Below are 72089 nucleotides of genomic sequence, written 5' to 3' on the forward strand. Positions count from 1 at the left end.
TCCTCGGAGGACCTCCACTGGTTTGCACTTTTTTTACATCCAAGTTAACTGTGTAGAGGGAGAGGCTGAGATTTATAGATAGATTAACCAATCTTATTGTCAGTTAATGGTTAAATGGAAGAACATTCCTAGTTGGGACAATAATTCCCATTGTCAAGTTTTCCTGTTTTCCTCATGTGATGCTGCTGTGGTCGGGATAAGAAACCTATATGTTCCCTGCCCATGACCTATAATCATTTATTTAATTATTAATAAATAACATTTCATTGAGAATCTCCCTTTCATTTTTCACAGGTCAAAGCTGCCACTGGAGAAGAAGTTTCTGCCGAGGATCTTGGCGGCGCCGATCTTCATTGCAAGTATGAAATTAACAGTATTGTACATGTGTGGAATTGTGGGTTTGTTTATAAGAAACGTTTATCATATGAAATATTAATTAGGCCGAGTGTGAGTGTGACTCCAGCCTGAACCCTCCACTCCTTTTGTAAAAGATCTTCTTTTTTATAATTCTTTTACAAATTTTGAAAAGTCTCAGACACTAGTTAGGATTTGATTTCCACTTTACATAGATCTCAGTGTTTCTTAATTATTTTATCGCAAATAAAATAGTTACTGGTTTATATTTACTAAATTTCTCATAAAAAAAAAGAAATAGTAATGCTCTTGCTCCCATCAGTGTCGTCATCTTAAGTATTGATGTATGTGCTGTAATAATTTCCCGGTGATTGATCAGTTGTATATTTTCCAGGAAATCCGGTGTGACCGATCACTACGCTTTAGACGATAATCACGCGCTTCATTTGGCAAGAAAGGCGGTGCGGAACCTCAACTACAGGAAAAATATCGAGGTCAGTCCAAAAGAATAACTATAGATATTTAATAATTTATCGTGCTCTCAAGTCTGTGCTTCCTGTTGACACAGAGCCTGTCTGATGTTTTTCAGGTCACCACAGAACCCGTTGAGGCTCCTCTGTACCCGGCAGATGAACTCTATGGCATAGTTGGAGCTAACTTGAAACGCAACTTTGATGTCAGAGAGGTAGACGTCCACTTTAATTTACATTTTCTTAGAAGAGGCTTAGAAGAGGCTGTTGAGGCTGTACGTCAAGAAACATTTCCTTTAGTCATTTGAACAATGGCAACACTTGAATCTAGACATTTTTGAATTATAAAAACACTACATAATCATTTAAACATAATTCCTGAGCTCCACTCAAATCTGTCGTTGTGGTTGCACGTCCTTAAAAAGTCTTAAAATGTCTATTTTACGAACAAAAGGCCTTTAAAGTATTAAACTATTTTAAATTCAGCTTATACAGATCTTAATTATTTTAGGCATATCGCTGCCAAAGATTACTGCAAAACTTTCTCTAATCAGCCAGACCAAAGAGGAAGAACTACTAGTTCCAGGATGTGCTGCATCCTCAGTGTGTTTCTGTTTAAGTTTTTGCATTAAGTTAATGCTTTTCAAATGCAACTTTAATGAAAAGGGGCTTGAGAATGACGAGTACTTGTGGCGGGTCAATCCAGAGCCTGGAGGAGCTCTTGAAGCAAACTGCACTGTGTGTTTAAAGTTTTTCAGTCTTGGGACATTTGGGGTCAAAGCAGTTGAGTCTGATCAGCATGTTTACTTGGAACAAGTACATTTTCAATTAAGTGTGTATTTCCATCACAGGTTTTGCCTTTTTAATTAGGCATTAAACGTGTCTTAAGAAGCCCTAAATTTACGTTCTTTATAGCTATAGACACCCTGTTAGTTCAATGTGTGATTTGCCATTAATTAAATTGATTTTGTCATAATATTGCCATCAGAAAACAAGATTCATAGAGCACAGACTCAGGCTTTATAAATAATAGGAGTAAACCTGTCTTTCACAGGTCCAGAATTCACTTCAAACACTACTTAGCTGTCAGCTCCCTCTATCGGGAGTGAAGTCGATAATGGACGACTGGCATCAATCATGTGTTTCTGCTCTCTCCGGCCGCTGCTTGCCAGATGATCTCATTTGGTTTAAAGCCTGTGTCTTTGATTCGATTCTTGATGTAGATCCAGGAGCAAGAATTACTGCTAACCCTCAGGAGGTCAAAGTGTGGAACAGCATTGACGGTGCATTTAGTTTGCAAACTCAACTGAGTGCTTCCCTCTTTACAGGAGTTCCACTGTAATCGCCTTTTCAACAAGGGAAGCCCTTAAATCACTGAAGTCAAAACACTTCAGTAAAAGTGTCAGTGGAAACAAATTTAATAAATGCATCCGTCTAATAATATATTATAGTCATACCTCAGTAGGAAGGAATGGATTTGCCATAAGTTTAACCACATACAGGTGTCAGAATAATGTCAGTACATACATATAAAAGAAAGAAAATAACATTTTTGTTACAGGTCTTTCTTTTGGCTTTTCTAACTTTTATCGTATTTGTGTGCAGGTCATTGCCAGAGTTGTAGACGGCAGCAAATTTGATGAGTTCAAGACTTTCTACGGAGACACACTTGTTACAGGTAACGCAAAAATAATTTTCTTTAAACTTTTCTTCAACATAGAGAAATATGTTTTTTTTTTGTTCTCTAGAATCTGGAATTTGACTCTAATATTTCTGCAGGATTTTCCAGAATATTTGGTTACCCGGTCGGAATCATTGGCAACAACGGAGTCTTGTTTTCAGAATCTGCAAAAAAGGTAAATATTGTTAGGGTGTAAACAGAAGCTCCTCGGTGGTGGTGGTAATAAATATAGCTTTCTAAGATTTATTTGACAATGTCTTCAAAGCTTTGTTATAACCTTAATACTGCATCTCGCTTATAACACAAAGTTAAATTTGTACAGCAGCAATCATAAGATTTCATTAATCGAAATGAGATCTGCAAACAAGGAAAACGTGTAAATCGTAATAACTCACATTGTGCTGGTTCGTGCCTCTGAAATGTTAATAGTGAGGTGGTTCAGATGAAATTCTCCTCAGGGATTTGCTGATTATCAATATTTCTCTCGTGAGGGAGCTTTAGTGTTGGTAGCTGGTTCGTTGTGACCCTCCACAGTCAAGGCGACGAGTTCCTCTCGTACAATAAGCTCTCAAATTGCACTTGTGTGGAACATCTCCTGAGCACACTGATGAATGGCATTGTAATAACATCGCATTTAGAGACCACGAACGAGGCACAATCATAATTTTCATTTAATATAAATCACTTAATTTGCAAGCCAATCTGCCGTGACCAGACCTGAACTTTACACAGCCTCAGGAAAGATGAGGAGCTGGATTTGTGATTATAGACTAATAAGTTTTTCAAACACATCTTGAATTAGATTACAAGCTGGCGGGGGGAAAAAAAGGGTTTCTTTGATTTATTTCTGTGAGGTCTCAATATGATGGCATGAACGCCGGTTATCTCATCATGCAATTACTGTCGAGAGAGACGGACTCCGTGCTTCAGACGTGGAACAGACGAGCTCAGCGAGCACGTCCAAGAAAAATCAATTCCACACCTGCATTCTCAGACACGCTGTCATTACTTAAGACATGCCGTGCTTCTGTTATGCTAACTGTAAGATTTAAAAAAGCTTTTCCCCCGGTATTTGTGTTGGTGAAAGGGAGAGGTAGCAGAAAAAAGATTAGATTTGTGTTGTTGTGCACACATCAGGGAGCCAGCTGATGGATAATTTCTCACCAAGTGACAGTTTCTAATGGGCAGCCGTCTCCCACATTGTCTCCTACCTCTGTTTACACTTTGCGATGCGAGGCAGGCTGCACCGCCGAAAGAAAGCCAGCAGAGGTAAATGCCAAAATAAAGAAAACAGCCGAGTAATTCAGCGATACAAAGTGTATGTAAATGAGGTGTCTCCGCACAGTGCACAGTCCTTTGTGCCTGCTTGCCTGCGCAACAGCTCCTGGCAGCTCTGTGTTGTGCCGAGTGAAAAGCCATTCAGCTCCTTCATTTCAAAGTAAAGTCTGGCAAATACAAAGCCAGCCGACGTCCCCTCTCAGCCTGATAACTTTCTGTCCTGCCTGGCCAGGAGGATGATGATCAAGGTGAGGCTGACTGGGCACTGAGCACGAAGCAGCTGAAGTCGATTCTTAAGCCCCATTTGTTGTGGATATAAAGTAAACTGGTCACTTGAGGGATTTAAGAGCATCACTGTGGTCACCGGTTTGCTGTTTTAGAAATCAAAATATCCACAATTAACCAAGATAGTTTGGTTTCAGTGTGCGTTTTATCTCTGGTTCCTCAAGCACTTCTGTATATATTCTTCTTACATATTTATTCTACATATTTACACTGGTTTCTTTAGGGAGTTCAGTTTTTGTGATTCCTGGAGATATGAAGAAAAATAAATCATTACTACGCCATCATTGTCTTTCAAGGTAGTCATTATAAATGTAAAATTTGTTTTCCTTTTCAGGGGACGCATTTCATCGAGTTGTGTTGCCAACGAAACATTCCACTCATTTTTCTGCAAAACATAACAGGTCAGTGGGAGTTCACACTGTCTGTCTGATGTTTGAAGAGCACTGACATGTGATAGAATAAGATATTAACAGAGAGTGCAACAGTGAAACCACCTTTTAAATTCACTGGATCCAGATTTTTTAATTGGATCTGCACCAAGTTTCACACACTCGTAGATATCAGTCCTCATCAAGATCCATCAATTATTCGCACATTCCCCATTATCTCACAATGTAAAAGATAGAGATCTGCTAGATAACAGACAAACAAAACAAAATCCTACCCTTCTTGCCGGGGGTGATTGTTATCTAAGGGGTTAAATAACTGAGGAATAATCTGTCAGTATTGTGGTTTTTAATGGGTTCTGATGCACCTAATGAACCTTGCATGTAATGCAATACAACGCTGGGTATCATCATCAGTTCGTGTGGCATGGTGTACAAATCTTTATCAGCAATCTCTCAGTTTTACTTGTTCCTCATTAAAGATTTATTTTTAACACACTCAGGTTTTTTCTCCCTGGAGATAACAACAAACACACACACACTGGCAAAGTCAACACGGCTCTTTATTTGCAATCTCTGTCTGCTGCCTCTCAGGGTTCATGGTGGGTAGAGAGTATGAAGCAGGAGGCATCGCCAAGGATGGAGCCAAGATGGTAACCGCAGTCGCCTGTGCCAATGTACCCAAGATTACCGTTATCGTTGGAGGATCCTACGGTGCAGGAAACTACGGCATGTGTGGCAGAGCCTACAGGTATGAAAAGGTTAATGTGTGGTCTGTGACAGCACCAGGAACCATGAAAGAAAAACAACAGCCTTGCCAACGACCATTAGTTGTGTCTAGATTGTTTGTGAATAACTGGAGTGTAAAACCACACTGTGATTGCTGATTGTGTAATAATATGCATCAGGTACCTTTGTGTTTTTACATCTGGGTGCAAGTGACCTTTTCGTAGCAGCAGGAAAAGAGGCTTTCGGTGTAAAAATGCATGTTTCATAGTAAATTCATTTGAATTCTGTCAAGATTCTCAGTCCTCAAGGTGATTGTTATCTGAGAAGAGTTGAATCAAGGGGGAATTCGTTTGGATAGAGATGCTTGAGGATGTTTCATCTCATTCGAGAGGTTCTTGAGGCCAGAAACTGAAGAACTGAAACCTTTATTCAATTCATCTTCTATATTAATTTCAACCTACACTCACCACTACCCCATACTTATTAGAATGTCCCTTTCATTATTATTACTTCTATAAAAATTAACAATGAGGAGATGGTACGACACCAAGACTCCTGATAAAACAACAGCAGTGCAGAGGTGTTTCTGTAATTTGTACTTTCAAACTTGTAATTGTGCAATTCTGCCCAGTTCCCTCTACATCCACTCAGCATCCCACAATGCATTTGTACTCTCCACGAACTGCAAACAAACCTTTAATGTGTATTATCAATGGATCTGAATCTGAATGCACCCACATTTCTTTGCAAAGTATATGGTAGTAAAATTACATATTGTGTGAATAGTTTAGATTCAAGCTGTTTGTTAAATTGGAAGATTGAATTTTCCCACCTGTCTCAGTCTGTTCCCTCAATTTAAATGTGTTTAGAATCTTCTGAAACAAATTTTGAAACGAGCACAGATGAAAACTTGTATTCGTACTTACCTTTAGTTGGACTTTCCTGAATTCTTAAAGGAAACCGGATCCCTAATCAGTCGCTGTTGTTTGTCATCATTTGGTGTCAGACCTCCATTTGTACAGATTCATTTTTGAGACATTATTAGCAGAGCACGGCCGAATTATCATTTGACCTTTCACAGACAGACAGGTAGCTGTGTTTATGTTTGCTGATAGGACAAATGTTATCTTACTGAATAAACAATGTAGAAAAGATGTTTGTAATTAGTTATTTATAATAAAGTTCACCGTTAAACAATAAAATATATTTTACATTTCTCCGTAATGGTTTGATAACAACATCTTTGACATTGCCAATTTTTTCTAATTATATGACGTATAAGCTGACATTTTGGGCATTGTCCCCCAAAAAATCCATATCGGTCAGGCTCTACTAATTGTTTGTAATGTATCTGTCTATTCTGGTCTAGAAAAGACAAGTAAATGAACTCTCTCTGTTTCTCCTCTCTCAGCCCTCGCTTCCTGTTCATGTGGCCAAATTCTCGTATCTCCGTTATGGGCGGTGAGCAGGCGGCCACCGTCCTCGCCACCATCACTAAGGATCAGAGGGCGCGCGAGGGAAAGGAGGTAATGGTTCCCATGAGTCAGCACGTCTGCACGTCACTGGAACAGCGTCAATTAGCTCTGGTGGTTTTCTGCTGCCAAAAGCATAAACATTATAAAAGACACTTTTCTTTCAGTAATGGTTTGACATGGCACTTAATACACGGATAATATTATATCAGTGGGATGTGTTACAGCAATGACTTACCCTGAATAGTGCAGCCATCAAAGGGATATAATTAAACCGTGGCAGGTATGCTGTTATGGGTGTATTAAGACTGCATTAGTAGCGTCAGAATGACACCTCGTATCGGGGCCCGATGGCAGGAGCTTCAATCAGAGGTTTGGATGGTTCAACAATATAAAGCATTAAAATGACGGAAAAGGTAGTAAAAAGTTATTATGTTTTTTTTATTAGCTAATTTTATTCCTGTTGTCTTGACAGAGGTTTTTGTAGAAGTTGTGAATCGTACCATTCAAAACTAAATCATGAAATAAACACAACAATGTATGTCAGCTGAGCTTAATGTGATAACACAATCACAGTTAGAGCGTCTTTGTCTCCTGTTATTTTACGTGTTCAGGAGTAAAACGGTAAAGTCGAGACGGATTTAAAACTGCACCATGGTTGTTGTATTAAACTGTCAAAATTCAACTGTGGGATATTTTCACTTATTTCTAGGCACTGTTATTAATTGATTAATTGGTCAAATTAACAGCAAATCAATCGACGATGAGAAAGATCTTCAGTTTCACTCAGTAAATCATCTTTGAAGCCGTAGTTTCTGCTGTTGTTGAACTGGGTTCCCATATAATAACGTGTTTCTAATATTTGTTCACATCATTTATATCAATACTGGTCGACTAGAGGAACTGAGAAAAATACAGTATTGACTCAACACTTTCTGTTGAACTCAGTGTTTTCTGTCTTCAGTGTTTATTGTCACCTTCCGTGACAAATGAATTTGCCCTGTGCTCTTCACGCAGCCTTTAAAAAAAATCCCATTTGAACAAGCTGCGTTTTAATGGATGTGATTGTAAAACTTTTTCTTTCATTCAGCGTCCTTCTGCAAACCAATCAGTTCCAATGTTTGACTGATTTCTTCACAGTTCACCGCCGAGCAAGAGGCCGCCATGAAGGAGCCGATAGTGCGGCGGTTCGAAGCGGAAGGCAGCCCGTACTTCTCCAGCGCCAGGTGAGATCCATCAGACTTCCTGTCTCAGTTCGGGTGAAATGAGACTCAGGTTTACACAATGGTGCCCAGGGAATATGTCCCATCTTCTGTGGAATGATAATATTGGGCAAACAGGGACCCAAAAAAAAAGCCACCAGTATTTATTTCGAATTTATTTTTATACATGTCATGTGATCCTGCTTTTCCAAGAATGGAGCAACCACACAAGAGAGGCTCTTCATGCATGAGGAGTGATGCTGTAATGTCTTTCAAGTGTGTTTCTCCATCAGACATCCTGTTGTTTTGTTACAATGAGCCCTCTTTGTTTTTCATTAGGTCCTCTGGGTTGTTTTAATACTGTATGAGAGCAGAGCACATATCAGCTGATTTCTGAGTTATAACAAGGAATAATATGTAATAAGCAGATTATATATTAGATGAACTGGGAAATGACATCAATTAGTTTTAAAATATTTGATGTGGGCAACATAAAAACACAGAAGTTTCAAAACTTATTCTCAAATGTGATGTTTAGCTTTTCTTCATGTCATGATAATCGATTCGATATATTTGGATTTGGGGGATTGATTAGTCAATACTAGCAATTTGATGATGTCCCTTTGGACTCCGCTATGGAGCTTTTGATTATAAGATAAAATGAGGTTTAGAGCCATTACTATGTTATAAGAAGCTCAGAATCTTGTGCCTGACAATAGGAAAGAGCTTTGATCTTAAATCATGGTAGAAAAGAGGATCAGGCTCAGCATCAAAGAGCAGATCTGGAAAAAGAATCAACCTCAAATTATTCAGGGAGAGGAACATAAGAATCTGTGACTGTTATGAAACGTGCACGGGTTCGACAGGCAGCATCAGGTGAGTGAGGTGAAATGTGTCATCTAACAAACTGATGCGTTTCTTTTCACAGACTGTGGGATGACGGGATTATTGATCCAGCAGACACCCGTCTGGTGTTGGGTCTGAGTCTCAGCGCGGCGCTGAACGCACCAACGAAGAAGACGCGATTCGGAGTGTTCAGGATGTAGCGTGTGCAGGTGTAGACCTCGGATCTAACAGTCGTACTGTATTTATACTCGTTTTTGTAGCTTTAATCCTGATGTGTCACCAGATTAACAAAGATTGAAAGAACAACACTAAAAAACATCACCTGAGTGGAATCACACAACGTGGATGATTTGTCAGGTTGTGCCTTAACTGTTACTACACCAGTGTAAATGCAACTCTAGTTAATAAACTGTTTCCTTTAGTAGGCTGGATTGTTTTATTTTATCAAATTCTGTAAATGGAAAATAAAAAAATTTGAAAATCAGAATTTGTGTGCTGTTTTTTTTTATTCAGGAGCATTCCAGCTTCTGAGCTGAGCTGAAAGAAGAGCATGAGAGAAAACAACGGTCATAAGGGGGCGCTGTTCAGCCATGAATATCTCAGTAGTTATAGCTCACTTTCAAACTTTAGATAACAAATAGTGGTGTTTTAATATTACAGATTGGAGGGGAATTCACCCCCAAATAAAGATTTTTTTTTTTTTTTTTTTAAATGTCCGAGCTCGGCACAGATATCTATAATGTGCACTTTTTCATTTTTGTTATTGTGCAAATGTTGTGTTGTGGCGAGCAGGAATAGGATGTGTTGTTAACAGATAGCTGCTCCAGGCAGAGAGTGCTGTGTACTGAAGCTAAGCTACAGAGGGAGAGAGCTTAACTTTACCAGCTGGCCTCCCTCTTCCTTCCATCCCTCTTTCTTTTGCAGTTTGCTGATTTACCTCAGTAACAGTAACATGTGGTGGTCCTCTGTTGGTTTAGGACGTGATTTTACTCTGGCAACAATTTTTATTTTTCATTCATCCACTTTTCCGAGGCCAAAGATTAGATGCAGCAGTGGATTTAAAAACGCTAAACTGGAGGCGCTTCATGCTCCTCTGTGTATGACTGCGTGGCTGTTTACACCGAGGCTGTGGAGAGCAGAAATAACTCCTACCATGAAGTGTGTGTGTGTGTTTGTATGTGTCACACGCACACACAAACACAAACACAAACACACACATGCATACTCCACCACCTCCTACCAGCAATTTTTTTTTTTTAACTCGCCTGTTATATCTTCATCCTCTTTCCACTAAACCTCACTGTGGGAGGCATGAGCAAACAGCATGAACCACCTTTTTAAAAAAGTTTATTCAAATAAGCCAAACTTGCCAGAGATACTGAGACCTAATGATTCATAACAGTCTCTATGGATTTTTTTTCTTCCAAGATGTGTAAAAGATGCAAAGAAAGAGCAGGGGATTGTAGTATTTGAATCAATCTGTGGGAACCGTGATGATTTATCGTCTTCCTCAGTCTTTCTGTCTGTCAGAATCGATCAGATCCTGGCGGACTGCTCTTAATGACGGTAATAATGATTGGGTGGCTTCCAGGTCTGCTCTGACAGCAGGGCGAGGATGTCCTTTGGGTCCGTGGAGAATATCTAACGAGGTTTCCATCTGTTGTCGACTATTTTGGTTTTGAGGTTGTGCAACACTTCAAAACCTAGAGGTCCCAGCGTGCAGTGAATTAAAAGGCGATCGGGGCAGGTGGCCAGACACACACACAGATGTTCTCATTAACATCTACGTGCATCCAAACATAAAGAGGCTCCCAAACCCCACAAAACCATGAATTTCACCTTAAAAGTGTGAAACCTCCAGGAGACCACAAGAATGTTCCTGTTTTAAAAATCCATTCTGTGTCATATCGGTGATGTGCATCTTTGTGTTATGGAGTAAATCGTGTCCTCGGCTGAAGACGGATGCTTCAGACTGTTGCAGTCCGACGCAGTGGGGCTGCGTTCTATAGCTGAGCTGATTGTTGCAGTGTGTAATGGAGAATCCAGCCACAGACACAATGGGCTGCTGTGCGTGGGTTGTGGTATCCAGGGGCCCGGGCAATCTTTACAACTTCCAAGAAAGATTTCTGAGTAAACTTCCACTGCACCCAACAGTAGATCCGGTTATGGTCAAAGCAAAGACGAGCATTTTCTCAGGCTTTGTGTCATGACCTCATCAATGTGACGTGCTCTGCTGTTGTCTCTTCTCACGACCCACCTCTCTTTGACTTACTTTGTCACCCACATGTGCTAAAAGTTATATTTTTCAGTTAGTTTCGGTAAGAATCTACTTCTCCCTCGGAGTGAAACATCAACATAAAACTGTGATCTTGAGGATACTCTGAAACGGCATGGTGGTGGTACGGTGGTGCAAGAAGGTTTGAATCCCAGTTCGGCCAGGGCCATGTTTGCGTGGGTTTTCTGCTTGTACTTGTTCTTCCTCCCACAGTCCAGAGACAGAAGAGTGGGGTTAAGCGGAGACTTGTCAAAGGTGTGAATGTGAGTGTTCTCTCTGTATATGTCATCCTGTCCAGTGTCAACAAGAGGTACAGATAATGGATGGATAGACTTGAGTTCTCTCCTTTTATGTAACGGTTTATTTCCATTATTTTTTATTATTATGGGTCCCTTAATATGCAAATGCTCTAAGATGTTGTGCAAGTATTGATTTGTTTGTATATGATCTTTCATGTGACTGTCTGCTCTGATAATGTGACTGCTAATGTGTCCATACTGATCACATGACCACTAGGTATTAAACAACCCAACCTCAATGGCTGAAATGCATAGGTTTGTTTTTACTGTTGATATGATTCATTCACCATAAGATATTAAAGTTGTTTTATTTAGCTTACCACCTTCTTGAGCATCTCAGGTTCGTCCAACTTGTCGAATCTTTTTGAGGGACATCATGTTCTGTAACTGACTCTGACCTCTGACCCCCTATAGAGGAGGGTAAGTGGAGGATTTCCCTCTTTAAATTGTAAAAGAATCATATAAATATCACAGTCGGAGCAAAGAAAAACTTAGTTTTGTATTGAAAAACATGATACTATTCTTCAGTCAGTGGATTTGCAGCATAAATGAAACAATCTCCAGACAGATTTTCTTTTTAAATTGTGAACTAATTCACCCAAAACAAAAAAAGTTGTGTTTTGTACTTTGTTTGTTTGAGATCAGCGACACGTTTTTTTTACAATTTGAAATTTAGCCCATTATCATCATAACCTTTTAGAAATTCTCTCTTGAATCAGTGCCAGTATTTCAGCTCAGTGATTCACTTTGTCAAATATTGTAAATTATATCCGACCTGATTCAGGAGCTCATTCACGCTCTGACAGATCGGCCTGGACAGTGATGACTCATGGTGAAGTCTCACCCCGCAGTCTAAAAATAATCATGACTGGGGCTTGGAGTCAGGCTTAATGTCCAGCTCCTGGAGGGAAATGGATTATTGTCTGATCCAGACACTGGTGAAGATTTTTATTATATATTCTGCCCAGTAAGTCTCCTGCTGAGCATGAGAGCCACGCTACAAATGTCAATCTTCGATCCGGAGGTAACTTCGTGTGTTTCAGGATTGAGGTGAAAGAATGAAAATTGTCCGTTCGGGTTATTTCCATTCCAGTGCAATCTTCTTTTTCTTTGTGACCTTATTAAAATCCAAGTCAACCCATCACTTTGGTAGATGACATGAAGTGATGACCCAAGATTTAATAAGGAAATCTTTTATGTAAAAAAATTGTTCTGGTATATCCATGAACAAAAGCAACGTGTTTGCCCAAATGTCATAAGGCAAATAGAAAAGTCACTATATGTGCTCTACATTTATTTGTATATGTTATTTATATGTATATTTATATGTTTGGGGTCAATAAGACCTCAAATTCTTTGGAAAATTAAAAAAAATCCAAATACATCTGCAGTAAGTGTGATTTTGAGAAGAAGACACAGATACAGCAATCACAGAAAAAGAGCATATAGAAACATTTTCCAGATTTCTGACATCCGTCTAAAATCCTATTTGCAAATCTATTCACAAAAGTGATGCTGTGTAACAAAGCAATAAAGATTCAAGGACATAAAACAATATTAAGCATGTTTGTGAGCTGATGATACACATGTGGTTGATTTCATGGAAACATAAGGAAGCAGGTTATTTATTCATTTATTCATAGTTTTTATTCAAGTTGAATTAAAATACACTGGTCAGGATTGGTCAGATACTCCCCCACCACCCCTGCCTCAAATATGTAGTCCTCACTTGGCCCCGTGTGTGTGTATGTATGTGTGTATGTATGTGTGCATATGCGTGTGCATAACTATGTCTGTATGTATATATGTGTGTGTGTGCGTGTATATGTATATGTGTATGTGTGTATAAATGTGTAATTTTGTGTGTGTTTGTGTGTGTGTGTGTGTATGTATATGTGTGAGTGTATGTGGTGGGTCCGAGGTGACGCGCTCTCTCTGCGGTGCAGTGGTCGTGTGCACGGTGCGCGCTGAGTGACAGGTCTCGGTGTCCAATGGAATCTCTCGACATATTGAGGTTGTCAAATCAGAGGCGGAGGGGAGGGGCCGGCCAGCACGTCGTCTCAATGACGTCATGCACAAACAGCTGGTCGTTGGCAAAGGCAAAAAAAAAAAAAGAAAGAAAGAAAGAGAGAGAAGATGTGCGGGAGAGAAAATGTGAACCAGCAGCAGAGCGACTGAGACCGAGACCCGCACCCGGGCTGCAGCCGCCTCACTCCGCCGTCAGCCTCCGACCATGTGGCCGCCGGAGCGTCTGGGCTCGGGACGCAGCCCTCCGCGGCTCCTCTGGCTGCTTTACTCCGCTCTCTGCGCGCTCGGAGGTGAGTGCTCCTCCATCCCCCGGTGCGATGCTCCCGTTCACTGTCCGCTTGTGTCGGGGTGCTGAAATCCAGCATCCGGCATCCGGCATCCAGCAGCATCCTCCTCCGGCAGCATCCTCCTCCTCCTCCTCCTCCAGCAGCAGCATCCAGCAGCATCCCGGTCCGGTTCGAGTCCAGCCTCACACATCCACAGCTCGGGCTCCCAGTCCGCTCGCACTGGCGTCAGCTCCGTGAGGCTCAGGGGGAAAGCTGCTGCTGCTACGTTTATGCCAGTGACAGATTTGGGCTCCATAGGTTTTTATATAGGCTGAGATCCTGAGAGCTGGAGAACACGCACACACACACAAACACACACACACACAGACACACACCAGGCTGGGTGCTTTCATAGTTGCTGCCCTTGGTTGTTTTGTGTATTTCTTTGTTTTGCTTTGTTGAAAAAGACAAGTTAAGAAATGCAGACATATGAGCAAAACCATCTCAGGATCCCAGGATTTAAGTCAAATCATGTAAATTCCTGATTTTAATTGAATACTGAACAGATATAATTGGATAATGGGGCAATTTTAAAGCTCAATCCCTTTAATTTCGTCAATTTTATTATATTAATTGACCAAAAAAGTCAAATTCCTTTGTGTATTTTCTGAAGCATCTTGATGGACATCCTCCTTGTGTTTGTTTCTTCTTTGTTGCTTTGAGACGATGCTGCTGAACAAACACCTCATTGCTCAGTAGTGTGACAACAATGGATCCATACACCTACAGCTCCCTGTGCCGGCTGTGGTCAGGTGTGAGAGGAGGCTGCCGTTCATCCCCCTGACAGACTTGTTGCTGCTTCGCTCCATCAGGTTCAGTCAATGTCTCCACATGGTTGAATAGAAGGTTCAGTTCACGACTCTATCGGCTTCTGCCCTCTGCTTTGTTGGGATACATCTTAGAATTCTGTGTTATTCAGAAGACGGAAGCTAAATGTTTTTTCCTCATGAAATAATAGATGTTTACTTGACTGGTTCATCCAGATGGAGTCTGAGTGTCTGGCAGCTCTGGTGCCGACGTCCATGAGGTTGGTGGAGGGTTAAAGGTTCGATCATCTTTACGGCTGTTTGGGATTTTTAAAGCATTTTATTCTCTTTGGTGGTTGTGAGCAGGAAACAGCAGAGGATATATTGTGTTCACCTGTCGATGTTGAATCCTCTTTGTTTTCCTGATTACTTATTGGAGCTGGTTCCTCTTTAACAACAACAGAAATTGGAAATCCTCCAAAATAGCAAGAAATCTCACACAAGCAGCCTTTTTACCTACGGAGTTGAATAAAGTTTGAAGATGATCCAGCTAAGCATTCGAGGATAAATCAGTAGTTGAGACGACAGAAAGCGGGATTATGTCTATATTAAGCCTCTAACAGAGTAAAACAGTGGTTGGGAGGCGCTCATTGAAGAGATTACCGAGGTCAGAGCTGTGCTGTAAGAAAGCCTGTGAGCATTCTGCTGCTTTCATCTCCAAGTGAAATGTCTTTATTTAGCTGACACACAAACATGCATATTTAGAGATTTTTGCACGTTTACAGCTTCATAGTGGGAGCGGAGTTAAAGGTGCTGCTGGATTGTCACTGAGATCTGTTACACCCCCGATGCAGGATCCTATTTTTCACACATTGAAAACAGATATGTGGATTATTATATAGTGTATTATTGTGATTTTCAGTCCATCACTTGACATGTGGGTTTATTTCATGTCGTATATGTTATAAAAACATCAATTAGATCCACCAAAGTTTCCCTTTGTTTCCTAGGGAATTGATGAAAATGTAAAAGAAAATTCTAAATTTCTTCATTTTCTTAACGCCCTATTTCATAATGTTAAGGAGGTAAAAATATATATTCCTGTGTCCGCCCCTTTGTTCAGATCAGTGCCAAAAAATGCAATGGGTTCTTTTTTGGCTCAAGTCCCATCCCTCCACCAAGTTTCAGGGAAATCTGTTCAGTAGTTTTTGCATAAACCTGCTGACAAACAACCACCAATAGATAACGGTGAAAACATCCTCCTTGGTAGAGGCAGTGACATGTTCCCCAATTCAGAATATTTAAAACCCACTGACAAGTAAAAGTAAAGTATTTCTGCAGACCTTTTACAAACTGGAGAAAAATCCCTAAAATATCAAAAACAATCTTCTGCACATTGTCAAAACTTATGACAAATTTATTAAATTGCCTTATTTTGCATGCAACAGCTGTCAAGGTTCCGATGGCTGCTAAAATTCTTCTTTTGTGTGACCCTGTACTACAAAGAAAGGTCCAAGGGTGCAGTGTTGAACAGATGAGAGGTATGAATCGTATTTGAATATCTTTTCATGCTGAAGAGGAAAAAGTACTAAAAAGCAGAGACTGGAGAAAAAATAAACACAAATTTGTGCAGCAGCTATTTGATTTGTCATAGTTCATAACTCCCATTAGTTCACAGTGACTTTCTATAACAGCTTGTGATGATTTAAAGTCTTATAGACATTATATACCCAGATATGCAAAGTTATTTTTAAGTAAGTAATCATCTATTTACAGTTTATCATTAACTTTCAGTGGTTTGTAGTCGTGATCTTTTCTTAGTTTACTTCTAATCACACATTAGCAGCCAAAACATCTGTGGACTTCCTCCAGACTCCAGACGTTTCCTCCACTCAGCACCTCAGTCTGTGACCTGTTTCCTTGCAGCCTCGGTCGTGTCCATGTAATAAAATGGCAAAATGGAGTTTTTAATATACAGAGGGCTCATACAGCAGACCAGAGGCCGGCTGGGAGCTTTGTCCGGGCTGAGCTCCTGACAGTCAGCCTGCTTCATTCCTTTTGAGTTTCTGGGCTTTGAGGTAAGAGTGTGTGCACCCACGCCTCGGCACCTCGTCACTGTAGAGGGCCACTTGGTTTTCTTTACTCCGCATTAACATCATCAAGGTGAAATGAAGCAGAAGCACAAACATGAAGCTGCGGCATCAGTCCTGCGAGCTCCCTTAATGTCTCCCCTCAACTCAAATGAATTGGGCTCGTGCTGTTTAAGAGGCTCTTCCCCACATTCTCCAAATGTTGTTGTGAAAGGACGACTTTTTGTACAAATTGCCGAGGAGATAAATGAAACCGCCCAACAGAAAGAAGAGAGTGGAAGATGCAGACATAAGTACTCCATGTACAGATGGTAGAAATGGCTGACGTGCACCGACACAATGGGACTGTGCTACAAATGGAAAAACATTCTGCTCCAGTGAAACATCAAGGTGCCGTCACATTATTCCCCTGAAATACAGCTGCCTTCTTTGTTATCTACTTATGTTTGTATTTATACCACATCTAAGAGATGCAAGGTGTTCTAGTGTAGCAATTAACTGACTCACACCCATCCCCCCCCCCCCCACACACACCCCCTGCTGGGCGTGCTGGCTGCCAGCACAGCTCACATAGGTAATATGGCAGATTACACCTGTCACTTGTTCGGCTGCTTTTATATGCAGAGCCTCCGGTGGATGTAATCCAAGGATTTGACATGATGCAGGACGTGAGTGCGCCTGCATACATGAATCTCCCTCAGCCGATCTGAAAGGAGTTAAAGTCCGTGATTACATGTTTCAGTTTTCTGGGTTCAAGGAGGAGCTTGTTATTATGGACTTAAGACAGAGAGGCTGCGTCCGCCTCTGCTCTATTTACAAGTACCATAGTGCTGCAGAGATAGAAAATGCCTCGTATTTGGGATTCAGTCCAGAGGCATGGCTGTGGATGGCAATTTGTCGGTCGATTGGTCTGACACTTTGAAATCTCTTGTCAGCTATTGGACGGGTTGGCAGATATCATGGTTCCCAGAGGACGAATTCTAAAGGCGTTGGTGATGTGTTATTCGGCGCCATAAGCAGGTCATATTTTCACTTATATCGTAGAATATCACAAAATCTTTGAGATGGTGCAACGCTGGTAAAATACTTTGGTTAAACACCATAAACTTTAAATGAAAATGGAGGACGAGTCTCCACTTCCTCCCATGGACAATGAAGCCAAAACCTCTCAGATATAGGTGCTGCCATCTTGCACCGGTGACGTCATTTCACATTCTCTGTTTTAATAGCATCAATGACAAATTAAAACCAAACATACCAGAAACATAAACACTCACCACTGTGATAGGAACTACCAAAAATGACAAAAAACTATCTTTCAGAGAAATGTATTCAATGTGTACTTTTACTTTTTTATCTTGGTCCATGTCCCATCCACTAACAATGCAGCGGGATTTATGTCCTATGCTTCTGCCAGCCACAAGGGGGCGAGCAATATTGTTTTGGCTTCTCTGTTGGGAGCCGTCATGTCGCCCATCTTTATATGTGAACGATGCTATATAGCATGTGTAGTAAGGTGCTAAAGAAAGATGCTAATCAAGGTAAACATCGTACCTGCTTAACAATAACGTGTTAGCGTTTGTCACTATGAAACTTTCCACACCACTAAGATGGTGAACATGATAAACATGATAGCACATGCTCTTCTTCTTCTTCTCTCCGCAGATTGCCTTTTTGTGACCGAATACTTCACCCGAACGCCTCGGAAACTGAATGCATTCAACTCGTTCGCCAGCGTGGAACTGTTTCACTTCAATGTGCCTGACGACACCATGATGGCCGTATGGAACCTCATCACCTTCAAGGAGCAGGGGGGCACGTTCGGAGACAGCTGCCCAAACCGCAACGTGACCGTGTAAGACCACGCGAGCGTCACGACAACTTCACGACAACTTCAAGACAACTTCACGACAACTTCACGACAACTTCCTCTTGTCCTGAAGTTGCTCGAGTTTAGCTGACAGCCTTTAGGTTTTGTTTTTTCGTCTCCCAAAGTTACACTTAAAAATCTAAACTCTGCTCCTTCTGTAGGGGATAGATAATAATAACAAGTATCTTAATTACTTTACCTCTGGGAGAAAAAGGTTATAGCAGCTGGTTAGCCCTGAGCATTGTCAGCTATTGCTGCAGCCTGGACATATGGAGGAGCGGCTGTGAAAACAGGAAGCTTTAATTTATCCTGCCTATTTTAAACTCCTCCGTGTCCCTGGGATCCAAACATGTGAACGTATGAATATTCATATTTTATATGCGAATTTTCCATATTTCAAATGGAGGGTGATCTTTCTGTCAGCTGTTCCCGTGGATTCATTTCACACTTGGCTGTGCTGTTCATGAAATATTGGGCCCTAACAGGGATTGAATTTTGCCTTTGTGATTAATAGGTACTTCAGGTCCGGCGCTCCGCCAGTAATCAACCCCCTGTACACCAGCTTCCCACGGGACACGGTCGTCCCAGGATCCTTTGCTGTGACTCTGACCTGGACGCTCCCGAACCGTACTACAGGAGCGTTCAACGTGACCAGCCCGCTCCCCGGAGACTGGTTCCTCGCGGCGCATTTACCCAAGGATGAAGGCAAGATCTCAGTCAAGGTGAGTCCGGCCGTTCATCACACACAGACATTATAGTTTCATGTTAAATATTGAACCTGTGGGTTGTTGTGTTGTCAGCGTATTTCATGCTGACATTGATTACTGTGTTGTTTTTTGACCTGGCATAGCAGGAAAAACACTGGTGAAACTAATAACAAGCCCGAGCCAGCGTACACCATAGCACGACACTGGAACTAGATGAATTACCTCGGCCAATGAGGTTTTGTTTTGATCTGTGTTTGTTGTTAGTTTGCAGGATTCCTCAGAAACTACCTGACAATGTGCAGGATTCCTCTTCTCTCACCTGCATGTGCTTGTCTCCTATGCACCTGTCCACTATATTTTTGAAGGTGTAAATTGGCCTTTTCAGTCTTGTTTGGGGTTCAGGAAAGAACCCACTAAATTTAGAGGGGGGTCCGGATGAAGGGGTGGATGCAGGGTTTGGTTTTTCACTTTCTTTAACATTGCAAGGTATTTTTCTTTGATTTCTCCCAAAATTATATATGAATCTAGATGGAAATGTGTGTACATTTTGTCATTTCTTTTAACAATAGGGGATAGGGGGGTGTTAGCCTTGTGGGTGGAGGTATGAGCTCCCAGAGTCCATCTAGTTTTTAATGTGATCTTTTACACTGTGCTTTTCCTGCTAAGATGTGTCAAAATGCCAGTGATGATTCAGTTCTCTTCCCAGAGGTCAAATTATAAGAATGAACAGTGTGGGGGAGAAGCTGTCTTTCTGTAGCTGTTTTGTTTGTTCAGTCATCTTAACAGTTTAGGACAACCACCATGCTCATCCTTTAATGAGACAGTTGAGCTTGTGGTTCTGTGGAGGCTGCACACGTACATACAGATTTTTAACAGATGTCATATTTACCTTATTACTTCAGGGTTCAGTTCAGCTCCAAACACAAATTTAATAATTTCATTTAATTTAAAACGTAAATATTTTGACCTGATGTTGGTGCTAAATGAAAAGTTATGGGAAAAGTTATTACATAATCCAAATTTTGTGGCAATCAGTCTTATGGCATCCAGCTAAAAGCCATTTACAGTGAACATTACATCTGTTGCATTGCTTATCTGCATGTGACAGTGTTAATCTGCATGGTCCCTGTTAAATAACTAACTAAATAATCAATACATTTATAGAAATCTACAAATGTAAATTTTAAACGGTATTATATTAATAATTAGTTATTCTTCTCCCCTGGCGACAATGATATCACGACAACCCTTCCTGAAGTTGTCGACGTGTTTCAGTCGGCAGCCTCAGTGGTGAACGGATCAACTGACACAACAACTCACCCATCCTGAGAACCATATAGGATAAATCTCATTCAGCATCTGCTGCTCAGAGCAGTAAATGAACAGCTTGAATGGCTGTTGTGTTCTGCATCACTCACTAATGGAGACTGGTAATACAGAAGCTTATTTGTGCTAATGTGTTATGTAATTTGATTTCAGTGTGATCTAAATCTAAAATATTGTCCTCATGGGTACTTAACTCCCCATCGTGATAGGGGAAAAAAAAAAAAATCAAATAAAACTGATGTAAATTTTGGTTGAGATTAGTATTCCAGTTTGTGCTGCAGCGCTTAAAGAAGCAGAACAGTGTCAGAGAGTCTTTCTTCATCTTATCGTGTTCTCCTGTTTGACTGCATAAACACCTGCTGATTTCCATTTCAGGCAGTTTATTTGTCTCTAGGAAGCTTTTCAGTTGTGCTCTTTCCTTTGTGGTTTTCCACCGGCCGGCAAACGTGCACCTGGAATACACAACAATCACCAACTATCATCAAGAGTTGCCTTCGCCATTTCATGTACAGATGGGTGGGTTTAGCTTTGTGGGACAGAGGGAAAAGAGGCCGCTGCGGCTAAAATGTGATCAGCTTCCAATGACTCGCTGCATGGATGGGAATAACATACATTTTCCAAATTCTGCCGTCCAAAGTCCTTTCCTTGTTTTCTGATGTTTTCAGTTCAGAAGGGGAAACGTTGGGCTGAAGTTTTGCCACAGGGGAATACACTCATCAATAACAATCTCGGTGAAAAGACTAAATCTATCACAGTGTACACGGATTTAGCAACAAAAATACAAGAAGCAATTATGAGCTGTACTTCCTGTTTGCTCCTCCTGCACTTTGACTGTTCTTCTAACTATGTGGACCTTGTGATGTGTTTAATAAGACCAACAACAACATTGCAAACTATCAACATTTTCAGCAGTGTTGTTTTTTATGAATATGTTGATGTACCGTTGATGCTGAGCTTTCCACTTATCTTCTGCTGCCTTGAGACATGTATGATTGTCTCTTTCTTGTTATTTGTCCTATGTGCAAAATGACATTCAGTTTTCACCTTCAGAGATTATTCAAATATCTCTTATTGTATCGTATTGTTCAGTTTCGTACCGTTTCTTACCATATCGTTTTTTATCGTACGGTATCATAGAGTACCATACAGTATAGTATCCTATTGTATCGTACATTATCGTATCGGATCGTATTTTCCAGACTCTTTTCATCACTTGCTAAACCAGAAGCAGATGCATCATATCCTGACCTGAAGCCATTTACATCATATCATTTTATAGGATGTACGCTTTATTGTACATATTTATATTTTCACGTATTTCTTACTTTGATATTTTATTTAATCTTTTTAACTCTAAAAAACACGGTATTCATAGTGGAAGAAAAATAAAGAATGTCATCATACAGGACTGTATATATGACAATTAACGCGTTGAACCTTGACTCTCATACAAAGCTCAGTGTGAATGAGGAAACTGATGAGAAATGATAAGAGTAATGAAGGATATTAAATGTTTACCTGAGGCGATGCAGTGGTAAACACTGTCGCCTCATAGTGAGAAGGTTGTGGGTTTGAACCTGACAGCTGTGGTGAGTCCCTGAGTCTGTGTCTGCAGTGTGGGTTAACTGGAGGCCGTAGATGAGAACGTGAGCGTGACTGGTTGCTGGTCTCTGCTCGTCAGCCCTGTGTCTGTCTCAATGTCAGCTGGGATTGGCTCCAGCCCCCTGTGACCCTCAAGGATGAGCAGTATAGATAATGGATGGATGGAAGGAAATGTTAACCTGTCCATCCATCTTTGTGCTTCTGGACAGTTGATGGTGCGACTTAATGAAGGTGTGGGGCAGGCAAATCATCTTGTGTCTGAGTGACAGCGATCCTACTTAGTTTTAGGCTCTAGGAACATACTTACACACCAATAATTATAATAATAATTATAATAAAACACATATATATAATTTATATATATCTTCTTTCAAGGTGCCAAAGGCCGCTTTATAGAGGTAGGGAAGAAAATCCCATTACTCACAACGCAGGCCTTAGACATTTTATTTACATTTTAACTTTTTATTCTCACTTATCTATCATTTAAATAGATGTTACTGTTTTATCATTAAATCAGGATTGGACATAATGGTTTTCCAGTATATTAGCCTTTTACTAAATGCTGGATATTGGCCAGTCAGCGTTGTCTCTGTCAGTTTGATGGAGCTCAGTCTGAGACTGTAAGAGCTGCTATTATTGTTTTTTCCCGACCATCCTGATTCATATCACATGCACATCTTATCTCTTATATCTTATTTTTCTGCAAAACATTCTTTTTTGATCCATCCTGTTAAGGCTGATTCTCACTCTGGGGGAAATCTTTTTTTAATGCTTTGAATGGTCGTATTTAAAGTAATTGAACACCGTTGAAGATGTCTGCACTTGTACAGTGTAAAAAACGTTGGCCTTCAAAATCTCATGCTGGTTGAGCCTTAATTAAAACTCCTTCTACAAGACACGCGTGCAGGTCCGAGTGATGGGCTGCAATAAATCAAAGGGTCACCTCAGCGGCTCCCCCGACTAATGACACGCCAGAGTAATTGTGGCCGGAGCAGGAAGCGTCCGTGATCACTTGACGGGAACGAAGAGCCTCATTTGGCATTCACACCTGTCCTTTAGAATCAGGGGCAAAAGGCCCTCGCTCCTTTTCAAAACACATTTTTACAGCAGATCATGTGTGCAAACGACGCACGGCCTGCTGGCTCCAAGTCATTCTGTCTGCCCGGCTCATCTCCCAGAGTAATGCACATCCAGCATTAATGGTTCAGAACAACACGGGTGAAATAGCGGGTGCGTGTTACACTGTGTGGCAGGCTGAGGGAGGACAGAGTGATATTAATCCAGCAGCATGACAGGATATGCACACAGTCCATTAAGGATTTCCAGCCAGTCTGAATCATATCCAGTCTCCTCCTTAGCCACATTTAAGAAATATTGTGGAATTAAATAGCTGCTAATGTCACTGCTGTGTTCTCTCTGCAGGGGCTCTCTGAAGAATGCCAGTATCTGTTCCAACCTCAGCTCATCGTCCAGAGGCTGATCGGGATTTCAGTTCTCTATCCAGGATACTTCATTGACCAGATGATCCCCATCCACAACAGATCTGCACTTTATAAGTAAGTCTAAGACCTGACCTGATCCAAAACACCAAAATCAGGAGGGGTTGTCTTTGAAATTCTGCACCTAAACATAGACTTTCTGATGGAAAATGAATTGTATTCTCTCCCAAGTGTGAGGACAAGTTTATTAACTTCCCCTCCACGAAAAGTCACCTCAGTATCGTGAGCAGAGCAATTTGAATAGTTTATTTTCCCTATAGCTTTACATTCAGTTTTTCTATTTAAGGTGAGTGCTTCATAAAAAATGAATGGTGTGAATTATATTAAAATGTTAGCTGCTCAGTCCAATATTACATATTATATATATTCCGAAATACATGGTTGGGTGTGTTTTTAATCTTTGTTGTACTGCATCTATCTATCATGCTCTATAACAAACTGGATAGTGTAGAGCCTGCAGTACATAACACGTTATTATTCCTGCCTTAAACGCATGGTTTGTCTTTATCTCTCTCTCTGTGTGTGTGTGTGTGTGTGTGTGTGTGTGTGTGTGTGTGTGTGTGTGTGTGTGTGTGTGTGTGTGTGTGCGCCCGCAGAGTATTCATCCCCAATTATATATCGAAGGTGAAGGTTCAGCTGGTAAACTGCAGCACCAAGAACAAGAGCAGCGACAGTTGTCCCGTGGTGCTGAAGATAAGAGCCCGGGCGCCACCGGTTCATAACTCAAGTGCCCTCGACTGCCGGGAGTGGAACCCTTGTGAATTAGACACGCTGGATCCTGCCTGGGAACAATGGTACTACATCCTGGTGGAGAGATACCTGAGCAACTCTGACGTCTACTTCCGCATCGGGGTGCAGGTCACAGGTGAGAGCATTCATATTCATATTCCTATTAGGAAAGACAAACAATAAACTTGATATGTGTTTAATATTATGAATGTTTACAAGATATTATTAGTCTGGCCGTAACCCTTTGTAACTTTGGTTGAACTGCAGCCATTCTTGCAGCCAACGGCCAGATGTTACAATATGTTAAAACCATAATCTGAACATAAAGATGGACGACATGACTCCTCCCCGAAGCCAAAGTGCCTCGATCCAGGTCATGAATCCTGAAAAAGAAAAATCACCATTTCTAACCTGTTAATGTTTTCCCATAAAATCAGAGACATATTCATGATCTTCGCCCTTTTACCTTATTCATATTACTGAAAATCCAATATATATGTCCAATTATTTGTGATGTAATTCCACCATTACACATTCATCGGTAATAACAGTAAATACTAACTGAACAGTGGCATGCATGCATGAATATTTTACATAGAGTAAACTCTGGTGTCTTTTTGGTGTTTCATTGTTAGTGACTGTGTCCAGTGCTTTATATTATTGCTAATGTGGTTTATTTTATTTTTATTTCTCTTCTTTTCCCCTGATTATTCAAAAGCAAGCAGGATAATTCAGCTCACTGGTATTTCTGCTTCTTAATCCCAAAATAACTTGCAGCATTTTGCTTACAACTCTCATCGGGGGATTGTGTTGGATTTTCTCTTTTCTCTCGTGATCCTCAATTTCCATTTTCCACAATCTTTCAGCCCTTTGATTCCAGTGCTGTTCATTATTTTCCTTCCTTTTGCTCTTGAAGTGTAATTTGGAAAAAACCAGGGCTGATCTCTGTAAACCTGAAAACTCATAAATTAGAATGAATCTCAGTAATCAATATCCACAACAATACAGTCTTTGTATGAAGGGTTGTGGATTTCAAATTGCACTGTTGGAGAGAATGACTGATTGTTCAGTTTAATTTAGTTCTTTTTGACATCTTTTTTAATAGTGTGTCCAAGATGCCCATGCATCTGGGGCAGAGACTGAATGTTGGACACATGTTTTGATGGGAGACGGAGCCCAGACAAAGGTGGACCATCACGAGGCTTGTTCAAGAAAAGAACCCAAACGGAGGCCATTCATACGAGAGCGCTAAAAGGCCCTGAGTTACCACACTTAAGTGCTGGATGCTGTTTTTGGGTTGTGGAGAGCTGAGATATTTTTTTTATGCGCGCTCCACAGGGATCGCTCACAAATCTGTGGGAAGTCCACTCCCATGTAGCGATCCCCTCCCTCCGCTCGACACCGTACAGTGCACTTTGTTACCATGGCAACACAGACACTAATTATTCACACTGCCTCTCCCCCCTGCCTGCCAGGCAGATCTTACTTGACCTTTTGTGGATTTAAATTGAAGAACACCTCAGGTTCAGGGGAAAGACCATCTGGAGCGCTCACCTCCTCCTGCTCTTTCTCGCCGTCGCCGGTTATTATTGTTATGAACGCTCTCAGGATTGTGTGCCCTTATTCAAATTCAGTCCAATTTACAGGTGTCACATTCGCTGGCGAGACAGAGGACGGCAAAACTAGGCTGCACTTTATTATTTATCACTATTGTTTATCCGGTGTTTTCACTGCTGTGTCTTGCCCTCAGTGGATGTGGGGAGCGTTTATGTGCTGGGCTGTATATGAAACCAGAAAGAATCCAATTCTTGGGATAATGAACAGTAAAAAAAAAACTATGATTACACAACCCCCGTCCTCTCCCATCCGCCCACCCACACATATACAGTACATGCATAAACATGTGCTATATAATTGGTTCTTTTCAGATTTTTACACAGATTTTTTCTTGTTTCCACCAAACTTACATTTGCCTCCAGCCAATGCAGTATTTAGTATTTCGGTATTTTTAGGAGTGCTCCAGTTGCCTGAGCAGATGTCAAAATACTTCAAACCCTTTCAGAGACAACGCTATGCAAACAAGGCTGAGCCACAAAAGCCTTTGAAAATCCGGTCCCTGCGGGGACTGACGATATTTGATGGTACTTTGCCAGTTGCCATCAATGACCATTTTGCAGTGACTTTCTTTGTGTTGAGCGAGTGCACAGTGTTTGCAATTAATGTGGATCTTTATCTCATTAAAAAGCATGATACTGCGCCGAACCTAGCTGTTTACATTACGGAAGCCAGCCGGAGGGGATCATTTCAAACATTTGCAAAAGACTTACTTGCTTAGCATGCATAATAACGCCAGTAAAACAACCGACTTGGTTGTTTCCTGTTTGTTTGAGATTTGCTGGTGATTGGTCGTTTGATTTAACGAAGGGGATTATTACAAAAAACTTCTGCATCACGTCAAGTGAAAATGCACCAGAATGTTCGGCTGTCAGTTTGATTGATTTCCTTTGGGAATTTGATGTCTGTCTTTTCTGAACAGATTGCTCCAAGCCCAATTTGTCCAAGGACCGAGCTCAGCCCGGCTCCTCCATGAACATGCCGCAGTCCTTCGGAGTAGCGATGGGCTTCTCGCTGTCTGAGACGCTGTCTGTGGCGACGCTGCCCAGTCTGCTGCAGAACGCCAGTCACCTGCACACCTCGGAGGACAGCATTGTTTACCTCGCCCCCACAGCCGACACCAACAAGTGCTGGCCCATTCGCCCGACCCTGCGCAACGAGCTGGACACCTTCTCCGTGCATTTCTACGTCTTCTTCGGGCCAAATATATCGATCCCACCCGACCGGGCCGCTGTGTTCGCCATCAACCTGATGCCAGTTCTAGACAGTGGAGGAGTCCTCAACATGGAGCTCAAGCTCAACGTGGTGAGTTCCTCAGATTGTCCTAAGAAAGTATTCTTATCAACTGTTTATTTCCTTAAATTACAGGAAAACAAGGAAAGCAAAACTATATTTTCAAACACAAAAGGCTTGTTCTCCACTGACGAGTTAAAGCAGGTCTTCAATTAGGCAGTATGTAGATTTATCTTGGTTTATTTCTGTAAACCTTAATGGCCTCATTGAGTATATCCCTCCGCCAAGGCCCTACAGGGAAGCACAACTATGTCCTAGATCTGGATTTTTGCACCAAGTTGCAAACACTTGGAGATTTTAATCCCATAAACATCCCAGATTTTTTGCATCAAATTTTTCCCCTGGAAATGAGTAAAAATATCCCATTTCCTGGCGCTCGCTGCCTCACCTGGTAGTGTGGACGCAGAGGCTGCAGATTTGCTTCTGACTAAAGGCCCTTTGCTGCGTGTCTTCCCCGCTCTCTCCCCATTTCACACTTACTGCATCAATAATGACTAGATGCCCTAAAAATATCTTTTAAAAAACAAAACCGCCAAAAAATGCCTCATCTCACAATGTTAAAGAGAAATAAAGGATCAGCCCCTTTGTCCAGAATCTGCCCCAATATTTAATGGATTCCTTCATGTTCCATCGTTCCATCGTTCCACCGAGTTAAAATCTGTTCTGTCAGGACTGAGCAATAAATCTTTGAGTGAATGTTTGAAGATTTTAGGGTCATTGACTATAACATTAAAATACGATTCATTCAAGAAAATGTGCAGCTGAAGGATTTCTGAAGACTTTTGGTTGAATATGTTGGACTCTTACTCTGTCGACACCTTCATCCTTCACCTGCTGCGTGTTTCACTATTGAGAAGGATGAGATTGTAGTTAAAGAAAGTAAATATGCACCAGTTAGTGAAGTGAAAGTCTCCATTTAGAGAAGGTGAATAATTGGGCTCACAGTGTCTGGCGGAGCTAAATATGGATGCTCATATGTTTGCAGAATTTGCTCTGGGAGCTGAAAACGTTCACAGGGAAACAGACGCCAATGTTTGGGAGTGTGACATATGTTTCTAATTGAGAGTGAACAAAATGCAAAAGATAATCCAAGCTGGAATTGATAAGTCTTTATTGCGCTGTCCTTTAACGGAATTAGAAATGCACCTGCAGCGGCTCTGGAGGCCGACAGGGAGCCAGAGACCTGGAGAGCTACAGGCTGGCAGATGGACTTTTTAGATATTTCGCTCCTAATGGAAACGCAGGCCAATCAGCGTGGAAATAACTGAAGGAGGAAGCATAAAAAGCCCCTCACAGATATCTTTGATAAACCAGTTCAAAAAGAAATATCTTGACATTTCCTCTGTCTTCACAGGAAGTACGATTAGAATCAGTTTTACTTCTCTGCATTCAGAAAAGATATCGGTCAGGGGAATCTTCTGCCTACAGCGTCTGTGGCTTTGCACAAAAAGAGGAGACGGGAGGAAACAGGTGGACTTCAACTACAAGGAGAATACAACCTTCGGTTTTTAACTGTTTAATATTTAACAAAACAATCACAAGGTCCTATCAGCAGGTTTTACACAGCTTCCAATCAGCAGATGGAATTAGAGATATTAAGATTCCTACTATTCATCCATTATCTACTGCTTGTTCTTTGAGGTTCGCAGGAGAATCTGGAGCCAAAGCTGACATGGGGTGGGAGGGGGGGGGTACACCCGGGCCGGGGTGCCAGTTCATGGCAAACAACAAAAAAACTATTCAATTTAGATTCTCCATTGAACCACAATCTGCCCGTCTTTGGACTGTGGGAGGAAGCCAGAGTACAGAGAGAAAACCCACAATGACAAATGGAGAACATGCAAACTCCACTGGGACTCCACTGGGATTCAAACTGGGAAACCTCTTGCTTTGATGCGTCACTGCCCCAATGGAAACACTTCTTGTGCCTTTTTGCTTAAAAGGCCTCAGCGGTGACTACAGCCAGTTGCTGGACGCATTATGTGTTTGGGTTACCGATCTGTGCTTTGGTACAAATGTTCACTTGGACTTAAGGAAGAACTGATTAGATTTAGTTTTTCAAAGGTCAAAGATCAAGGTCACTGAGACCTTGAAATGATGATGTCAACAGAAACTGCCCTGGTTGGCAGAGGAATACAACCAAAAGGTATTTTCTTCTTTTTCTGTGATAATAAGCTATTTATGGATTTAAACAACAAAACAAGATATTTCATTATAATGTCAGCAGAGGCTTTGAGAGCCTGACACTGGCCTTTTTTATACACAAAATAATTAATCAAGAAAATGATGTGTTTAATTGATAGTAAAGATAATCATTGTAGTCCTACATGTCATTACGACAGGTTTGAGGTTGCTGAAATGTATCTTCCATGCTGAATCCCCTCTGCTCCCACATTTTGTGATAAGATGAACACATCTTTCATCGCCCCCGAACACACGGAGATGAAATTGATAATCGATCCTCTCATCTAACCCCCGGTGAGCGAGCAAACAGCCGTATTTCCCCCAATACGTCAGAGAAAAACATAAATAGTTGACTCTTAAGGAAATGACAATTATTGACTGAGTAATTAATATGATATTTTCATTGATTGACGCCACAATAACGTCGTCGCCCAATGGCAACCTTGTTTTTTCCGTCATTTCCTCCTCATTCTTTCACGTGTGTCATCGTTCAGTCCAGTCAAGAGCACGTGTGCATGTGCGTTAACCTCGCAGTAGCGACTTGTCCCGTTTTCCAGCCCAACATATCGCGCTCGACAACACGTGTGTCTCATCGACAGTCTGCTGTGCTGCCAGGTTGCTGTGATTTTGGTCTGAGCCACGAGATGTATTCCTCAGAGAGACTGTCATGCTATATTATTCTATGGACAGATTTCTCCCCCCTCGGTGATGATCTGTCACTTGCTTGTCTCAGGCGCAGAATCCAGTCAGCCGCTGCCAGTGGGGGACCGTGGCTGATTTGCAGGGCTTATGGAGACATTTTCAGGGAGCGGCTTGTCTGCCTTGTATCGCTCTCGGTGAGGGAGTGAGAACTTAATGCATATGGCTTTTATTTCCAGTGGAAGATTATCAGTTTTTTTTCGCTTTACATCATTTTTGACATTCTTTACATCAGGACCCATGCAGAGAAAGGAATTACAATCACTTGTACATTAGTCCTCGAGACACTATCAGTGAATTCTTCATACGCTTTGGTATGTTACACCTTTATTTTTCACAGTAACTGACACTTGCACACGCTGACGTGCTCGGAGAAGATAATATAAAGAAAATATATCCAATAATAATATAAGAATATTGTAAAAATAATATAAATGATAAACATATGGGACTTTAATATTTAATTTAATTGAATTAACCCTTAAAAGTTGGATAGATGAATTATATATATATTATTCACATTTATATGGACCCATTTGTAAACAACCGTCTCTTATTTCATGTATAAATGTGGAAATAAAACAATCGGAAATAAATATTCTAAAAGATGTGGAAATGAATAAATAAATGCTACAAATTATTATTTATTTATTTATGACCCATCAATCTATTTCTTTATTCTTCTTGTCTTTTATTTTTTGCTCTTCATGCTCATTTATTAATTTGTGTGTTTGTCTCCCGTGTCACTGTTGTGCCCCATGAATGAGAAGTTGTTTGTAAAAGTAGTAGAGAAAAAAAAGAATTTGATTGGAAAATACTGAACTGATGCCAAGAGAAGAAAATATAAGAAATGTTGAGGTTTTCTGTTGCTAAGCAGCAGCGGTGTTTGCTCATAATGAAAAATAAGAGTTAAAAAAAACAACAACAACAAACAGTGCAATATTTTATTGAGCCAAATGAAAACTCATCAAGGAGTTTATTTTAATTATCTTGGGCACTTCACTTGCCAACTTCATTCATGTTCTTGCATCAGTTGGCATTGTGTCCCGTCTGGCAAATGTCATCAACACAACTCCGGGGAAATTCAGCAAATCAAAAGCGAGACGGCGACACAACCGAGACAAACTGGCATCCAACGAAAGTTGTTTCCATCTGCAGCGTCTTCACGATCACAGTGGAAGTGTGTGTGATGTCGTACTAATCCTCTGGAAGTACTCAGATGTTTTTTCAGTACTTTACTACAGTCACCTTGAGCTCTGCATTGTTTGCACCTGATTGAATTACGCCTCTGCCACTCACATCCCATAATATTAACTAACAGCTGCAATAATGGATCAGGCATGTAAAATCACAATATTAAACCGTGATTAATGTTGCAGTGTTCACAGCAATGTTACAAAGTGGTTTACAAGTAAAAGCGATAAATAAAAGCCCAAACAGAATTAGCATTTAAATTCCAGACATCCATTTTAAATTGAGCAAATAAAAAAAAACACGACCAGCACAACAAGAACTGAACATAAACGAAACAGCAAAGCCTTGATGACACAACGGTATTTTTTGGAAGTGATTGAAATCCCTTTTCCGTTGAAGCACAGAACTGGACAGCTAAGATGTTGGCTGCTGAGGAACGGTCAGCCTCCAGCTCGGGGGGTTGATGGAGCTGAAAGACAGATTACAGTGAAATTTGTCAGCAAAATCTAAACTTCAGCCGCACACAGACGGTCGGTCCGGGGGGAGTCGGAAACAAAGGAGTTTCCTGGTTTCTACACAGCGTGAAACGGTTCAGATGACGGATCAGACACATCCTGAAACTAGAGCTGCACTCAGCAGAGCACATACCTCCGCCAAGGCCCAGTAGTCGCCCTCAATTCATCAGCGGCACCATGAACCACTCTCATAGATTTTTTTATCAAGATCTCTATTATTTTTATAGAAATTCTGAAAAAAAAAACAACTGTGGACCAACAGATGACATTATTACATCCAGAGCGAGGTGAGGTCCCGAATGCTGACGATACACTTAAGGGCAGATCCAGAAAGGAGGTATCCAAAAAACATTCAAGCAAAAAGGCACGGTGAAAAATTGTATACGAGGAAAACAGGAAGAAAACGATAAAGAGAATCTGACAAGACAAACTAGCAAAGAAACTCAGGTTAACTATACACAGGTACACAATCAAGGGGTACAGTCTATGGGCGGGACACGTAACCTATGAAGTGGGAAAGCAGACAAACAGGAAGTAAAGTGCACTGAAATGAGACACAAGGGTTAGTAACAAGGTAAAACAGGAATTCACTAAATGTGCCAGAACAGTAAAAACTACATATAAAATAACAAAGTAAAAAAAAAACACAAAGAGTCCAACAAAATCAAAAGTCCTTTGAAAGGACAGATAAAAGACATCGTCATGGCTGAAAACATTTCTACTTTTTGACTGAGCTCTTTAAATTGACATCCAGAAATGTTGATAAAATTCACTTGATACACAGCATCTGGATTTGGCCCCCACCCCCCCCGACCCTCAGCATGTCCCTGTGCGTCTCATTCACTGCTCTGTCCACGACTGTTTCTTTCTTAATCCTTCATCTTCAAACTGTCGGGGAGAATGGGGACAATAGGGGGGAGACACACTCTCTCTGGAAATGCCAGTGGGCATTATCTTTCCTCCAAGAGAGGACCGGCCAGATGGTGAGTTTAGGAAGCTTGAAATCTCAGCACCTGGCAAAGTGTTTAAGTTATTGCATCAACAACTTTGCCAACTCCCCCTGCACATACTTTATGTGCTGTGGGGGCGACAGAAATCTTATTTATTCAAGGAATAATTGCCTTAAGTTATCCAAACCACTTCTGTTCCCCTTTGGACAAACAGCGAATACATGTGCTGAATCTTATTATGCAAAGTTTTTCAGGTTAAAGCTGCAGTTGAGGCGGCACGGAGGAAAAGCATGAAGGTTATATCGGTGTCTGTGTGGGTTTTCTCCGGCTTCCTCCTACTGTCCAAAGACATGCAGATTAGGTTTACTGGATTTTCCTAATTGGCCATAGCTGTTTTCACAGATGAAGTCCGGACATTTTCCCAAAATTTAAAGGTTCAGTGTGTAGGATTTAGGTGAAATGGATCTATTGGCAGAAATTGAATTTAAAATAATCCTAGTGATGTTTTCACTAGTGTGTTTCATCTAAATTGTACTAATTGTTGTTTTCTTCTCCCTAGAATGGGACCTTTATATTTAAATACTTTATATTGACATCAGCAGCAGGTCCTCTCTACAGAGGCCGCCATGTTTTTTACGGTAGCCCAAACTGGACAAACTAAACACCTTTTGAGTTTTTATGACAACTGAAGGCTACCACAGGTTCTCTTTCTTTTTCACACAGCCCCTGTGTGAATATAACAGGAACATTCACAGGGAGTGAGTGTGAGTGTTGATTAAATATGTGACAGGCGCAAAACTGGAAGAATACAAACCTCTCAGGATGAAGAGGAGTTGACGAAGACCTTAACTGCGAAAGGTGATGAGATTGAAGAGCTTTTCGGTCGAAGCCGGTGTCGATGTGCTTAAAACAAAACTTCGAGTCTGAGACGAATCTCCTGCTGCGTTTTTCGTACGTAAAAGTCAGACCCAATTTTCCAGCGTTAATGTCTGAAAACAGCTTAAACCAGCGGTCATCTGTGTGACCTGTCCTGGTTGTACCGCGGCTAAGTCTCCAGTCTCCGTGACCCTCAAAGGAAAAGCAGCAAATGCATGAAACGAATGAATAAAAGCTGCAGTTTTCAGATTTAGTAACTTAGTTGGATACTTTCCACTCTGGTTGTAAAACATTTCAATGCTCTGCTGCACAGACTCTTTGTTCCCAAACAGCAAAAGGCCCTGTGAATAAATTGGGAGGAATTTCAAAACTTATAAAGTGTCAAATTTCACTGGATGCAGCAATAAATACTGTATGAACACATCCAGTATTTATCGCTGCTATTTGTATCCCTGTTGTTCTTCCACCAAGACCAAATTGGACTTCAGCGGCCTGTGTTCACCTCATGTCTCTGCAGAGGGAGCTGCTGTGTTTAAACACATACAGTTCTCAACGCCTGACTACTCCTCTCCACGAATTTTTTCTTTTAATGCATGAGCGTGTTAATGTATAATTGATGCTTTAAGGAGATAAACTGCCAGCATCTTCATTGAGGTGCCTGAGGCCGACAGAGGGAGAGCACTTTCGCTTGATTTGTTAGCTTTAAAGTTTACTGTCTCACAGCGGAGGGGAAATGAGAGCTGCAGGTGATCATGGCCGGTGTTAGCTCGCAGGCGTGATGGCAGCAGATGGTTGATGGCCGGCTGGACGGATGAATGACGTTTGTTTGTGTTTCCTCCCGCAGACTGTGCTGAGAGGAGCTAATGTCACGGTGTTTGGCTGCTTGAATCACGGGACGCCTCTCTTCTTACGAGGCAACTCATCACTGAAATGTGAATCAGGTAAATCCAATTTGACACAGAATAGCCACAAGTTCCACCCCCCCCCCCCCCCCCAAATTGATAAACTGTTTGTTGTCCCACAAGAAGTTTACACTTCACTTGTTCTAACTCCCAAAGCTACATTCAAGTTACGACTGTTTTCCTTACATTTCAACCATCATCTTTCAGTTTGTTCAGTGGTGTTAAATCCTTTCAGAACTCGATTCATCACCTCCACGAAGCTGACGTTTAAATTACTTTCAGTGATTGAACTTCAGCTTCTCTTTAGGTCCTTTCACTGGGTTCATTTCAGCAGCTTCACTTCAGTGCCTGCATCTAAAAACTGATGCATATTCAAGTATTCAGTATTTAAACAAGTTCAAAATTTCAAGTGCAACATGTCGTGGCTTGTAAAAAGTGTGAGGTTTTCCCAAGTTTACCCTCATTTGTTGTTTTCTTCTTACAGAATCGGTCTCTGGGTTCTTCCTCTCTGTAAACGCCTCTGCTAACATCACCAAGCTGAGGATTCCCTACCCACAGACCGGAACCTGGTACCTCAGTCTGCGCTCTCTGTGTGCCACTGAACACGGGTAAGACAGCCACTGCTGCCATTGTATTATTACACTGGAGAACTTCACCCAGGGGCCCAATAGTCCCCTTGAATTCAACCAAGCTGCAACAAATTGCCGGGAAAAATTGTTAAAAAGTCCAGTATCCAGCCCTTTGTCCGGGTCTGCACCAAAATTTAATGGGGAACTTTTTTAGCCAATTTCTCACCCTCCCCTTGTCGTGGAAATCCACCAGGTGCTGTTTGTGTAATCCTGCTGACACACACACACAGACAGACGGACAGGAACATCCTCGACGGACCTAACTGAAGATGATTTTTGACAAACCCAGAAATACACTTACTTGATCTTTTTGAGTTTTTGCTTGTTGCCTGGCACTTCTCCTGTGGTGTTGTGTGTATATATTCAAATTGCCATTGTACTATTTGAGAAAACATGTTGGTGAAGTGTTAATTATTCAGGTGCCAGCAGGTGGGGTTTTACCTTTGTACAGTCAGGTGAGCTGTTAGCTGGGACTTTATATTTGGGATGAGAGCTCTCGATCTGATCACGTAACTCGGGGGCAGGGTGGAAAATTAGCGTTTTCCCACAAAACTATCATCAAACTATTTCTTTCAAATGGAAACGATTGGGTAATTACACGGCTTTGTTCAACCATGAAATTCTCCCAAACATGATTTTCAAGTAAAAATCGACTGAAGCCAGTTGAATGACTGCTGCTCATAAATGTTTGACAGTCTCATTATTAATGCGTTGGCTTTGTCCCAGTGCCCCACATCAATCTACATGAGACAATATTTGCTGTCGATTACAGGAGGACAATTTCAAAAGGGGACATTCAATATTTCTTTAAGCTCATATTCAAATAACCATCACTAGTTTATTTACCTAAATTAATAATTCAGCGCTCTAATGAAGACAACATCCTCAGCGTTTAGACGGTGCAGCCTCCCACATCCTTCCCCATCTGTCACCCAGCAAATTAATTTGGGAACTGGCTTGGTGAATGTGCTCCTGCTGCTGCACGCCGAGCATACGACACAGGGCAGGGTTCGATTCTGAGGTTTTTAAAATCACATTTGCATGTTGGGAAGTGTAAAGAAAACAATTCAAATGTGTCTTGAAATTAAATTTTCAGGACACAGAGGTGCAGGTTGAAATTTCACCAAATTTGTGCAGCAGCTTATTTTGAATTCATGCATCTTTTTGATTTGGTGAATTGAATCTGACTGTGAATAGTGAATGTCCACCATTCACACAGACTTTGGTTTTTTCCATCTGTAAATATAAAGGAGACCATAATGCATTGTACTGACAAAACATGTTTTATTCTTGTAAAGGGCACAGCTCTTATCTTCTCTCAACCAGAACATGTCTTGTAATCTCTGTTGTTCTCTGCACCTTCGTGTACAATTTAATTCACAGATGAGGGCGATAAGTACTCGCTCCTTCTCAGGGTTGTGTAAAAATCCGTGTGAGAACTGCAGGAAAGAGAAGGAGGAGGAAAAGCTTCCATTAACCTGTCCAACGCAGTGTTTTTCACAAGTTCATAACTATAATATATATTCAGCAGATTGAGCTGTTTAGCCCAAATCCTTAATGGCATGAAAATGTGAACAGAATGAAATTAAGCAGATTTTTCTATTCCCGGGTCCCTTGGGAGTTCCAATTGAATTTGAATAACAGATAATAGCAGATGGTGTGAGACACGGACTCATCCTCACATGAGAAGCATTGCTGAGGTTTGAAAATGTGCAGAACGTTAACGTAGCTTCTGTACGTGTCAGATTTCTACACATGCTAATGTCTGGTCTTGTTAGAGAGAAAAGTGGCGTGAGGGACGTGAGGCTGATGGATATAAGTTAAAAATAGAAAAGTAAGCAGCTGCATCGATTAAAAAACATGGCTTCTGGCAAAGAAACACATTTGTTACCTCCTGGAGTTTTATTCTCTGTGATTGATTGTCGGAATTAGCAATTAGATCGTAAGCAGCAACATACAAGCGAGTGCGGGAATGGAAGGATGCTGTTGTTGGCCTCATATGACGGAGCTTTTTGAAATGCTCACACTTTGCCGCACTACTGTGTCGCTTTGAAGGAGGCAGCCCCTGAATTGGGATACAGATGTAAACTGTCTATGAAGATGGACGACATGACTGCTTGTGAAGTGAAGCCAAATCATCTCTATCGCCCCCTGGTGCCTGGCTGTAGTGTAGGTCATAAACGCTGCCTCCTCCATGTTAGCAGATGGGACATAGAGCATGTAAAATAATTTTTTGACAGCTGAGACTGACTCCTGATTGGTTTAGGGCACGTATTGGCGGTACCATCGATACTGGAGGACAAGTTGGTAGCGACCCTATCTATATTTTGGCTTAATTTTTTGCAATGGGAGGAAGTGGAGACACATCGTCTGTTTTATATAAAGTCGATGGGCTGCACTTCGACACAACGGTGAAGGGTTGAGGTTAGAATGCTAATGTTCGGCAGGTATAATGTTTAGCATCTTCTAATTGGCCACATTTGCTAATTAGCGCTAAATGCAGAGAATTGCTGAGGTTTATGGGATTATCATTACATTTTGCTGGTATTTGGTCGTAAAGCAAAATTGACTTTTTCATTTAAAGCTTATGATGACGCTAGATGAAAAGTTAGGGCATTAATATCAATTGCAAACTACCATGGCAATCCATCCAGTGGTTGTTGAGATATTTCAGTTTTGACCACGGTGCTGAACCAATCAACAGACTGACATCAGCACCTTGAGAGTCTCTTTGCTAAAAGCTGCTATCCACAAAACAAAGTGCAGAAGAAGTCAGTTGAAATTCATTAACAGGTGAAACAGTTGATGTGTGTTTTCACGCTGGTACACAAGGACCTGAATTTACCAGCGGTTCTGCTTTTACTTTCCTCGTCCAATGCTCTGTCTGTCTGTGACTTTTTCAGATTTGAGGCGTGCACCAATGTTACAGCCGAGGTGTACATGCGCTCGTACCTGACTCCCTGCATCAACGACTGTGGCACGTACGGACAGTGCAAACTGCTGCGCACCAACAACTACCTTTACGCTGCATGTGAATGCAAAGCAGGTAATACCTCACTACTCTTGAGCTTTGCAGTGTCAGTTCTTTCTCCAGCCTCCACCTGCACAATGTGAAGATGAAGTCAATTCAGATAAGCTGGTCTGTTTATCTGAAGAAATGCATTCACTAAGCTGTGGAAGCCCGTCACTAACAAAACACAGCAAGTTGTTTGATTTAAGTGAGAAATAATTGTTTAAATGTGCTGTATAAATATGCAGTGGCTTTAAATTATTAATCAGTAATTGATAATTAGCTAAAAAGCGTGACCATGAATTAATAATTGGAAGTGATTTCCAGCAGTCAAGAGTTTTTTTGCATACAAGATAAGATAAAAGTTTTTGTGGGGAAATTGGGTCATCACTGCTGCATAGCATCTTTAATTTGTCAGAGAATACATCACGCAGAGTGACAGGGAAATGGGTGCGGAGCGAGGTGGGGGGGGGGGGGGGGGGGGGGGGGGGGGGGGGGGGGGGGGGGGGGGGGGGGGGGGGGGGGGGTGGGGGGGGGGGGGGGGGGGGGGGGGGGGGGGGGGGGGGGGGGGGGGGGGGGGGGGGGGGGGGGGGGGGGGGGGCACAGGTCATCTGCCAGAGCTGAACTGACAATACCGCCATTAAATCGTAGATGCCACTGTCTAATGAGTCATGCAGTGGCCTGGTATTAATCTTCTAATATAAGCCATTCTGATAAGACAATAAAACACTCTCCTAATTACGAGCAGCTTTTTAATAAAAGATGAGCTTATGAAGCTAAACAAAGCATGTCCTCCGAGGCTTGTTTTAAGTCCTGCTTTGATCTCCTTTTTAATCGGAGCTGCTTTCTCTGCAGTTAAATTCATTGTCATACTTCATATGTGTGACTGCTTCCTGGCGCGCATTTGCATTCAGCCCTCGCCCCTCGGTCCGTCTCGCGCCGCAAAGCCTCCGTTCGACAGCACTCCACGAATATTTAATTCGCACCGTCTCATCCAATCCCCCGCTTGATGAGGATCCAGATCAAGTGGCAAAGCAGGGGTTCGTAACGTTGGAGGGAGATCACACCACCCAGGCCTCTGTTGTGCTGCGTAAACAACTGCACTCGTATTGGTTTTTGATGGTTTTTCATGGAGAAATGTCTGTTTAGAACAAAGGGCTGATCAAACTTTCAACATTTTCTTTTCTTCCATTTCAAGAGATTCTGTAAATTCTGAGGGATTGAGCTTCTGAAAGAAACCGATTTATGTGGAGTAGAGTTTCTTGCTCATCTCCTCGAAAAGGATTTAAGAAGACTTTTCTCAAGTTATAATGTTTATATAGAGATTAAGAACGACACAGACCTCTTTGACGCCATTTTTTCCACCCTGTAAACCTGCGGAACACAAAAGCTATCTTCTCTGTTAGATCTTTGCTTTCTTAGATCAGAATACAGTACTGACTTTGTGTGTGTGTGTGTGTGTGTGTGTGTGTGTGTGTGTGTGTGTGTGTGTGTGTGTGTGTGTGTGTGTGTGAGTGTGTGTTGTGTGTGTGTGTGTGTGTGTGTCAGGTTGGGAAGGCTGGGGCTGCACAGACAACTCGGAGGCTTACTCCTACAGTTTCCAGCTCCTCTCCACGCTGCTGCTCTGTCTCAGTACCTGATGTTCGTCCCGCCCGTGGCCATCGCCATCCGAAGCCACTATCTGCTGGAGGCGTCCGTCCTACATCTTCACCATGTTTCTTCTCCACTGTGAGTGACTGCATGTTGCTGCGCGTCTCTGCACAAACACCAGAGCTGACCTATAAATATTTCTGGGTGTGAAGAAAGTACAAACAACTGGAAAGCTGCTTTTCTGCTTCCCCTGCAGCGTCTGTTTTTAAAAACACATGAGAATGGCTCATCCCTCTGCCAAGGCCCGACAGTCCCTTTAAATTAAATCAGGCTGCACCAAACTGAGCACAGATAATCACTCCTCTAAATATGTTTTCATCAAGATCCATGAATGGCGTTCACAATACCAATGTGGGACATCATGGTGGGTTGGAAATCTGTTTTGTAACTTTTGCATAATCTCGCTGGCAAACAAAACAAGCCAATGGATATGGGAGAAAATGTGACCTCCGAGGTAATACAGTAATTTACTGTGAGCGTAACAAAGACCTCAGGAAGTTAAAGGGACCTTGCCAACACAGAGGGGGTTTTGTCAAAACACCACAGGAAGTTGAACCCGTCTCACCTTCTGCTGCTATACAACATGAGCCAGTAAATTTGCCAATCAAATACATGCAAGTGCATATTCCTGGTACATCACATTTAGCCATGAACACAATACTTCTGCCAATCACCTTGACAGTTTTCACAGTGAAGGATGAAATAGTTGCCGCCGTGAGTGGTTTCTCAAGTTGTTCAATCCTATTTGAGTATTTTACTGTATGTACTGTTGAGCAGCGTTTGAGTGTCTGATAATCCTTTAAACGCATCAACCTGTTGATCCAAGTGGACGTCTTTGTGTTCCGTGTCCCGTTGGTGCCTCACAACTTGTCCCCTGCTCTGTTTTAACAGAAATGCTCCACAGGGATTTAACGGAGAGGAAATGAAAGTCATATCGTATCCAAAAAAAGGTTTAATGATATACGAATTAACTAATATTCAGGGAAGGATATGTTCTAGTCAAAGAGATGACTCACATACCTAATCTATTATTTATGTATTTTTGGTTGAAAATAATTACTTTGGAAAAGGGACAACAATTTAAGTAATTTGAGAGATTATTAAGCATGAACAAACAGGAAATTGGTTCTGGGCTGACATGGATTAGAATAGAGTAATTCACAACGGAGTAAATTTAGACCAAACCAGAAAGATGTTGTTGGGTAAAAAAGAACTACGGTTCAGTCATCTAAAAGCAAATAGTACATTTTCACAATGAAAAATAACATAATTGAATAGATTTTACCAAACATAATCAGATGTCTTTTCCTGTTTTTCTTCTTCTCTCCCGACAGTTCTACCACGCCTGTGACCAGCCGGGTATCGTGGTGTTCTGCATCATGGAGTACGACGTCCTGCAGTTCTGTGACTTCCTCGGGTCGCTCATGTCGGTGTGGGTCACCGTCATCGCCATGGCGAGGCTGAAGTCCATCATAAAACAGGTAGGTCCCCACTGTAATGCTGCATGATTATTACTGAGCAAGAATCAAGGAACAACGTTGGATTCATGAAAAATGAGGTGCAGTGGTGCAGAAAAATATATATAGTTTATAAAAATGAATGTGGACTCCGGGTCCAGAAAGTGAAGCCAGTGTGTAAATGCCTGAAACCTGTGTTCTCTTGACTGACCAGCAGAGGGCGACTCCACTGGTTGTTTCTATCGAAGTCTATGATAAAATAACTGGACTTCTCTCTTGATTTATAACGTCAGTAAACATTTTCCTAAAAAGTTTATGGTCTCAGTCGCTAGTTTCAAGTCTTCTTCAACACAGCATGATGTTCATTGTGTAAATTATGGTCCCATTTAAAGTCAAATAGAAAATAAAGCACCTTATGCATTGGGGTGTGGTTACAGTGTAATTGACAGCTAGTACTGTCCAATGGTTGCAGTACGCAGGTGTAGGTGGGCGTGCTGTGTTCTCGAGATGTCAATCAGGCTCCACCCTCTGCTCCTCCCTTGACACTTAATGTAGTCTGACCTGATAGTCAGAGTGAGTGGCCATTTTGTTTTGCTGTATTAAAACTTCTATTCGAGTCATGACAAAGCGTATCAGATCATTTCTGCTTCACAAAGTTGTTGATGTTGATTTACGAGATCCAACATGAATGCACCATCTGACGCAGCTTGATAACGAACACAAAAAATCCAATACTGTGAATCTGCCCTCACTGATGTTCTCCACAGAACAGCACACGTCACACATCACTGACTTGAATCAATAACGCTGAAACTACACGTGTACCAACAGTATCATTACAATCCACACTATTAAACACATATTTTACTCGTCTTGTTTTGGCTGAATCCAAAAGGAAAAGGGACGGTATAGTGCCAACACTCCATAACAGAGACAAGATCAAATTTACCAATTCATCTTCTCCACTTTTAGATGTTTGACAATTAGCAGATAGCGATTCAACCTCAACTCAGCTCCACACACTACGGCTGTGATTGGCTGAGTTGTGTCTCTTGAGCGGAGACGCGGTCATTTCTAAGAGCAACTCCAGAGCCGTTTGATTTCTTTGATAAAAATGTTAGATGGAGGCAGCAGCGCATGTCCACTGTCACGTGTTGCCGTCTGCCAGCGTTTAAAACCGAGAGCTCCTTGTTAGTGGGCGACAACTTGACACGAGCCCCGAGTCGAAGAGGGATTAGAGGACGGGGAGCTGCAGAGCCGAGTAAGAGAGCGACAAATGAGAAGTGCATGCACGCCTCGATTTTTAGTGATGAATTAAAAGATCAATGTGAGGATCAAAGATGCCTGGTGCTAAATTATCTGGTTGTTGACATATTGCGGTGGATGACAGGAAACACTAACAGGTGCACCTTCTCCACGGGTCACTCCCCTGGCTGCACACCAACATGGAGCACAGTCAGGGAAAGTGTGTGTGCGTTGTGTTGTGTGTGTGTGTTGTGTGTGTGTGTGTGTGTGTGTGTGTGTGTGTGTGTGTGTGTGTGTCCATAAATGGGAGGAGGAGGAGAAGGGGAGGGGATAGTGAGAGGGATGGAGGGAGGGAGTGTACACGAACATCTGCTGTCCTCTAGAGTTTTCGTTTTTGCTGAGGGAGGCAGTACGCAGTCACTAATCAAATTGCACGTCAGGACGGGCTAGTGGAACTCTGTGTGTGTTTGTGTATGTGTGTGCGTGTGTTTGCGTGTGTGTACTGAATAGTGTGTGTTGGTTTCCTTGCATATGTAATGTTGTTTTTTAAGTCCATCACCAGAGCTTAGACCTCTGAAGGTCTTAAAGTCGAAGACAAACTTGGACAGAACATCTCACATGGACAAGTATTTGTTGGTTCATGTAAAGACAGAGCTTCGGAGATTTGTTCCGAATTTAAATCAGAATTAATTCAAAGACTGATAATTGAGTCTCATCTTCATAGGTTTTGGCCTCATTTGACCAAATGGCCAACTTCAAACTTAGTTAAGGGCTGTGGGTAAAGTCAGAGCCCGGGGACACTCCCATGTTAACTCCACACATGTTTGATGTCAGAATTCACGACACGGGACACATGGGAGTAGATCAGCAGAGTTTACAGCCCTACAGTTTATAACCAGAGCTGTGAAAGAGCCCTTAGTGATGTCACCACAGACTCTAGCAGTTAAGTTAAGATGACGACAATCTCAAAGTCGCAGTAAAAAGCCAAAATTATAATTTTCAGTGATGAAGTATAGTTTTTCATGATTTAAATCTCTTGAATAAAGATATTTCTTAACGTACTTGACTTAATGAACTTAAGTAGAAACCTTTGTACATCCACCTTAGCGGCAGTGGATCAGCAGAATATACAGACCTTCAGTATCAGAGCTGTGAAAGCTCTGGTGATAATGGAGATTCACAGGAGCTTTTAACATTAGTGAATTAGATTTTTTTATATGGTGAAGAGAATGAATTGCCAAGGTTATATATTTATGACCATGAGCTGTGTCTGAAAGCTCTAAAATATGATAAGCACATCTCTGTGTTCAGATTCCCGTCACTGCTCCAAAAGGTCAAGAGTGAACAACCATGTTTAAAATTATAAAAAAATGTCAGACCTTCAGCCCGGCCCTTGCAATCCCTCCTAATGTGGATCTGCTGTTGTGATCTGCACATGTACAAATACAGTGTGAATCTGTGCTACTGTACATGAAAGCATGAGAAGACGTGGCTGATAAAAATAGACCCCTGACCAGAATTCCTACCAGCTCGTCCATCACCGTGACACATAATGATTAATTGCAGCGAAACCTCTGCCTGTGAGCGTCCATGCAATTCACGTCTGCACACACAATGCGTGTACACATGCATGCCTGGGTGCTGCGGTGCGATTCTGCGGTGGTGCAGCACATGACTGATGACTGTTGCTGCACAGACTCCTCTGGCCGCACCGCGCTGCTCCTCTCCTCCTCTCCTCCTCGGTGGGTGCCAATTAGTCCCGTTCCTCTGCAGGCGGGTCATCGCCTCCCCTGCTCGAAAATCCCCCCAATTTCTCCTCGCGTTCCTCCAGCAGACGGACGAACGCAGACCCCCGGCATCCTGGACAGGCTTAACTTCTCCCAACGCATGTGCAGCACAGTTTATTGATTTTTATCCCTCTCGCTTTATCTCTTTTATATCCCGTGGCTTTGTGTCAAATTGTGAGCTTGGCAAAAATAAGAGAAAAACATTAAACTGCCTTTATTTGCAGGATAGGTCTCCATTGTTCACATTTTGTTTCCATTGTTACACAGAGGAAGCTCAGTTGGTGCATTATTTTGAAAGCATTTTTAAATATCAGAGTTATTTTCTGAGCTGACCGTTTCCCCACTGGTATTAAACTAATGGCATGTTTACATAACGACCGGCTTTTATCTTCTTTACCTCATGCTGGTTGTTACAGACAATTCTCATAGGGGATGTTAACATTATAAAATCAGGCTGCAACGTTTTATTTTTATTTTTTTCGTCAACAAATCCCCTGAAAAGAGCAAATAACTGTGAGTCAAACTGTTTCTCAGTCACTGTCTGACTCAGCCACCCTGTCGGATGCACTCAGCTCCAAAGGCCGTTCATTCTCATAGAAATATGTATCTTAAATCTTTATGTTTCATTTAAAAAAAGGTTAATCTCCTAAAATAACTGGGCCACAATAGTTTTGTTTTATCGTGCCTAGTTATTTAAAAGCAGTAGTAAATGGTGCATTTGCTGGGGACTGTTTCTTTCAGCAGTGGATTAATACACATTTGGTGATTCGGTGCATATACAGCAGAATATGATGCAGCATGTGGGACTGTGCTTGTTCATGATAATGTCAGACTGAGGCGCTCTGATGCATTTATCACAGTTTTGGGGAAACAATGGTGTTTTATGACATAAGAATAAACAACAGGCCCTTGAGCACAGACATGTAGGAGCCCCCCCCCCCCCCCCCCCCCCCCCTTGAGCACAGACATGTAGGAGCCCCCCCCCACGCTGAGGATGCAAGGCCCTCAAACTGAAAGAACAAAAATCAATTAAAATCGGTTTCCTTTTGCTTTTCTGTGTGGTTGTTTTCTGTCTCCTTCAGGTCATTGTTTGTCTCTTTGTGGCTATTTTGTATTTTAATGATTATTTCGTGTCTTTTCTTAGTCGTTGTGCGTCTCTTTGCTGTTGTCTTTCTGGTTGTGTTGTGTCCCTCTGACCCCTGTAGGCCCCTGGGATCTTTTCCCCGTTGGCCTCGTCAGTTATTCATCCATCAGTTTTGTCGTTTTCTGTCATTTGTTGACAGTGAGAACTAGAAGGAGACTCAGTGGAGCACATCCCTCCGTCGAGGCCCAACTGTCCCCTTGTGACATCCCTGATCTGGGTTCTTCCTTGAAAATGTAGAATATCTCCAGCTTCAACTGTTAATGTATTGTTTTCCAAATTAGCTTTTCTGTCTAACAAAGACCAGAATTGTGTTAACTCTTCTCAAACTAGATTTTTATAATGCATCGCCATATTGAAAAGATATTTACATGCACCATTCTTTTTTTAAACCAAACTGATCTAACTTGCAACCCCAGCACGACACCCTTTTCCAGCAGGTTTATATTTCTCTTTCCAGCCTCTGTGTGGTACATTCTGCCTTATTATTTTTTTTTATAGCAACAAACTTCTCAACCAAATCTCCAATGGCAGCAGCTGTTTTAGGAAAAGCACAAACTCCCACAGCCGAAAAAAAAAAAACAGGACACAGGTGCAAAACGCTGGAGAAAAATGAAAGTATTGAAACACATACAAATCATGTCCCGGTGGTTTGGAGAGCGCCGATCACTTCTGAAGATTTACGATGCCAAGATTTTGTCACAATATGTCTAACGTGGGGAGACGTCTCAAATTTATCGCACACATATTCATTTTGGGAAGTAGCCGGTGTTGTCACTTATTGATCGGCGTGTTTTTTTTTCTTTCTGTCAAGGTGCTGTATCTGCTGGGGGCGATGTCTCTGTCCATGGCGCTGCAGCTGGACCGTCACGGTCTGTGGAACCTGCTGGGACCCAGCCTGTTTGCTCTGGGCATCATGGCCGTGGCGTGGGTAAGAGACGTTCATATGTTTGCAGCACAGTTAAAAAAAAAAAAAAGATTTAATTATAAAAGAGGAGATAAGAGATTACTGATCGTAAGAGGGGGATTCACATGTAACACAACGGTCTAAGAGGAAAACAGATAAGGAGCTATTTGATTGAAATTAATTATTTTCGGGAAATCAGAGGGGGATGAAGTTATAAAGCCATATACAACGTAGTCATTAAATGGTTTAAAATAATTGTCCAATAGAGCTCAACAGTGTGTAAAGACATATATCCCTATATCAGCCATTATATTGTAATCCGCTTAGGTGGACTCAATAGTGACGTCTCTGATAGGTGGAGCTCGCTGTTGCCATGGAAATGTTTACCACAACAAGGTTAATTCAAAAAGAAGTGCTGGGATCATTCGCAATGGCTTATGGGATGTGTAGTTCCTTCACTCGCTAAATAATCACGTACACAGTCTTGTACCTTTGCCTTTTTTTTTTGCTCTGAATCAAATGTTTCATGGTCACGATTCATCTCGCAGCTGCTCGGCCTGGTTTCAGACTCAAAACTGTTTTTATACTTATTTTCAGAAATGTCAATGGAGAAAATAAATGGGAAATTTACTGTTTTAAAAGTGGATTAGAAATCCAGAAAGCTACCACACATGAAATCAATAAAATGGTTAATAGGGGTAAAGGTAATATTTAATAACATTATTTTAAAGGCAGCATTACAAAGTTCTTAAGACTTTTAGCTTGTGAACTTCAGATCTTGTTTCTTCCGAAATCATTTCTACATGTAAACACAGTGAACTTAAAATCTACAGCTGCTCTATGATGGATGTTTCTGAAACTGGTTGAAATATAATTATTCGAATACGTCGTGTGTGTGTTTGACATTCATGGACATGAAGATGAAACATGTCAGCGCTGTCTCTCTTTTGTTCCTCATGCCAGCAAGTGTTAAAAAAAAAAACCATAATCCATCATTTAAGCTAACACGGGAGTGGAACATGTGTGCGGCTGTAAAAACTGAGGGGGTTCCGACCAGCGGAGCTTCTTTACATTAGCATCGAAGGGGCTTTAAAAGTTTTGCAGCCTGTGGGTATTAGTCATGGGTTGTAGTTCCATTATAAGTCAGCTTGTACTTTCAGTGACTCTTCGTCGAGTCATAATGTGCTCCCTGAACTGAGAAGATAAAAAATAATAGTCTTTCAGGCAACGTTTTTGAAAAAAGGAAAAAAAAGAAAAAGGAAGGAGACGAAGCCTTTAACACCAAACCTCTGACATGAGTTTGAAAACATGGTTAGCGGCTTCCTGGGAGAAAGCTTTGCATTGAATAGAGCGTGGGAGTTGTAGCTGTGAGTTATCTTCCCGTGAGCTGCAGGATCCTATACAAAAATAAAACTGTGGAGGATGAAGTCCTGTTTAATTCCACCATGTAAACCCTCTGCCTTCAGCACCAAATACAGGAGACAGTGTATTTTAGCACAGATGAGATTCTTCTTCTTTCTCTTTTTTTTTCTGGAGTTAACAACAGCTCTTCAGAATTCACCAGCTGCATCATTCAATGTGAGGGTATTCAGAGGTTTACATAACTGGCTGCTGCTATGTGACTGGTTTTCTGTGGTAATTCAATATCTGGATGGCTCATTGAAATATGTTATATAATGCTTGTCATATCTATAGAATGGAAATATACACGAGTTTTAGTCATTCACTGACACTCTGACAGTGAACCGCACTCTCTCAGATCACGATAGCAAACTCTGCACAGCTGCTTTTCCATGAAAGCTGCAGTTAGCATGGTGTTCCCTTGGATCTCATGCTAATGCAGCGTTTCTGTAACATTTCTGTAAAATCAACCTGCCCCTCGCGCTTTGATTGCTTCATAATTTATCAGCTGTTCAACAGTGTAGATCTGCATTTCAGCATTCTCCTCAATCCCTCCCACCCCCCCACCCCACTCGGCCTCTGCAGCTCCCGAGTTTGAGTGCCGCACATTCTCGACAAGAGCCCTTTCATTTCAACTTGTCATGTTTCTGCAAAGCCTGGCATTCTGAATGTTCCCAGACACAAACCGAATTAGATCAGTCAAGCGGAGGGCACAGAGCGGCTGCTGCTGCTTTGCAGGGGTTGTCATGAGCGGTGAGAAGACGAGTGAAGAAGCTCAACTGCCAAACGTCCCTAATTCTCCAAAAAGTAAATGACTGAAAGACCGTCCTGCTCTGAAACTGTTTGTCTTAGCTGCGACAATAAGGCTTTTCCAATGGAATGGGAACAGTCATTAATGATTATTAGTCTTTAAGCTAGAATGAATACAGAATAATGATTCAATCAAAGCCATTTTCCTGCCTGAACACATGTAATTATTTCGGTCATTCATTAAGGACTTTTAATTTCCATCGAATGAGTCGTCATTTTAATGATTTGTGAGGAAAATGTTATCGGGGATCAGTGTTTATAAAGCGATGACAATAGAGTCTAAATACAATCGTGAATCACTCTCCAGTTTGACTGTTTACGAATGCAGGGGCCACGCCTTCAGTGATTGTGGCCCCTCATAGAAAGAATGAGCAAATTACCTGGATTAAACAAATAAAGACATTCGTGTACACGAGGTGCCGATCAAAGCACGAGCATAAATAAGAGAACGACTCAATCGAGTGATAAAATGAGCGATTTAAAACATCTATTAGGGGCTTTATGCTGCAGCAGTTTGCATTAATTCACATTTCAGTCATTAGAACCAATAGAGATTCATGAGGAGTCGAAGTGAACTGTCTGCTGCTGCCTCGCCGAACTCCCACTGCTCTTCATATTTGAATGACTGCTCCCTGTGTGACCTCCCACTCTAATTTTTTAATACAAATAAACCATAAAGTGCTTTTTATGGGTTCTAATAAACTTCTAGAAAGACATTTTGAATCGAATTTACACGTCTTCGGAGGTTTCTTAGAAAGGACGATTTCATTTGCGACTAATTACGGGACGTTTTTCAATGATGGTGCAGTTTTTCACAGAGACAAGAGAGAGTGTTTTAAAGCTGGAGTGAAGTTAGAAGCAGAAAGACAGGCAGCGGCTCACAGAGGACCTGATGTGAACCCAGCACCTCCCACGTCTCAACAACGCATATATAGCACTGACCTGCACTTCAAGAAAGTTCAACATCCTGTCAAAAGGTTTTCTTCCACTTCTCTTTCCGAGAGCAGCCGTACGTTTCAGCACAGCTCTGCCACAGGCGAGCCTCCAGCTGAGCAGAGGAAACGGAGCTCCTCTTTAAGGCAGTTTGATATTGTTGCTCGTCATGTCGTTGTTTCGCCCGTTTACGACGATAAATCTTAATTCTTTCGCGGGAGATTCGCAGATGTAGTTCACACTGTTAACGGGCGGAAAAGGATTCATGCTTCCTGACGTCTTCTGGGTTTTCTTTAAACTGAAATGTGCAAAATGTGACACTGCTTCCTGGTACATTCAACTGTACCTAAAAGAAACTCAGAGACAAACATGTCACCAGTGTGTTTGCTTATGTGCAGCCTGGAGAAACATGAGGGAACAAGTCAAATGAACTTTAATACAAAGATAATTGTATGATCTGCCAATGAAACCAGATTTAAATTCACTAGATCCAGGTTTTTAATTGGATCTGCACCTAATTACACACACTCATGAATATTAGACCCTTAAACCTGCATGAATTATTCTTAAAGAAATCAATAGTAATGTTGAAAAACACAAAATTCGCACAATTCTAAACATAGTGAAACAAATTCCTTAATCCACCCTCTGATTCAGATCTGCACCAAAATTTAATGAGATCCTTCTTCCTTCATTCCACAATTTTTCATGGAAATCAGTTGAGTAGTTTCTGCGTAATCCTGCAAACTAATATACAAACAAATGCAGACAGAAAACATAACCTCCACGACGGAGGGAACAAATACATTCCTAAGCATTTATTATTGTTTATTTACCTGGGTTTGCAAATGGATCTGAGATCTCTAAGTTACTGGCTTTGGAAAATTCTTGGAAATGTATCTAGAAATATTCTGCTCCCAAAATCTCCACCTTACTCCCCTCTTCTATTTTCTAAGTATCATCATTTCCTTACTCAAACAAATCAGTGAGTTTTCATCACATTAACACATTTAAGTTGTTAAACTATGAACCTTTAACAGGTTTTTCCAGGAAACCTTCTTGAAAGAATATTAAGAAATGTATTCAAAATATCAAGACAACACTTACAACAGTTTTTATTTTTTATTTTATTTGTTGTGCCGGTTGAAAAACATTGTGTTGTGTGTTTGTTGACCCGTCAGACCGTGCGCACCATCCGTCGGCGGCGTTGCTACCCGCCAACCTGGAAGCGCTGGGTGTTCTTCCTCTTCCCGGGCACCATGATCGCCACGTCCGCCGTGGCCCTCTACGCCTTCGTGGAGACGGAGGAGAACTACTTCTACATCCACAGCATCTGGCACATGCTGATCGCCGGGAGCGTGGGCTTCCTCCTGCCGCCCCGCGCCAAGCCCGACGCCAAGGTGACCCCGCTGAAGCGCAGGCGGGGCTGCGGCTATCAGCTGTGCGTGAACGAGCACGAGGAGCTGGGCCTGGTGGACCCCGCCATCATCTCCATCAACAGCATCTGCACCAGCTGATGACCTCCCAGCCTTTGACCTTAGAGACACGTCATTGCCTTCTTTTACTTGGGGAATTCACACACGGGAAATTAAGCCACAGAACTTCAAAAAGTACTGTAAATACTTTGATGCGTATGTGAAACACTGAGTTCCTTTTTTGTTTTGTTCTGTTGTTATTGTAATTGCTATGGTTACAGCTGTAATTATTATAATCTATAGGTAAAGTTGTTCTGATGAGTCGTGGGTGTACAGTGACACACTGTTGTTTGTGAATATGTATTTAAAGTCAAAGCTGAAACACTGCTGCTATCTGACGGTGACTGTAAAACTGCTTCTGTTGGTTATTTATTGGTGGTCTCGTTAACGGGGCCAGGTATTGTACTGTCGGGGCACAGGTCGGGGCGGGGGGGAGACGTCAGGGTGGGCCGGGGGGGGGTTCACATTTATCAAGGGCACGGCTTTTCTGAACTTCTTTTGAAATATATCTTTTGCACTGAGACACAAAAATGTTATTCTGTAAAATTTTATAACAATACGAACGTCACAAATGTAAAAAAAACAACCTAGTAGTCGTGTGGAATGTTAGAAATGTCTGTTTTTTGCGATTGCAATGTTTTCTCGCTTTTACACAAACGTGCTGATTGTTCTTTAACGGGAACTGTTCCAAAGTCCGGCTGCCTGTTGAGAGAGAGAGAGACGCTGAGCGGAGGCAGGATTACTTCACAGACCTCAAACCAAGACCTCACCTCCCTGTTCTTTTTCTGACAGGACCTGTGTGACACCACATTCATAAACAATAAATGTTTTCTTTCTTTGCCTCAGTATCACTTGTGCTTTTCGGAGCTTTTAGAGACGCGGCGCAACCGGTGGAACCTCCCCGCAAAAGACATCACACTGCAATTCCGTGGCCCTTAATGGAAGCCGGTGGTGCTCAGACAGTGAGATGAGACGCTGTCAGCAGCATCCTCCCAGGAATAGAGCGAGGGATAAATAATTCTCCTACAGAGCAGCAGCAGCATGACGGCAGCATCAGAGCATACTGATATCCAGCCTCTCTGTGTTTCTTATGGAAGGGAAAGAGAGTTTTCTTTGCTTTATTCTTTATTAGGTGAGATGCACCAGCAGCTCCTCGATATTTATCACTCTGCATCTTTATTATCGGATTATTCCAGAGCAGATAAAAGAATTCATTCTTTTGGCAAATATATATATTTACACAATGACAAGATTAGAGGCACAAAGAATCAGACTGTGTCAAAACCTATTGGATGCTCCTGCTGGCTGTGCTCTCACCTACTGTGTTTTAATACAGACGGATTCCTGATGAAGCTGTTTCCATTGACGTGGTTCTCTGTCAGACAGTGGATGGAACAGAGTCTGAAGATCTCACTGAAAGTTGCTTCATTAATACTACATGTTACCCAGCAGGCACTTTCAAGCCATTTCCAAGCTGCTGCTCTAAAAAAGATAAAATCCTGATTTCATAACCAAGATGTTGTTTTTTTACCAAAGTACCAAACACATGAGTTACACACAAACACACACACACATATATACTCTATTTACACATGTCATCAAAATGTGTTTTAGGTGATCAGATTGCAAAAACAGCCTCTGTAACTGGTCAGGGACACGAGTGTAAATGCAATTGCTTTTTCAGTCAACATACAACAACAACTGTGCGACATAGCAGCTCGCAGCCATTAGCCAGTAAACACCACAGACAGATGGACGCCATGACAGCGTCCCAAAAAGTGTAGCCAAATCATCCTGCTCACCCCCTGGTGGCTGGCTGCAGTTCAGGTCATAAACCCTGGCTCCTCCACGTTAGCGGATGGGATGTGGACGAAAATTTGAAAAGTCAAATCACATGTTAAATTAGTTTCACACTGATGCATGGTTGTGTTCAGTTTAGATTTTCCTTAATTTGGATTTCATTAGTTATTTGATGCTGTAAAAACAGGGTGAAACGTCGTGAGTGACAGCTGAGACTGACCTGAGATTGGTCGAGTGCGTGCTTATCAGCGGGACCTTGATAAATATAAACTAAAATATAAATTATCAGTGATGTTTTTGAAAATGTTCTGAATGGCTGAGCTGAGAATCTGACAATAAACCAGAGATCCTGTTGCTGGTACTGAACAAACTCACCCTTAATGACCTGTTTAATTCAAACTGTAATCGCTTATTATACAGACGAGGAGGGGAAAGAAATCCAATTCATGATTTTTTATCAGAACTGCTCCAGTTAATTATACAGAGAGTGTTTCTGTTGAGTTTTTAAAATGTGCTGGAATGAAATCACTGAGGGTTTTGTAAAGTCTGTACATTAACCTCTCTGCTCGTCGCTCTGTGTCCAAAAGGGAAGGAAGGACAAGAAAGAAATGACGAATTAGTCTTTAATAGAATAATCTTTATATCCTTTTACTGTATCAAGAATATACTACACAACAAATAATAAAACCTTTATATCAAACAACCTCTTCCCTGTTTGTCAGGTCAAATCACATCAAATTGAAACCCCTGCTCTAAAAGGATCCTGCTGATATTAAAAGGAAAAATTACAAAGTAATCGAAAGCTGCGGTTAAATCAACACCATCCTTTGTGCAGCTCTGCAGTATTCTATGTTTTAGCGCATGTCTCGGTCAGTCCCCAGCCGCTCCAGGGAAAAAGCCAAGAGATGGAAATTCATATAATAAGAGACTCAGTATTCCGAGTGTGGAGTGCACCCCTGTGTGGGAATATAAAGGGCCTGTGACTGCACTTAATGAGACAAATTAGACCAAAACGACAAGGTCTTAGATATTGAAATTTCAAACAGTTTATATCCCTGTAATTCCACCGCACATGAAATCAAAGCAAGTGCCTTCTTTGTATTCATGGATGCCTGGCTAACATATCTAACAGGATTATTACTCTGACACACCATAACCTACAGCACCAGAGCAATTGCAGCTGCGCTTGTTTACAGGGCTGTTTTTGTCCTTGGGTAAATCCTGCAGTCTGAGCATAGACACACTGTACACGGCTGAAAAACCACGAGCCGCACTTTGCCAAAACACAACGTTTTTATACATTTTATTTGGCTCTTTGCGTTCGTTTTTATTATGTTATTACTTAAAATTCTGTCACATGCTGCTGGTTTATCTCACTCTTGTTTAAATAAGAGCTCCTTCACGACCGTCTTCACCGAGCATGTCAGCGGTGAGTGCAAGTGTCGATTCAACAAGATCTGGTCCAAAAATAAAGCTTTCACCAAACCAAAAGAAATCACTAAATGTAAAGTAGAGTACAGATTAGACTGTGGGTTATTAACTCAGCATGTGGTGGATCCTAAACTGAAGAACTAAAGAGGGGAAGTCATGAATGTGAGAGCGAAATTTAAAGCCCATCTATCCAATAGCTTTTGAGATATTTCAGTCAAAAATACGAAAGTCAATCTGCTGTTGGTGCTCGAGGAAAAGTCAGGGAAATATAAATGTATTTCCTTTCGATGAATGGTTTTCCTTTGGATATTTGTTGAGAATATTCAGTCACTGAAAATCAATGAAATCATCTGAAAGATAATTAAATAGATTATTATAGATAGAATACATTTAGTGGTGGACAAACCTTCAGATTGACATTTCCATACCTGGAACATATATATTTTTTCAACTATTGTAACATGTCAGCTTGTCCCAGCCAGACACTGTAAATAAAGATGGATGACGTGTCTCCACTTCCTCCGACTATCCAGAAATGAAGCCAAAATATCCTGGATACGAACGCCGCCATCTTTTTTTGACACATACTTTGACTTTTTGGTTTGATCCTTGTCCCATCTGCTAACACGGAGGAAGACTCTACGGCTTCACTTTTGGGAGCTGTCATGTCGTCCATCTTTATAAACATATAGTCTATAGTCCCAGCCAAGATTTTCTTTTCTTTCTATAAACACTTCCTATAGTTGCTATGAATTTTGTTCAGGAAAGCGATACCGACAGTGACACATGTACTGACTAAAAGATTTTAATCGTAAACAGTTAATCCTCAACACATTTACTCCAAATCATGCACAGTCTAACACGCAGCACACTCATGAATATAAAGTTTCCGTTTTTAAAATGAACCCTGCAGACGGGCGGAAAACAGATTTGTGAAATAAAAACTGTATGACATTAAACTTTCATTAAACATAAACACATCAGAGAACAGAAGCTTCACAGCAGTAAACTATGATGAGATACAATAAGTGGACAAAGCGCTGCTAACAGGACGTAAAAAGAGGGAGTGAATTTAAATGAACCGTCACACAATAACAAAGCAGCCGCAGAGCCACAAAGTTATATTAATTTGAATGCTAATTAGCCGAAACATGTTGCAGTACAAGAGTTCAGAGAACGTGGGTCTACTGTACAAGTCGACAAAAGGCAGCAGACAGACTTTCACAGAGGAACAATAGAAGGTCCCCCAAGTTGCACGTACACCTGTCAGAAAAACTGAACACCGCAGAGGGAGGACTCCGGAAAACATGACAACTCATTCCAAACACGGACAAACTGCCTCAGTGAGAAAACTGCAGCTCAGCCTTGAAATTTACTCACTTTAGAATTGAATTTCTGCCTCATAAACAATACGTACTGCACATCACAGGCCTCCCAAAGCTGGGAATTACGGTAGAAATGCAATTTGGCTGCCATTTGTGTCCAAGGCCGGCACACAAAGATGCCTGCTATGATCTACGGCGGAAGAAACGCCGACGGGATGATTGATGGACAAGTAATAAGGAGTCCTCTCAGCCTCTTTTCTCACAGAATGGTTTTCTCACAGAAGGGTTTAAATTTGAAGAAAGCCTAATGTCCCCTACAGTATCTGTTGCCTGCCATTAAACATGTTGGTCGATCCGTAATGATTTGGGCGTCCATCTGGCGAGAGTCCGGGGTTTGTTTGTTCTGCGAGATTGCATAGCAACCAGGAAATGTGAGGTTATTTTATGAGACCAGCTGCGGTCCAGGGTGCAGACGCTTCCCCATAATGATGCTGGGTTAGTTTAGATTAGGTTAATAAAGAATCTGTTGCAGGTTAATAAGTTTTGCAGGAAATAAAACAAAAGCTGTTGTTTATTTTCATATGTTCCTGTGGGAAGGAGATCATGTTTTCCCCATAAACCGTAAATAAAAAGGTTTTCATCCTGTAGGTTTGTTTGTTTGTTTGTTTATTAGTTAACAGGATTAATCAAAAGCTACTGAACAGATTTATTAAATTGTGGTGGAAGGGTGGAACAAGGGCCAAGAAAGAAGTAATGTTTGGTCTGGATCTGGATCATATAGACTCTATATAAAGATGGACGACATGACTGCTCCCACAAGTGAAGCCAAAGCATCTTGATTGCCCCCTGGTGGCTGGCTGCAACATAGGTCATAAATCTACCTTCTCTATGTTAGTGGATGGGAGATGGACCGAAGCAAAAAGTCTAAAGTACACGTCGATTACAGTTTTCTCTAAAATGGTTTCTGTCATTTCAGGCAGTTCACGTGTTCATTTTTCTGATATGTTTGGGTTTAATTGAGTTGTTTGATGCAATGAAAACGGGTTGACACATCATGATTGACAGCTGAGACTGACTGCTGATTGGTCGAGCTTGTGTATCACCAGGACCCTCGCCATTCCCCCCGATTTGTATATCTGGAATATTCTGACTTCATTTCTGGATGGTGGTAGGAAGTGGACACGTGTCGTCCGTATTTTTATACAAGCTATAGTTTGGACAAAGGCACTGATACAGGAATTATTTCTGATTTGTGCTGAATGTTTGTGCGAATCAATTAAACATCTGGATCTAGCAGAGGTAAATGTGGTTTTATTGGGATGTAGGCTGGTGTGGTATGGTAACACATACACCTACAAACCTGTAACTACCACCAATGTATAGCTGAGATAATACGGACAGCTTGTATGCATTTTCAATGTTTTATAACTGTTAAATGTGGAATTTTTACGTTGGGCTTTGGTGGAAGTATATGCGCTCTATTGAGGCACATGCTGGTTTCTCAGTGACTCTTTCATGGAGACGTCAAGGCGTTTCCTCGCTGTGTTCCAACAGGGCGCAAAAAGATTAGCTTTGCCTGCTTCTTCATGTTATCACTCACTTAAATTGAGCTTGAAACACTAACAAGCCTCATTTGCCTCACGAGCCAGACATCCTGCATAAAGTTGTGACTTAAATATAAATGAGAGATTAGCGAATGTCCATGAGGGAGATTAAAAAAAGTTCGGAAAGGGAGCGAAATCAGTAATGAAGTTGATTCAGGTGCCGTGGCTCTATCAGAGGAGGCAGAGGAGCTCCAGCAGCAGAGAGAGCGCAGACCGGAGGGAAAGCTGAGCTCCATCTCGGCTGCTGAACTCGAGGTTGCAGGTTAAATACTGTTGTGGGGGAAGAAGCGCTGCAGAGAACCTTCCAGGTAAAGGCAGGAGGGAGAGGTCTGCTGAGTTTCAAGCCTCCAAGTGGGCTGGTGCACATTAGTACCTATCGTGGTTTGCAGGGGCTGGAGAGGACAAGGGTTTAAGGTCGATGCACAAACCATCTCAAGTGAAAACCTTTGTGTCTAGTTATCTCTTGCGGGAGCCTGTGCAGCCACGACCCACAGGTCTGATCACGCAGTTTCTATCAGTGTGCAGCCGATCGATATCACATATAAAGATCCTCTGGCCGAATCCTACTATTCCTGATCTCTCATGGCTCCTTGCTGCTGTATTAAATTGTATTTACTTACTACAGTGACCTGTTTTAACCCCAAAGTACTTGTTCATCGCCTTTACTGAATTACTTAGTTTTTAGCCAGACTAGCAGCACGGCCCTGAGGGTACCACGCTGTTGGTCTGCCAGTCCACGTCTGAACTTCGGTTCAGACTGAAATAAATCAACAACTACTGCATGAATTTTGATGATATTTACATCAGCTGCTTTCAGACATGCAGTTTCCTGGAGGGGCTGAATGTCTCCTGCAAAACATGTCTAGGTGAGCCTCTGTGAGAATACAGCAGGAATATGTCCTGAAAGCGAGCGGGCGTGTTGATTAAGTTTCCAAGGTGCGTCGGACACACAACTGGAAGAATACAAATATCATATCACACACACAGAAGACGCAGACGAAGATATAAAATTGGAAAGACAAGCAAGACTCAAAAGTACATCATGTCCTGCCTCCTGCATCCAGACGCCCCCCCCCCCCCCCCCCCCCCCAGGATAAAATGCATTTACTTTGAAGATCTTCTGACTTTTCATTAATCAAACATTCAAACACATAATTAAATTGTGGATCATGTTAAATATAAAAGTCATGACCATGATAACGACAGCTCAAATCACCCCTGTGCCGTAGAAGAGGTGTGAACGTGAACAGATATAAACACAAAGCATGTTTTAATCACAAGAGGAAAGATAAAGGGCTGATGAAAACCAGGAAACAACATTCTCTATATTGCCCTCGTCATTCAGCTGATTAATAATTCAGGCACTTAGATTGTTTTTGCACCAAACTACACAACATAAATGCTTTTTAAGACTTTAATTTCCAAGGATTTTCTTTTCCACATAATCCATGATTAGGTTGATAAACACGGTTTAGGAACCGCCTGCAGGGTATCAGCCTCAAGTATTAAAAACTCAAATTAGTTAAAATCTAGTGTGTTCTCCCTTTACAATCATAAAACCTTAAGCAGGGTCTTTTTGTTACTGGTGTGCAGGCTGAATACTGATGATCTGATTCATGTGTCACATATAAGCACATTGGATCCGTTAAACTGGGATAACAAATGAAAATGTTAATTCAGAATTACTGCCGGCCACTCAAAGATCATCATATTTGAATATACGTGTCATGAGTTCTTTATAGAAAACTATATGGTTCTGACTAGTCCGGATATTTTACATACTGATCGTTCAATGTCACTGAGCCATGTTAGCTGAGGAGTGTTTCAAAGTCAGGCCCGAGAAGAGAAGTGTAGAAGAGGAAGAAAAACTGTCAAAACACAGCAGATCTAAATAAATAGCCTCACATCTCTGATTTGGCTTGTGTTCTGCTCTTCCTCTGGATTCCTGTCAACACATAGTGGACCCAAACACATCAAGCAGACAGCCGCGCCGTCTGATGGGACCAGGGAGGTCATGCTACATTTCAGATGCTGTGTAGAGAGGGATCGGCTGAACGTTGGCGCTGGGAGATTTAATAAACTCTGTCGTGGGTATATATATATATATATATATATATATATATATACATATACAGGGTGTACTCGTGCACAGACATCTGTCATGCGGGATCAAATGATGAATGGCCTTTTGAAAGAGTGAGGAGCCTCGGGTTTGTAGACTGCTAATGATGCTTGTAGTTTAAGATCCAAACATGATGCCACTTCAGGAATTAGGGACCTGTCTTTGTAGTTTAGCCTCAGATTTGTCTGGTGCTGGGGCTTTAATTATCAGGCCTCCATGTCAACACTCTAGTTGAGTGTTAAAGACGCCAAATCTTAAATTGTGTTTTGAACTTTCATGCAAGTTAACAACAAAAAAATATTCTGTAGAGCGTTCATAGAATCAGGATTTCAAGCTGGGTGTTTTTGCAAGCTGTCCATGTAATGCTAAAGGGAAGCACACAGGAAATAAAGTCAGATGCAGATCCTCAGAATAGCAGAATGACCCCAGGGATTACATGATAGTATATTTGTGGATGATGCATAATATGGAATATGTAAATATGTAAATGCTGCACATTGTATAATAATAGAACAAGTGAGAAGTGTGTTTGTTTCTGGATAAATTTAAATCTAAAATGTAATTGCTAACCATCAGATAAATGTATAATTCAACAGAGGCCTTTGAAATGTAGCAGAAGTTTAGAGTAAAATGCATTGAGGATGTTCAGGTATTATTCTGTCTTAAAAATCACATCAAACAGGCCAGTGAAAGTTTTCCTGGTCTCGTAATTTAAACTTTATTTATTTGAAATCGCCTGAAACATCAAATTTTTCTCATTGAAGAAAATCGATATAGTCACTAAAAGTTGGTCTTGGTTTGTTGAAAGATCACGATACGAGGTTGAAAGCTGCAAAAAACGACTTAATTGACCTCTGAGCTTCGATTGCTTCACCTGTTTTGCATAATGCAGGTTTACAATATGATGTAATTTCCCCACAGTTTTAATTTTTGGTCTGAAGTGGTCCAGCAACATGCTGCTGCAGACTCCACTCAATGATTACAGTGGAGCCTGAGGCCTTTCCTCCATATCATGAGACACATCTGGCCTCGCTGTAGCCTTCAGGGGTGTCATGCATTCTGCTAAACACTTAAACCCATCAGCACAACATATGTAGGCTGGTGCCAGCTGCTGAGTGTTATGAAATTATGAAAATTACTTTAACCTACATGATTAAATAGACTTAATTAACAAACTTTTTACCTGCTGAGGTTGACGTTCATTAGTGAGGAGCATCTCGTGGAGTTTGCAAAGTTTGCAGATTGAATTAATCCTCTTCTTCGAAAATAATTTTCCAATCTGACCTCAGAATCAAATCTTGCAATCTCATTATATCGTAGCAGAGTTTTATTATTTTTTACCTTTTGGATTCAGTGCTTGTTAACTCACAGGCGTCATGAAAAACAAGCAGCCTGGAGTTAGGATGACGGACAGGTTTTCTTCTGGCCCTCATCAGTCACTGCCGTCTCTGGGACAGCGAGGGTTTGATGCGACCTGTGTTGTGATCTGTTCGCAGGTTGTCACTCACTCATGTCAGGCTCACGTCTCGAGGCCGCTGAGGCTGCACTCGTGCCGCGGGCCCTCGAACATTAACTGATGGTGGCGGTGAAACAACAACAACAGCAACAATTTGATTAATCGTGCCTATTTGACTTCCTCCATTATGTCCCATTGTCCTTCAGTCAGCCTGAGGTGTCTGTTCAACTGAGCCAACTGTCGTTCACTCCACAGGTTTGGGCGGTGAAGTGATTCACTACAAAATGTTTGACTATGATGTTGTGTGCTTTCCTCAAATGTTCCACATAAAATTTCTACTTGGTGCTCTCTAGACAGCTGGTGATTTGAGTTACTGCACTGTGTGTGTGTGTGTGTGTGTGTGTGTGTGTGTGTGTGTGTGTGTGTGTGTGTGTGTGTGTGTGTGTGTGTGTGTGTGTGTGTGTGTGTGTGTGTGTGTGTGTGTGTGTGTTGTTTGTGTGCTACAGCTCCCATGATGCTACAAGTAACTGTGCCATAACAAGCTCCACAGCCAGCGTGCAGTTCCACTCCTGTGGAGAGGACGACATCCTGATTGGCTCATTCCTCGCTATGAGCCCACAGTCTCCCCAATTAGGGGCACAAAACATTGCTCTGGGAGGTGAGGGATGGGGGAGCCCAGAACGTTGGGTCAATGACTGACTCGAGCTCCAGTGTGTGGGTTTTTCGGTGGAGATGGTGAATAGTGTTTTGTAAATAGCAAATTCGTTCTTCTTATTATATTTTAACAGTTGTGAATCTGCTAGAATCCTGAAAATCAGGGTGTTGATACACTGAGAAAATTAGGCTTTTTTTTAAAATTGGAAATACGCCAACACTGAGGCAGTAGCAACATTTGCTTGAGCTGCACTATGCAGCATTTTTTGGCATTAAAAAGAGCAACATTAGAAAGATTGGGTGTGTTCCACGTAATCAGTCCATGCAGGCCCTGATCTGCTTGTTCACCTGGAGTTGGCTCTCCGTGAGATTCTGGATATTTGGTGGCAAAGACCTTTGCTGAGGGTGTGACATCTGGTCGGGATGAGGAGGTGGAAATGAAGTCGGAAAGCAGCCAGGAACAAAAAAATAAAAAAACAAGGAGGAGGGGAGTTAAGTGGGTGGTAAAGATAAAAATTAAGACAACACATGTTCGTTTACAGCTCATCGAGCAGCGCGGGATGATGCAACCGCTCACGTGACGCTGCAGATTAGCTGACAGAAGCTTTGTGGAACTTTTTACAGGTTTGATTAAAGAGCCAGCACATGACTTTTTGGACTCGTGACCCCTTAAACAAAGTAGAATATGTGTATGTGTGAGAGTTATAAGAAGTTCAACAGTAATCTTCTCCTCTTAGACTGATTCATTTCAATACATACACAACTTGGTTAAGTTTTTTGAAAGATCACTGTTTGGGTTGAAATTACAATATTGTTACAGCTCGGTGACATCTCAAGAGGCTCTCCTCTCAATTAATTCAAATTCTTTTACAAGAAAAAGCAACAATTACTCAACTAGAACCGGCACTAAGTAGATCCTTAAATCTAATCAAGCTGCACCAAATTTCACACACTCACGATATCAGTCCCCTAAACATGCATGATTTTCTTATTCATTAAGATCCATGATTTATTCACATCGTCAAATTGTCAACAAAAAACTCCTGGATCCGTAGAAGCACGAGTATTTCTGTCAGTGTTAATAAAACATGGGGATTAATCTTATCTTTGTCTTGTCAACCTTATAAAAGCCACATTCACTCCATCATCGTGGAAATGAAGAGAAATGCTGATAAATACGTTTTTGGAGGTTGATAAACAGAATCTGGTAAATCCTGTGTTTTCCATTGTAGACTGCTTAAAGCAAGATAGACGGAATATTTCAATATTGATTATACATTTAAAAAACTATTATTTCATCCCAGCATGCAGACATTTTGTTTGCCTGGGTTTCAGTCCCTTTTTTCCACCGGTAGAGAACAAGCAGTGAGGACAGATGATTTCCCTTCATCTGCGGCGGTAATGAACACAGGTGCACCCCAGAGGTGCGTCCTTAGTTCACTTCTATTCACATTTCACTCATGACTGCATTGCAAAATATGATAGGGACCGCATCATTAAATTTGCAAGCAGCAAAACTGATAGCGGGAATTCAGAATAATGATGAGTCTTTTTCACAGAGAGCAGTTTGTGTGACTCACGGAGCCGTGGAGTGAAATTAAAGTTGATTTAAATGCCACAAAGACGAAGGAAATTGTTACTGACTCAAAGGAAAACAGCAGAAAGCACTCGCCCATTACTGTCATGGTGTCGGTGTAAAGAAAGTATTATTGTGACTCTAAGCCAAGGCCACTCCGAGAGGTCAGAGGCATCATGTTCTCAGGTTGTCCGTCTCCTTCTTGTGAATACGAGATCTCAGGAACACCTCCAGGGAATGTTTTCAAATTTTTTTTTATTAGAATCAAGGATGAATTTATTTGCTTTTGGTAGCCACGGGTCAAAGGTCAAGGTCACTGTGACCTTACAAATCATGTTTTTGGTTTTGTGAACACAACAGCTCAAGAACGCTTTGAGGGAATTTCTTCAAATTTCAATGGTCAAAGGTCAAGGTCATGGTTACCTCACCTTCCTAATAATGCAATATATTTGGCACAAGTGTTTACTAGGACTCAAGGATGACCTGATTATAACTTGGTGGTCAAAGGTCAAAGGTGAAGGTCACTGTAATCTTACAAAACAAGGTTATTTTGTCTTTTGAACACAACCTTGAGGGAATTTGTTCAACTGTGGTAAAATCATTCACATGGACTCACGAATGAACTGAATAGATTCAAGTGGTCAAAGTGATCATATGAGTCTGGAAAGAAATGTATATAGTGTGAAAGGAGTTTGAATATCCAGTGTCTTTGCTGACACACAGGCGACAACTGCAGCTGGTGTCACAGTCGATGTTTCCACATGGTCTCATCAGAAGACGGTTCTGATGAGGACTGGAGGTTTACAGACAAGGTCATAAAAACAACACATTGCACATTAAACAGCTCTGGAACACAGTCGCCATCTGTGGGTGTCATTTCGCTGCAGTGATTGGGAGACGCACAGATAAAACCTCAACGACAGGGCGACAGACTAATTACTCCACTCTCATCAAGTAGAAACTATCACTGGAAGTGCCACTCGGACAGAAATGCAAAGTTTGAAAACAGCCTTTATTCTCACGCTGTCTCGGCTTTTGGATTTGTTGCACCACTTCTCACTGAAAGAGGTTGTTGAACTTAATTGGGGGTTCAAGTAGTTTTTGTGTTTGCTTCATTAAACGCTTTTTATCCTGCCCGTGCATCTGTTTCTCGTATGTGTCCTTTCTGCTGTTGTCATCTCTTTATAGTGATACAAGTAAAGCACATCAAATGTTTGAAGACATCATTGTGGCCCTCGCATCTTCTGTCGGGCATTTTTCATTTATTTGCTGACATTTTATAAACCCGACGGAAAGATTAATCCATCCAATCGGTATCTATACCACTTATCCTTTGAGGGTTGCGGGGGGAATGGAGCCAATCCCAGCTGACATTGGAGGAGAGGCAGGGTGCAGCCTGGACAGGTTGCCAGCGTATCAACCAACCAATTTAGAGTCTCCAATCAACCTAAGTACAATCTGCATGTCTTTAGGCTGAGGGAGGAAGACAGAGTATCCAGAGAAACACCACACTGAACATGCAAACTACACACAAAGGCCGACCCGGGATTCAAACCCAGCACTTTGCCTGCATCTTCTTGGCCAATCCACACAGATTCATTAGTTGAATAAAAAATGGACAGATTAATTAATAAGATTCATTATTATTTACCTTGTTTTTATACCAAACAAATTCATAGGATATATAAAAACATCAAGTAAACGAATAATGTGATAATGTGTCACTACTGATCAATTTAAAACAGTAGGACACATACAATGACATAATATGCATCAAGCACATTGGCTGTAAGCTGCCGGTGATGTGATACGTTACCACATTAATATCATAAGTAATGTAAATCTAGCGATAATAATTGCCTTGCATATTTACATGTTAAATTACAATATAATGGAAAGAAAACACTCAAGCACATCCACATAAAAAGGGGTGGAAGTCATCATTCAGCTCATTAGGGATCAATTTTTGCTGAGTGAATGAATCCACTTTGCTGTTTGGGCAGATTTTTTAATGTGTTTCTCGCCTAAGGCACCGGCTTGATTGTAAAACCTCAGCCATGGTCAGCCTCTTTCATGTAATAACCGCACGTTGTCAGCACGTACACTGAGCTCAGCCTCCGCCGCCCCCTCCGACCCGGCACAGAGCGAGCGGAGAGAGATAACGGACAAATCCCAGAATAAGAATGAATGAGATGGCTGCGATTTGAAAAAACGATCAGTAATGTCAAAGCCTGAGCAGCTTTTTAAAAAAATGTGTCATATTCACATCACACCTACATTTATGTATGAGGATTTTCACTTCACAAAGGTAAGTATACGTTGGACCTGAACTGCAAATCACAACGGCACAATACACAACAAGAAATCACTATACACAACAAATCTCAAAACAGAAATAATCACAATACTCAACAATAAATCACAATACACAACAAATCTCAAAACAGAAATAATCACAATACTCAACAATAAATCACAAAAGACATATAATCACAATAAAATGGAAGATTATCAAAATGAGTCCAGCGTCCACTCGGTCCATAAAAATGCCAAGAAAATAGTTTTTGTGTCATGTGACAGTTGAGTCTTAAAAGAAATATTAGCTGTATTCATATTGGATAGTTTTACTTTGAAGGTGTAGTCCCACTCCCTGACTGAAACACGGCGGAGCAGTGTATATTCCTTTTCATCTATAGCTTCAAGAAGCGTACAGGCTGAATTTGTCAGACAAACCAAATCCTGATATTTGAAGTTCCTTTGGTGAATATCTGAGCTGAATCACCTGTTTCACAGTTTGACTTTACTCTTGAACTTTCTTACGAGCCGCTGACGATCACCCGAGAGCTACAGAGCTTCCCAACATAACATCACATATATTTTAGTAGAGGCTACGTGATCAAGCAGCGCTGATAGTTAAAGCTATAAACAATTACTTTATATTCAATCTCATCCTCTACTATTCATGTTGTGTTCTGTAATATACCTGTTTCAGCAGAATATTGGCATGGCAACACATATATCATATATGAGTTGCCATGCCAATACCCTGCAGGTTTAGTTGTCATTCATATTTATTGCTATAATCTACTTCTTTCAAAGCTTTTCACAGTTCAGTCAGGAACACTTCAGTTGGAAATCAATGTTATTTTCAATCATTACAAAGGTGCAGTAAGTAATATTTGTAGCAGCAGGGTCTTTAGCTGATTGATTGAGTCACATACAGCATGAAAAGCAGGTGCTGGGCTGGAGGCGGGTTGCAGAGCGGCTTGCAGAGTCAGGGAGGAAGGTTATAACAGCTTAAATACAGCGCCCTGGATGAGAAGAGGAGCTGCTGAGTCATCATCTGATGTGGGCTGGTACAGAGATCTGCTGCTGTCGGCTGATGCACTGGATTGTGGCTGAGTTTGACTCAACATGAACTAACGTTGTTTACATCCAGACATGTACTGAAGTCCTGACTGTATGTGAGAACGCAAATGTCCAAGTCAGTTGCCAAGGACATTTTCCAGAACGTTTTCCTGCCAGCCCCGCCGAGTAAAATATGAGAATACAGCAGGAAAATTCACAGCCAGAGATCAGGCGTGTTTATGACATTTCTAACATGCGACGGCCAGAAAACTGAACGAAAATAAATATCTCAGGATTAAAAAGAGGTGGAACACGCCGACGAAGATGTCAACTTGGAAAGACAACAAGATTCGAGAGCTTCTGGCGATGAGGGTCCACATCATGGTATCGATGTGCTGTAAACAAAAACACACCTGAAACCGCTGTGTGTCTGAAAACACCTTGTTTGTATTTTGCTCTGCTACAATTTTTTTTGTGTGTTCCACCATCCATCACTCTCTTCATACATTCATCTCTTTCCCACTACTTGTGATTTCCCGACATGATCAATGAAACACCGTCCCAGACCGGAACACACCCCATTCCTCCAGTGAGCCGAATGGGTGAGAGCTCGACTGAGGTGAGGAATGAACAAGGAAGTGATTTAGTTCTGTTCGTTCTTTTCAATAAATCGTTAGCGAACCCACACCTGAGCAACATGTCTCTGCTCCGTTAGTCACGACATTGGACGACTGATGGACGTGACTGAAATCCTCTCTGTATTAACACGTACTAAGTGTCTGTAGCTACGTGCTGGCAGCACTGTTGAACTTGCACAGCAGTACTTTGAGCAGAATGCTTGGACATTGTTGTTTAGCACGTTTGCTCAAACTGCAACTGAGGCTATTGGGAATATTTGGACAAAACAAAAGTTGTGACATGCTTGTGGTGCTGAATAAAACTTTCAGGTAAACTTCACTGTTCTCGTTCTCCCTCTCAAAACACACCATTATTCCCTCTTGTAGAAATAGCGATGTCCCGCTTGAGCTGAGCTGATACTGCGAAATACGTACTCCCATGTCCGTCCAGATCCACCCAGGTATTGGAGATATTGACACCCAAGGTTAATCTCTCCTTCTTTAGCCGTAAAATGAAGCCCAACCCAATTAGACTCAGAGTTTAGCTCCTCAGGACCGAGTGGGGCTGTTAAGATTTCTGGTGAGGAAATCACCAATGTAATTACAGCTTATCCTCAGGGAGACATGAATGTGTGCTCTAATTCTCTTCTTTTAGACCGCAAATTCTGTCTCAAACACAATAATCACCTCACAGTCGGAATGAGCCGCCCCCCGGTCTGTGAAAGTCTGGTGCTGTGGGGGCTGTAAAGAGTCGGGTTACTGGCGGACAGCGTCGGACCCGCTGCCTCGGAGACTAACTGACTTTTTAAACCGTCCCGAGGGGAAATAAGTGTGTGGATGAGTGGGAGAGACTGAACTTTCTAGGTCAAGGAAAGTGAATCTCAAGCAAGCTTTTTATTTAGAGCAACACGATTTCCTTATCTCGACTTGCCAAAGCCATAATCACATTGTCACTCTACAAGGCTGCAGTATTTATAGGCTTTTCTATTTCTATAACCAGTAAATTACCACGAAAAGTAATCATCCTCCCTCCATAAAGCAGGCCGGGCCATTAACCTTGTTGTTGTCCTTCATTAGGGACAATTTACATTTTTGTTTTAATTTGAACACTTTTCTTTTCTAACTACCGAACGTGTTGTTAAAATAAATCACGGTTGTGGCTCAATATTTTGAGTGAATGTAAATCGGCGACGCGGTGGCTCAGGTGTTATTTGCATATTTTTGCCACATGTGTGTGGATATCTGTTGGATGTTGTCCAAACACATGCAGGTCATTCATATTGGAAACAAGAGTGTGTGTGTGACTCGCAGCCCTGATGGAGTCTCAGCCAGTGCACGTTGGAATACACGCCACTGGTATTAGCTAAATATCATCGCAGTCATTAAATATCATCGCAGTCATTCCTCATTTCCTCTGTCTTTTCACTTGTCATTTTTGTATTGTTGCGAAATGCCAACATGTCTGCAGGATTTGAGCATTTATTTATTCACTCACTCCCTCTGTCTTAAGATCCTGATGAATCCCAGAACGCCTCCTACGCCTGCTTTTATAGACAACATGCAGATACTCAGTGAGCTGTGTTCTGAGAGCAGCCAACTCCCCATCAAGAGGCACACAGCGGAGTTGCAACACAGCATCTCTTTGCTCTCAAACTGTTCTCGATTGTTCATCTCAACAGTGAACAAATACCATGAGTCATATGCTTGTGAGCATATGTGCTGAAAATCTTGTTGTCAACTTTAAACTTTGATGGAAAACCTTGTATTCCTGTGAAGTTAGAAGAACTAAATGCTGTGTACTGTTTGGAAAAGACTTGTTTTTCTTTAAGCCCGCTGTGTCAGATGTTCAGGCCAACGTAACAACACCACAGTGGGGCAGAGCTTTTTGCAACCTTATGCTTGTCGGCATTTATACTTTAGTTTGTCACCTTTTGATGATAAACCTGTCCTGCATTTGCTCAGCGCTCAGTTAACCTCACCAGCTTGGTTATTTCAATACTGCATAACAAACGAGTTCGTGTCTGAGCTTATTCACATCCGTCTTACAGTGAATCAAACTGCTGGTTTCCCATTCCGGCCTGTCGGATCAGTTTGAGTTTTCTGGAGTCCCAACAAGGTAACACACAGCACTTAGCAAGTGTTCTGTGAGTGCTCTCTTGCAGATTTAAATGGACAGCCTGTAACCTTCTGCTTTATTGGAAGCTGCGAGTGCCTGTGCCAGGCACAAGGCTAAATGACTTCTATTTCCACCCAAAACCCTGTAAGAGTGCCTAAGGACCTCTGTCCACCAAAGGTCAGTGTCTGTCAAAGATGTTGGCAGTTAAATTAGAAATACGCCATTCCTACTCTCGCTCGACTGCTTGTGCTACCAGTTCCATTAGGTATATTATCCAAAAGTGCTGGGACAAACCTTCCTCCTCAAAAGCAGTTGAGTTTGTAATGCATTTCCTCTTCATACATCAGGGGCCTGTTCTCGGGCAAAGATTACGACCTTGTCTAAAGTCCGAGGAAACTCGACATTTAGAGAGAATTTATTGCTGAAAAGTTTTAGTGTTGTCTCCATCAGGAAGAACAGACAGGAGATGTAATTTTTCATACTTTGTGTTGAATGGTCCTCAGAGCAGGGCAGTCCACGAACCCTATACAAAGAGAACAAAATAACTCAAAATGAGAGATGGAGGCCAACTTTCTCAGCAAGTAATGATGATGTGTTACTGGCTCCAGGAGAAGGCCAAAGTAGAGGGGAAGGGGTGAGTCAAGGATTGGAGTCAGGGGACCTTGGGTGCAGCGGCTAAATGAAATTTCCCCAACAGGTGATTTTAACACAGGCTGAATAAAAAGGGTTTCTAGTACTGTTCCTGAAACACGACTGGCACAAAATGGCAGTGTGTATATGCAGAGTGGATGAAAGCTCCCGACACTTCGGTTACAAAATGATGCATTGGCCAAAATCTACCTCTGCCAAGGAAGTTGATTTATGTTTTCATCTGTGTTTGTTTCCTTAGTTAGCAGGATTACACAAACACTACTGGATGGATTACCATGAAACTTGGTGGAAGGATGCAGTATGGGTAGAGAGATAAGCCATGGTATCGATCCATATTAGGGGTGGAATTCTTTCCCACTTTCTTTAACATTGTGTTTTTCAACATTTTCTCAAGAAATAGTGCAGATCTTTATGAAAATAATATGCACATGTACAATGAATAAATACAACATAAAGTGGCCCTTCTAGTTTTGTTAGATAATTTTATTTTCTCAAATATATTATCTGTGGCTGTGTGGGTTTTATCTGAATCATCGTTTTCTGTGCTCTTCTACCCGTGCACATGTCACATGAGGCTGTTCACTTTGAATAGTCATAGAATGTTTCTGCAGTCTGACTCCTGAGCAGAGTTAAAGGCTTGTAGAAAACAAAAGCAATAATTATAATAACAAATTCAATCACCTTGACTTTTTCAATATATCCAAGCACGAGCATGATCTTTCCTTAACCTTTACGAATTGCTTTGAGTGCCTGAACATTACCATGAATGTAAATCAGGCTTTAGTGGCTCCAAGCACAGTTTGTTTTGCAAGAGCAGATTTGTTTGCTTCTACTTCTTGAATATGTTTTCATTGATATAAGACATAATTCCCTCTGCTGTTGCAGGTTTGTTGTATATAACTGTAATCAGTTTTGATTTGCTTTCGATTGTTTTGGGAGCATTTTACACCTGATAATGTATGTGATGACAGGAAATAGGGATAAATAAAGATGAATAACATGCAGTAAAGGTCCTCACCCTATTCCATGTTCCGTGCCTGAGCCCAAAGACCAGCGGGGGGCCCCATTAATGTAACTTGCAGTAGATGGGGCCGGTAATTGTGGGAAAAGTGAAAGTCTCTTTGGACAAAAATAAATGCTGTGCACATTACCATCCATTTCAAAGCACATATTTCAGTGAAGAAGCAGCAAACTACACACCGTGTGATACCAGCCAGCCGTAAACCACAGGACATTCAGGCTAAAACTGAACATACTGCATGAAGGTGTTTGTTTGATCTGCAGCGGCTGTCTATCTCCTTATCAGACAATGGTGTGACAAGAGCGGAAAGCTCTGAGGTAATCTTTGTTATTCTGCTAGAAGTAGTGTTGCCCAAAGGGAGAGGATTCCCAGACTGTTTAATCAGCCATATTAATCATACATTATTTATAATAATTACAAGACCTGCTCTGTGTGCAGCAGCAGTTCAGCCCTCGAAGGCAACAGCATGACAAAGAGTGTGTGAATAGATTAAACTGAGCCTTTGGCACTTCTCAGAGAACAAAATGTATCGTTAAGGACGGAGTGCAAAGACATCTTTCTATCAGCCCTACATGATGTCTGTCCAGAGGCAAAAAGCCATGACTCACGTTCCTGCTGCTCTGTGGTGCAACACGCACAATGTAAGAGCTGCCCTGAGAGGCTGCACTGCTCAGCTGTGTCCGCACATCAACACACCAGGGTTACCCCCCCCCCCCAGATGCAGATAAGGCTCAGTGGGGTAATGCAATAATTAACGGGGTGAAAATGTTGAAGAAAGTGCAGAAGTGCACGTCTGAGTTTGCCTGTTCCTCGGTTCACTATCATACTTTGAGAGAGCGAGCACCTGCTTTGCCAAACACAAAGCATTGCAGAGAGCTTGCCATTACAGGTATTTCTCCAGGCCATCCATCATGGTGGCATGGCAGCGCTTAGGTGAGCCTGATTAAAGCCAAGGATGCCTCCCGACCCGCTCCGAAGGAAATGAGAGGGGGGGGGGGGGGACCCGCGCCCGCTGCTCCATCCATCTCCCTACTGCTTTATTCATGTGGTATCTGGTTCACTGGCTTTTGCTTCGTGTTCCCTCTCCATTACTTGAATTTCTACAGCAGGTGCTGGTGAATTGTGAATGTCTCATTATATGTTCAACAATATCTCCCCGCTCTTTTGTGTGCGGATGATTGTGCCCAGGAAGATTATCACGAATCATCTATTCACAGAATCTACATTTTCAGACAAAAACTATTTGAAAGTACAATGTTTTTTGAACAGTTCACGAAAATGACTCAACAATCGAACTATAATCCTACTGCAAAAAAAGTAAGAGGGCATTATAAAATGATAAAAGGTGAAAAATATTACACATGCAACAATATTAAATATTAAACATCTCTGTGCTTCTGAGGTTTGCAGAATCTTTTAAAAGACTGTTAATATTAATCACTGTATTACTTATTTCAACCCAGCTTTAGCTCATTTTATTGTTATGTATTTTATCC

General features: G+C 41.6%; 2 protein-coding genes across 2 annotated transcripts in view; both read left to right on the forward strand.

The window, feature by feature from the left end:
* mccc2 (methylcrotonoyl-CoA carboxylase 2 (beta)) overlaps positions 1-9186 on the forward strand; it is a 14651-nt gene extending 5465 nt beyond the window's left edge. Inside the window, exons 7-17 of the mRNA XM_034596146.1 lie at positions 1-20; positions 295-359; positions 749-848; positions 944-1039; positions 2430-2502; positions 2604-2680; positions 4403-4469; positions 5049-5205; positions 6595-6709; positions 7796-7881; positions 8786-9186. The exon at positions 1-20 is cut by the window's left edge and continues 94 nt beyond it. Coding sequence (XP_034452037.1) covers positions 1-20; positions 295-359; positions 749-848; positions 944-1039; positions 2430-2502; positions 2604-2680; positions 4403-4469; positions 5049-5205; positions 6595-6709; positions 7796-7881; positions 8786-8903 — 974 coding nt within the window. The 3' untranslated portion in view covers positions 8904-9186. The remainder of the gene's footprint in view (positions 21-294; positions 360-748; positions 849-943; positions 1040-2429; positions 2503-2603; positions 2681-4402; positions 4470-5048; positions 5206-6594; positions 6710-7795; positions 7882-8785) is intronic.
* A 3947-nt stretch (positions 9187-13133) lies between these two features.
* Positions 13134-51300, forward strand: tmem8b (transmembrane protein 8B). Its single transcript, XM_034596147.1, is given in 14 exon segments — positions 13134-13595; positions 18133-18322; positions 18852-19059; positions 23395-23528; positions 24068-24336; positions 26737-27119; positions 34370-34466; positions 34912-35035; positions 37960-38102; positions 39615-39698; positions 39701-39762; positions 41015-41197; positions 46161-46277; positions 50579-51300. Coding segments are annotated over 14 exon segments (2415 nt in total). The 5' UTR covers positions 13134-13510; the 3' UTR covers positions 50915-51300.
* Positions 51301-72089: the final 20789 nt, after the last annotated feature.

The sequence above is a fragment of the Hippoglossus hippoglossus genome, chromosome 9 (assembly GCF_009819705.1).
Source record: "Hippoglossus hippoglossus isolate fHipHip1 chromosome 9, fHipHip1.pri, whole genome shotgun sequence".
Classification (NCBI taxonomy): domain Eukaryota; kingdom Metazoa; phylum Chordata; class Actinopteri; order Pleuronectiformes; family Pleuronectidae; genus Hippoglossus; species Hippoglossus hippoglossus.